This window comes from Wyeomyia smithii, chromosome 3 (genome assembly GCF_029784165.1).
Source record: "Wyeomyia smithii strain HCP4-BCI-WySm-NY-G18 chromosome 3, ASM2978416v1, whole genome shotgun sequence".
NCBI classification, from domain to species: domain Eukaryota; kingdom Metazoa; phylum Arthropoda; class Insecta; order Diptera; family Culicidae; genus Wyeomyia; species Wyeomyia smithii.
Genome location: NC_073696.1, coordinates 178,172,690 through 178,244,778, shown reverse-complemented (window position 1 = coordinate 178,244,778; position 72,089 = coordinate 178,172,690). Strand labels below are relative to the sequence as shown.

The window sequence follows — 72,089 nt, the reverse complement described above, 5'->3', positions numbered from 1 at the left end:
GAAAATTAAACCCTTACGTGTATGATTTGAAAAGCCTATTTCAAAGAATAGAGAGTTTTAAATTTATTATATTACTAAAACGGTTAGATTAATATAATATCTTCAGCAGATTAGGTACAATCTAACAATACGGACCTGAAAAAATGCATATAACATGGTAATATGATGATATTTATTTTGCAAAACAGACGCATCCTCCACAATAATGTTTTATCCAATAAAATCAGTAGAAAGCCCAATATCGCATTAACGCGCTCATTTTTTTTGTTCGGTCCAATCAACTACACACACACAATTTATCTTATCATGCACCGAAGCAGTTCATAATTTTTTTGTACAGTTTTTGTTTTGTTAATTTTCATTTCAAAATCCATATAATACAATATCTCACGCTTAGCCTTGGGGCTAGTAGCGGTCTCGATCAACTAGATTAGTTGAGAGAATTCGTTATCGATATTGTTTTTGGCACATTTTGTATGTGTAGGATAAGTACAACGATACACCGTGCCCCAGTGCTGAGTCGAGAAAATTTCCAGCTCGAAAAGTTCCTCGACTCGATCGGGAATCGAACCCGATATCACAACCATGTGGGAGAGTTAGCCGATCGACATCGCTAACCACTGAGCCACGGGGACCACACATTTTAAAATCCATATAACAATTAACTTTATTGAACTTTCTGCTCAAATATGGACTAATCTAATATTTAAAGCTTCGGAAAATCGAATGGCTTTCGTTTCATTCGATTCCGTACAGGATGTTCAATAAGCTCAAATACACTTTAAAAATGTGTTAAAAACGAAAATACAAGATGTTCTTTCCTGAAGAAATTTTTATTGAACCAGCCACGAATTAGAGATGTCCAGCTTCTTCTGTTCTGGGCAGCCGTTCTCCAGTCTCCTCGTACACCATGCAGATCGTGCATCTTCTTTCACCGCGCACATCCACCTCGTGCGAGGCCTACCACGGAGTCGACGGCCTCTTCCTGGTTCTCTACTGGAGCTAGTTTTGGCGGCTCTCTCGTCAGGCATTCTGGCTACATGTCCAGCCCACTGAAGCCTGCCTCGCTGTATTACCTTCACTATATCAGCATGGTTATATACCTGGTACAATTCGTGATTCATGCGTCTGCACCACACTCCTTCTTCCAATTTACCGCCAAGTATCAAAAAATGACTTTGCCGTGTTCACGATTGCGGTGAAACTACTGAACCGATTTTCGTCACCTTTTTTTAAATGTTCGTTATTGATTTTCCCGGTCGTTGAACGATCGGTTTTTGATACAGGTAGTTTACCTGTGCCAAAAATAAGCAATTTTATTGCAGTTTTCAGCGTACAAAACATGTTTTGTTTCGGGTAAAACGTTCCAGTTTACAATGAAAACAAAATACTTATCAAAACGATCGTCACATGCACTCCTAAACTAATGAAATAATATACTCATATTTTTTGTTTCAGTTGATCTGCTGCGTCGCTTTCGTAAACACCGTAAACCTCTGCAAAAAAAAGAGTTTCGGAGAAACGGCCATTACTCCCCAAATAATTGGTATTTCTTATGAACAAACGTGTTTTGTTGTTGTTAAATAACTGAACTCTCAGAAAATTACTACTTTTATGCAATGGAAAAGATGCTACACGTTTGAAAAATTTCCAAACTTTGCTCTTTTTTCTCAAGCAAAAAGGTATATAACCCCTTAAGTATGAAATGTGTCGTTCTTTGGATGCGAAACAATTGATATGAAATCGGAGAAATATTCTACCACCAATATTTCTACGTCTATTTGTTTGTTCTTTATCTTTAACTGATATGTATTAATCGATTGAAATGGAAAATTTTATTAAGGGATCTTTTGCTCTTATTTTCTCCTCTACATGTCAAACGCTTAAGAGAATTAGACTTTCTCTCACACAGAGTAACTACCCACATTTAGTCGAAGAGTATTTCAGTCGTACAATTCTTTTTTACGCACAATCATCGCGTGCGAGGGGTAAACAATTGTTTTCTCTCTCAGTTTAAGAGGAAACAACTTGTTTTAGCTCCTCAGCTACTAAGTGAGAAGACAATTTTCGTACAATTCTTTTTTACGCACAATCATCGCGTGCGAGGGGTAAACAATTGTTTTCTCTCTCAGTTTAAGAGGAAACAACTTGTTTTAGCTCCTCAGCTACTAAGTGAGAAGACAGCCAAAGAACACATTCTAACAGACTTTCAATTTTTAACTATAGAGAGATTCAGAACTCACTATGGTTGCGTATTCTGCAGAACATTCATTTTAATTTTTTTCGCATCCAAGGGCGCTTAAAACAGTAACGCAATTTTTAGATGTTCACTGAGCAAATTATTTCATTTATTTTGCGTGTGCGAATGAGTTATTCATAAGAGTTTCACTGGGCTAATGTTCTGTCAAATTAAAAGCGTTTATTCGCCAGAGAAACTATTATTATACAGTCTCTCGACAGCTGATAGTATGATGTACATTGTCTGTAACCTTATAATTGTTGAGAAGGGAGAAAATTGTTTTCTCTTAAAGATCAAGATAAAGAAAACGACAGGTTAGAGGTGTTTTTTTTTCGTTTTTTTTTTTCAGATGAAAAAAGCGACACAGAGCAAACATTATTTACCTTTATTCAGAGCTAGGGTTGGATAGGAAAAAATTTAATAAAAACACAATGGCAACTTTTTCTTGCCAAGAGATAGCGCCAGTATTAGTGCTGGTCGCTGTTCAGTAGTAAAACTGGTCGATTTTGACATTTCTGAAACGAGTTGTACCTAGCTGAATCATATGGTAAATAAACCGCTTTGACACGTTAGTGATTTTATTGTAGCCAATCGCCATTACCAGAAGTGTTGCGTTTTTTATTTCATTCAACGGCGGCTGGAGCGCATCGAGTGTTAAAAAAAGTTTATGGAAATGCTGCCCCAGGTGAAACGACGTACCGTCATTGATTCCTTCGCTCCAAAGACGATAATTTCGATATTAACGATTTTCCGCATTAAAAACCTTCGAAAACGCAAGTGACAAGTAACTGCTAAATGAGGACTCATGCTAAATACAGGAATAAATTGCTTTGGAATCAAGTAACTGGGGTTTCCTATGATATAAATCCAAAGGTTGTTGAGCGTCGTTTTTTCGCCGGTGAAAAATTGCTCCAACGGCAAAAAAAGAAGGGTTTCCTTCATCGCATCGTAACGGATGATGAAGAATGAATTCTTTAAAGCAAACCAAAGAAACGGAAGTCATGGGGACTGCCCAATCATGATTCTTTTTTGCATAAATTCTCAGAATTTTTCGCATTGGTGGTAATACTTTATCGAATCAAATAGCCAAAATTCTCCTCAAGCATTACGTATTTTATGGACGTTTTCTTACAACATTTCAGCTCTAGATAAGTCATATTTAAAATAAAGAAAAAAAATTCTGCTATAAATAATCGAACCTAAAATGGTACGTAATCGAGTCCATATATCATCGAGTCTATGTATGATCGAGTTTATATATAATCGATTCTGACCTATAAATAAGTACAGTGACGTTTCGATTATACCAAGATCAATTTCTTTTTTATTACATGTAATTTTTGTGTGTATGTGTTGTAATATAAGTTTATATGTGTGTTAATGTAAAGTTTTGAATGTTCGGTATAGTTGTGCTGTTGGCTACCAAAAATTTGTTACTTAGAGTGAAAAAGAATTTCACCCGAAATTATAGAAATCGTGTAAATCTATTTTAACAAATAATAAATTCGAATGAAAGAAGCTAGGTTTCACCGCTAGGTGGATAGTTTCGGGTTGCATTTGAATAAACGCTAATTATCAATGATTTTTCGGCCTTTCGAATGATTCGGCCTTTTGTGGTTCGGCCGTTTGATAGATTCGGCCGTTTGTTATTTCGGCTGTTTGAAATTCGGCCGTTTGTGATTCGGCCGTTCGTGTTTCGGCCGTTTGTAGGTAAACCCAAAGATTCTACTGTGTATTTTGTGGGATCAGGCCGGTATCATTCATAATGCGCTAAACGAAACCACTGGTTTCACCTCGAAAAACAAAAATTAAGAAAAGGCCCTTATTTTGAAGCCACTTCAGCAGAAGACTCGTTTAACATAGCGAAGTACACAATTATAGGCCATTTTTGGCATTCAAGATGGCGGAAGATCACTTTATTTGTAAAATCGTTAGAAATCGCGTTTAATGTCACTTTATTATTGTAAAAGCATCAAAATCGACTAATCTTACGTTAGTGTCCATGGAGAAATTGATAAAATATGGGATACACATATTATTAAAATCGTCTCATCCATGAAACTTCACAGATCCTTCATTTTCTATTGCGATTTCGGGAACATATTCGTTATTATTATCAGCTGAAAAGTCTTCATCACTTGACTTTTCCGAGAAACGACTAATTTCGTTATTTTTTTTTTTTCAATCGACTAACATTTCAACGAAATAAATTTTTTTCTCCGTTCGGAAGAGTGTTAATAATAATTCTACGAGTGTAAACAACAAAGTTACAATGAACTATGGAATGTCATATCCATGTAAATCGCACTACAATATGACGGGTCGAAAACGACCCAGTCTAACCGCAAGGTCTTAAAATCAAATATCACTACTTTCATCTTGCAGGAAACATCTGAAAAAGGCAACAATGAGATGTAACTTTTATTCTTGGAGAAAACAGTGTCGTACAATTGCCGAACCCGTAGCTCACGGTGGCAACCTGGTTTGAATATTTCTTCGGTTGCTTCTGCATCAATCCTTCCTCTGAACGTTGAATGTTAAACTTAAATGGTTTCAATATTTCAGGTGCAACAAAAACCGATATCACTTTCCGATTCACAAGAACGTTTTCAATTGGACAATTTTGGGTTCGCCAGTCTTGTTGTGCATCCACTTCACAACTTCTTTCCATGCAGCTTTCTCAAACCACGCATCACCTGCATCTTGTAAAATATTAAATCTCATTTATTTTTGACATAAATACCACTAAAAATAATTTTCATTAGTTAAATGCTCACGAATCATATGGCTATAATGTCTAATCATTTGCATCTGATGAATAAAAAGAATAAATTAGTTCAGAGTATGCTTTTTATACTTAAAAATAAATCTACCAAAAAGGTGAGAAATTATTTGACATTTTTGAGAGCAACAAGAGAATGTGATGATATTATTTTAGCAACAATGTTATGTGTGATGCTATTTGAATCACATTCTCATTTGTTGTAATTTAATCGAACAAGTTATTATGATATCAGAATGACAGGTTTTAGTGAAACAATGGAAAAGAAAATGGTATGCGATTATGAAGCAATTTGTTAAACATTAACACCGTTGGAGCAGGATTGCATTTTATTAATTAGGTATCACACTCGTATCACACCCACAATTGATAAATACACAATACGTGTAAAACAACATAATCATTGATTCGCTTCACGAGCCTGGAATGTAATTGTCATTTCAAACGAATAAATTCAAAAATCAATTCTCATGCTGATACGGTGAAAATAAATTTTTCTTTTTTTATCCCTTCTGCTTCACCACTTCCGCTTCGGGTTCAGTCTATGCTTACCGTCCGCAGAGTAGGCACAGCAAATTGAATGGCACCGCATGGATTGTGATGTATGCTTGTAACAACCCAACTAGGAAAGCTATCAGCCAAACCAACAGCCAGCTTCCCTTCTCAGCAGCAGCTCACAGTCACTGATTCTGTTTCTCGATGCTCAAGTTAAATAGATTGTATGCTATTATGGAACCACCCCCCTGGACTGAATGGGATGCGATCGATTCAATTGCTGCCATATATCTTGCCCAACGCATTTGTCCCACCGCACCGTGGCATGCGAACCCGAAGCTGTCACTTTACCACCGGTATTTAGTCACTTAAACTCGCACGTCTCTGAACTATACACTGCTATAGTAGCATACAATGGGAATGAGCTGCAAAAGATTGCTGAAGCTAGATAAAACTCTTTCGCTGTGTTGCTGACTATCCCACCATTTAGGAAAATCGAGCAACGAATCGTTCGCACTCCTGCTGCTTCCGGTGGTCGGCAGGATACCCTAAACAGCGTAAACCTTCAATAAATGATTAGCAAATTAACTGTTCGCCATTAGCTTGGGTCTCTGGGTACATTCAGATTCGAAGTCCCCAACGCATCGCATTGTCAGCTTGGCATGACGTCCTGCTGTAAGGGCGTGATAATGTTCAAAGGGATAGAATTAGGCAAATCATTAGTGTAATCGCGTGCTTCAATCTAGACATGGCATTTATTACAACGGTGAGGTGTGAAGGTACCATCGATTTTCATCTCTGTGAGAAAAACGAAAATCGATTGCGGTTGAACCCCTTTCAACGCGTCTATCCTTTTGCGCAAGGAATGTTACAAAGCGCCATCGTTATCGGTAGTTAGGTTTGAGAATGGTATCCGGACCCTGCTAACACTCATCCTATTAATTATATTTTAATGATCCGAACCTTCCTGGCTGCGGGTAGATAACGATAGTTTCATGTATGTGCTGAATCGACCGAGGAACGAATACCGCCGGAACCGCAACAATGTGGACGATTGCAAATAAAGTAATTAACACTCGCTTACATACTCGCAACCGTTGGTGATTTGCAGTGTTACATAAACGTGGCGGTTGCAGATAATTAATTTAATATTTTACGCGACCAGATTAGTTGATTATAGCAGAACATGAATTTATCGATAAAGATGCATGTTGCACACACGAATAAAAACTGGTGTTTTGAATGAAACGCACCGCAGTTTTTTCCGTGGGTTTTAGTGGTTTTGACAGGTGAAATAATTTCCGAATAATTGCAGATTTAATTAGTCTATTCATAGTCTGTATTAATCTGTTAGATCTTAATTTGTTTTCACAAAAACTACACATTGTCAGCTAAACATTGATGCTTATTCGAACATGTTAAAATCAAAACTAAACAATACAATTTTTTGAAAAAAGAGCTTTACGTCACGAAAAAAGTAAGGTTTTTTACTTCATGGGAACTCCTCACATTTAATCAAAGTAATATTTTGTTTTCTCTTTATACTCAAAAATACCTTTAATTTGATACTAAAAGATCGCAGCTAGGTTGAATACAACTTGAGTTACAACCGGGTTTAGTTTGCGTTGTAACGTCACAAAAAAATTTTTTTCCTTATATAATATTCGACTATGTTTAAAAACATACTTGATGCGTCTAAATTAGTTCACGTTACATCTGTCATATAACAGAGAATAAATTTTGTAAAATGGATTAATGTTTTTAATTTTTAAACTGTGGGTCATCCATGAGTAACGTTACATTCTAAAAAATTCTAATATTATTCTATTATATTATATTTCAATGCATTGCGTAAGGGGGGATGGAAAATTGTCAACTTCCGCGTTACGTAACATGCGAATGATCCCTAAGAGAAAAACTATTGACGCATGGTAACCGTATTAATGAAATGAATACTTTGTCCGCATCGCTCAAGCCAATCTTCCGAATGTTATCGAAACTACGGGACGTGAAATCACCACATTTAACGATGAGAAGAACATTTTTGAACGACCAACACCATATCGTGGAATAAGCCAGCTATTTATTTTTGGGACAAGTCTGGATGAAAAAATCTTCAGCGGCAGAAATGCACTCGAATTTTCTTGAATAAGTAGTGTGAGTTTTAAAAAATCAAGGAAATATTACGGGAGCGAAAAAAGCTAAAAAGCGGCATTTTTGTGTTATTATTATAATTTTTGAAAGGTTTCTTATATTTATTGGAATTAAGGACACATTTGTAAACTTGTTTTTAATATAAATGCTGAATAAACTCCCAGATGGTCTCGAGGTACGATGCTGGCCTAACAAGCCAGTCGTCGTGGGTTGAGTTTCGGTTCGGGAGAGACTGTTAGTGTCAGTAGGATCGTAGCGCTAGCCCTGCAATTGTCCTGTACACTAAACAGTCGGCTGCGAAGTCTGTGTATAAATAAACAGAAGGTCAAGTTCCGAATCGGAATGTAGCACCAAGGCTTTGCTTTTTTTGTTGAATAAACTGCTAACGTACTTAGACATTGTGAAAAAACTACAGTAAAAATAAATTTAATATTTTTACTCATAATGTCATATAAGACACTTTTGAGAATATTTATGATACATATGTCACTTATGAAAAGAATTGATTTGATCATAACTCACATTCCTTCACTAAAATTCTCCAAGTTTAGGTTTGGTTCTGCATTCCCAAACATTAAACGATAAAGTAAATTTGTTACGTAGTTTATGGATAATCCCACAAACCAAGTGCATAAAGTAGAAAAAGAAATATATAAAATCAAATATTGAATTATTTCTTATGAAAATGTCTAAGAAATATGTGATAAATAATGGATATCGACTGATTCATATTTTCGTGACGTTACAACGGAGTGAGAATACCACTTGCTGAAAAATGAGCGTTGTAACGTCACGAAATATAAACGCTACTCAAATATAGATGTTACCAGTTATAGGCACTCTAAAAATGGCAAAATGTTCGATTATTATTTGTTATCAAATCGTGGAGGAAGAAATTGTTATAAAATTCCAAACAGAGCAGAGTTTTTGACTTTTGTAAGAAAAGTCCCGACACCTCAATTTCTCGCGCGTTGTAACGTCACGCTACATTTTCACTCCCGAAAGTAATATAAACAAAGTAAACAAATATCTTATACATCATTCTTATAGGAAATTTTGTCTACTTTCCGAATAATAAATAATGTAATAATATCAATGGGTTTCATGAAAAAAATCTAGTTAGAATTAAAATGATGCCAACAGAATAATCAAAACGTTGTAACGTCACGGTAGAATGTGTCTATTTATTATTTCGTGACAGTTTGACATATATTACCTAGGAAAAAAATTTAGAGTGATTATTTTTTCTGGAACCGCAACTTTGCCGAAGACACCATTCCAATCACACAAGCTGATTTTCTTGTACATAGTGATAGAAAGAGATAACACTTGATCTCGATGTTTGTTGCAATCAGTGCTGATAAAAGTCATTTTCCCCAGCAAAATTCTTCGAAAACTAAAGCCAATCGTTTTCAATTTTCACTTCCAATGATCGCAGCACTCTTTCAGATACACTAGATTTTCGTCATAGTAACGTGCTCTTATACTCAGATGAAATAGATCGCGCGCATCGTTCACGGTTACGGAATAAAATTTGACGACAAATCCAACCAAATGATCTTCACTTCAAAGCGAAAAAGAAAAACAAACAGTCCACTCAATCAAAATAAACCTCACCGAAACACTTTTTCACTGACACTGACCGATGCATTGACAATCTTCGTTAAGTGATAAACTGATTTTGTTGTCTTGCTTTCATCGCATGAAATATAATGAGGTGTTTTGACAGTTCACTTCCATGCAAAAAGCGGGAAAGGAGAACTCTGAAAGGATTGTAAAAAAATAACGTTTATGGATGCTTTTTTTCACTTTCACTCAAGAGTGTCAACAAATATCAACCCTGGTTGCAATTCATTCATGCGTTCATTGTTATTCACTGTTACTCGGTATAGAAATGTCAATGGTTCGACGAACAATCCAAAACCGTTTAATCGATTGTGAATGACATGTTTGTGATGCGAGAAAAACTCCTTTCATAGCGAAAAGAAATCGTGAAAAAACTAGTATTTGCTAGACATCACCTGAATAATTTCAAACAAAATGGAGCCAGATATTTCCATTATATACTATGGAGTGACGAAACAAAAGTAAAATTTTCAGAGCAGATAGCCGACATTTTGTTTGAGGTCAGAAATAACGAGAAATAGTTGGAGATTCTCTAGATGATATTTAGCGAGTACCAGTCTTCCTCTAGTGCGACGGATTTGTGGTTATTCAAAGGTGAACAAACATATATTCATAGAAAATGCATTCAAAAATATCGCTAGCGTTTATGAACAGATAAAGAGTGGATCGATCTTAAATTTCAAACAAATTTTATTCTTCCTCGCGGGAAATAGGTTACGAAAGCGAAACAAAAAATCCTTTCAAAACACAATCGAATTGTACCTCGAAATGCAAGATTAATACTTTGAACATTAAGGCAAAATTTAAAAAAAAAATGCGTGGTAGGATCTATCAATGAATTAGCAAAGGTTCTATCAAGTAAACAAGAGAGGTCAAATTTCACAACGAGATATAGTACATGGGTTTTGCTTTTTACAATTTATATAGAACTTAGAACAAATTTACTCGAATTGAAATCTTAAACATCCATTTAACATTTTACTATATTTGTTACAGCCAGAGCGAACTAGAATACAATAATTTCGATAGTTTCACACCAAGATCCGCTTTCGGAACCAGAAACAAAGCCTTGGTGCTACATTCCGATCCGGAACTTGACCTTCTGTTTGTTATACACAGATTTCGCAGCCAACTGTTTAGTGTACACAACAATTGCGGGGCTAGCGCTACTATCCTACTGACACTAACAGTTATTCCCGAGCCGAGACTCGAACCTACGACGACTGGCTTGTTAGCATCGTACTTCGAGACCATCTGATAGATTCCGGTACCAGAGCAAAATTCATTTTGAAAGTTTTCCCTCTAAAAGATTACATGCATATCAACATGCATCGATTATTTTAGAATTTGTAAATACCTGTGCTTAATATAAAGGAATTTCAAGGAATAAAGGAATGAACAATTGCTCACAATTTCAACATTGACTGACACGAGCATGTTCTATTTGACAATAACTCAATTTCAATACCCTATCCAGCAGAGACTCGCTGTTCCCATCGCATCAGCGATAGTTAACTGGAAATCTGATTTGGTTTCCACCGCCACCGCTGCTAACAATGGAACTCAAATCTTCACACAATTCCGGAAAGAGCACAGCATTGCTGGTAGCAGCGGTGGTAAAGGCAACCGACTAGAGGCCGCAGGCTTTAACAATAATGAAAACGGATACAGTCGACAAAAAAGTCCATAGCTGTCACTCTGGCAGTGCACGGTACTCAACAAAGATATAGTACCAACCACTAAAGGATATAAATACAAAAGGGACTTTTATTGCTTTGTTATTGATTTTCGCAGCGATGATGCTGTTCTTAGAGGCGATTTTCCCGTTATTTTGGAAAATTGTTTATCTCACTGTCTACTTCCGAACGCGTGATAAAGTTGAATCGTTCCCATCGTCATATGCATCCGATAGCTAAAGACATAAAACCTCGCATTTATACATTTGAATAGGCATTACGCGAAATTGATTGCGAGATTTATGCGGATGGTTTCGCTAGTTTGTGCGTGCTACCACTGAAGGTAAATAATTGCATGGCCGTAAATGTTCAAAAATACTACATATAACTTATAAGTATGGTAATAATATGTGATATATTCAATACTAATGTGTAAATTCTTGCATGACAACTTGAAAATATAATAAGTGCTGTCGTAGTGCTGTGGAACAGCTAACGCAGTGAACACGCGTGGGCGTCATTGTAACAGCCTTGCCAAAATATTGAAGATTTTATGTTATATCTATAGAGTAGTGAAGGGCAAAATTACGCACTTTATTGTTTTTGCAACAGAACTATTGCAAAAAACTATCATAAAACTCGGTTTTGTTTCCAAGCGGTACATGACCATTTTGTCTCCAAAACGTATTACAAGAGGTTTTCGAATTTTGTTTGTAGCATGAAAATTTGACTTTATTAAATAAAATACTCAAATTCGAACATTTACTCCGCATGTGGGGCGAAAGTTAGCACTGTATGAACAGTGTACTATTACTATTTTCAATGAAGTTAATCATGTTTGCTAATTTAGCAAATTGTTAGCTGCGTTAGAGTGGTGCGCTTTAGAGAAGGTCAAATGCAACATCAAATTGTGACTTCTATGGTGTTGAGGAAACACTCAAACATAGATTCCCAGATTGCCCTACTATACAGCCCTTGTGGAGCATTAGTGATGGGAAATATCGAGCAAAACCGTTAACGATAACATCGATGGTTTCCAGTCTCTTATCGATATTATCGATAAATTATCGATAATTTTTGCAGGGGGTGTGAGGTCGCAAAAGCATGGATAATGTCTGTTCACTTGTGAATTTTACTAGAGTCTATTCGGCCAGCAGAGAATTGGGAACAATAATTGGCTATTTTGGATAACTACTATATGATATTTTGCTAGTGCAAGGAATAATTCGCATGCTTTGTGCCACCTGAACTGCCGCCTGCTTATCGATAATTATCGTTAGCGCGTGAACATCTAGGGAAATCTCAGCTTTAAATAGGATTCGAACTTTCCCATCTCTCCAATATCCAGAGTTGCAAAGAGCAACAAATCGTACTTTAGTAAAAATAATGAAACTGTACATACGATATATAATGTTAATAAACGATACCCCAATAGAAAATCAAAATGTATCTTTTCTTGGGGGGGAGAGGATGTTTCGTGATGAAATAATTATTTACTAATATTTATTCAGAATTTATATTGTTGGTTCTGCCACAAACGGGACATATTAGCACTATATCTAAATATATCTAATTTAAGATACTATTTGATGATTCACATGAAACAAAATTTCAAATAAAGTAATGAGGTATATAGAAAAAATCCTGGCAATCCGATTTCCGACGATATGTTCCGGAACTGAGAGATTTTATGAATATTTGAACAGAATTCTACAATCATTGGTTCAAAGTTCATTAAATTACCTCCACAGTTTTTCATGGTTTGGGTGTCGGGATGATATGCTAGAGGTCAAAGATACAATGAAATAAAACAAGGTCAAATACCATCCAATATGAGTGTTTTCGAATCCGGGATAGCCCAGTGACTCAAAAACGGCCCTAGACGCCATTTTGGATTCCAAAATGACGAAAAACAACCATAAATGGTATAATACCACTAAATATGGGCATTTTCGGAATCGAATTGATGCTGAGATCAAAAATCAACTTCCGAGGTTATTTTGGAATTCAAAATGGTGACTACCGATTTGCGGAAAACAGTAAAAATTGACCAAATACCACCCCTTTTGAGTACTTTCGGAATCGGGTAGTGTCCAGAAACATTGAAACGATCCCAGATGTTAGTTTGAATTCCAAGATGGTGACTTCCAGTTTCCGGAAAACAACCTAAAATGGCCGAATATCACCCAATGTGGGTATTCATCAACTTCAAACGCGATTTTTAAATTTAAGATAGTTCCCGGTTTCCGGAAAATATCCAAAATTGACCGAATACCACCCCGTATGAGTACTTTTGGAATCAAAATGGTTCTAAAAAACCTGAAAACGACTCCATACAAAACGGAAGTCACCATCTTGAATTTTAGAAAGGCATCTGAAATCGATTTCCGGTCTCACGGCATCATTTTAATCCCAGAAATACACATATTGGGGGGTACTTTTATGATCATTTTAGGTTGTTTACGAGAAACCGGAAGTCGCCATCTTGAAATTCAAAATGGTATCTAGAATCAGTTTATGGTCTCAGAGCAGCATCCCGAATTCGGAAATATCCATATTGCCTGATATTTGGCAACATTTTGTTGTTTGCCAGAAACCTCTAGGTCTCTATGCATCATCCTGGTTGCGGAAATATCTATGCTGGATGGTATTTGACCCTAAACACATTTTTTCGTTATGATTACCGAAACTTAGTATCTCCCAGATGGTCTCCAGGTACGATGCTGGCCTAACAAGCCAGTTGTCGTAGGTTCGAGTCTTGGCTCGGGAAAAACTGTTAGTGTCAGTAGAATCGTAGCGCTAGCCCTGCAATTGTCCTGTACACTTAACAGTCGTCTGCGAAGTCTGTGTTTAAATAATCAAAAGGTCAAATTCCGGATAGGAATAGAGCACCAAGGCTTTGCTTTTTACCGAAACTTAGTGCGTACTTTTGCCCCACAATGAGTTTTTCAACTGGCTTGATTTTTATGACAAACTCTGCTAATCAGAATTATACAAGAGTTTTTTAGGTTCAGTTGTTTTCGAGTTTTTGTAGTTTCCGAATAGGTGAATCGTAGTTCCCAAAACTAAGAAAATTAGATCAAAACAACTCAAAACACATTTTGCCATAACTTTACACCATTTAAACGGAATCTTATATGTTTACATGTTCGATTACCTGACGTTATAATGCTGCTAATTCATGTAATGTTACCCGTTTATATTGCTCGTATGTTCCGAAAAAGCCAACGCGTACTTTTACCCCTCACTACTCTATATTAATGCGAAATTCCGCAACCCAGTTGATTTTATTCATGTTGTTCCTTTCGTTTCTGAGGTTTACCGAGTGTCTTCTAATATGTGTACACTAAGGTCGCTTTTTACGCGGTTTTTTTACTCGGATTCTGGAATTAACGCGGTTTTTTCACGCGGATTCCGGAATTTACGCGGTTTTTTTTACGCGGATTCTGGAATTTACGCGGTATTTTTTTTTTGCCCGGATTTCGGTTTCCCTTCACTCGGAATGCAAAATTAACGATGGTTTTTCTACGCGGATTCCGGAATTTACGGGTTTTTTTTGTTTACGCGGAATCCGGAATTTACGCGGTTTTTTACGCGGATTCCGGAATTTACGCGGTTTTTTTACGCGGATTCCGGAATTTACGCGGTTTTTTTACGCGGATTTTTTCACGCGGCACGTATCCCCCGCGTAAAAGTGACTTTAGTGTATTTTCATTCTGTGCATTCCTTAACCCTTTCCGACCGGGCCCATATAATTAGAATTAGCGTAGGTAGAAGGTGACTCAAACAAAACCTTCTCTCTCGCTCTTTGAAGTCCTATTGATTGAATTGAAATTATTGTATGAATCTTTTTCTAAAAATAATTTCGAAGCCATTACATCGTCTCACTAATAGAAAAATATTCGAAAAAACATATTAACTAGTTTTAGCAAAAAAATCAGGTTAAGGTTATCATTGTTATTTCATTGCGCAGCGGTAAAAATAATAATATCGAATTACAAAATAATCCAACATTTTATCTATCTAACAACATATTGGTTATTGTTATCCACCATGCGGTTATCCTGTTATTATCGTTTGAAATCTGACGGAACATTTGCCAGTTTCATTTTCAATTTTATAGAATCTACCCCAGTACGGAAAACAAAGACGTAGTCCCACGTCAAAAAAAATCGATATCGACAATTTCATGAACTACTTAGGTGAGAACCGTACAAAACGTACAGGTGGTCCCCGTGGCTCTGTGGTTAGCGATGTCAGTCGGCTAGCTCTCCCACACGGTTGTGATATCGGGTTCGATTCCCGATCGAGTCAAGGAACTTTACGAGCTGGAAATTGTCGCGACTCAGCACTGGGGCACGGTGTATCGTTGTACTTATTGTACACATGCAAAATGTTGATCGAGACCGCTATTTTGCATGCAGAGAAAAATCGGAAGCGACGAGTCGCTCGTCTGACAAAGATTTTCCAGCGAATTTCGTAGTATTTTAATATAATGTAGTCTTTGATTCAACATAAAATGTTCCGAAATATGCAACTGTAATATTTTCTAATAGTTTGGATTGTTTTCTAGTCGCAAAACTATGTCAATTTAATCAAAGAACATTAAAACTGCATTGTACTTGCGAGAAATAATCATACAAAATGACATCGCTAGAAATCTTCGCGTCGCTGGACTCACCAGCGAATTGCAGAGTAGTGCTGCAGCGACAATATTAGCTCCAAGGCTAAGCGTGCGATATTTTTTGTTGTACAAAACGTACGAAACTTTTGATGATGAATTTCTTTGTTTTTCTCATATAAACCCTGCTCCCACCCTCTCCTTTCCTCATATCGTCCCCTTAGTGCTAGAACTAGATAACTCGAAAATTGACATTATGAAGAAAACGAGTTTGAAAACTTGACCAAAAGTATTATTTAAAAAATTTCATCAATGCCTTGAGTCATTCTAATTTCTGACCAGACGTTTATTTAACGTCAATGGGTGGTTTACGGAAGTGAGAATTCAAAAAATTGTAAAAAACCTCGAATTATCTAGTTAATGAACATGCAAAACCATATGTTTTTTATAGGAATTTTCATGTTATCTAGTTCTAGCATTAAGGTTATCAGAAAAAAAACTCAAAATTAAAGCATTTTTATTCTTTTTAATAATCTAAACAGTCCCTATTGCTCTTATGTTGGTATAAAATGATTTAAAACAATCTTTGAGAGCTGGAGGTTTTAAATCAAAGAGATACTCGAGGTCATTATATTTTTCTGTTGAGATATGTATTGTACTGGTCTCTGTAATGCTCTTCTGCTTCGCTTGTTGAAATGACCGTAACAAATTTCTTTCTGGTATGAGGTGTTATACGCCAATTTAAATTGCTCACATTTTATGAAACGCATCCATGTTATTTTAACCACATTTCCTCAGGTGTCCATTTTTCGGGTAGTCATATTATGTTTGACAAATCGTCGGTTTCGTACAACTCTGGCTCAATCCTAAATTTCCCATAAAACTCATTTACCATCAAAAACTCAAGTTTTTGATGGTAAATGAGTTTTATCCCACGAAACCCCGTTTTGAAGCTCACAAAAAAATCTGAGTGAGGAATAGGAGAGCCTTCGTAGCTCAAATCGAAACTTCGCAATAAAAGTAGTAAACATGAGATTTTAACTTATACAACGTGCTTATAATATGTGCATAATAAACCCAAACTTGCTCAATGAGAATGGGAAAGCTTCAAAAAATTCAAAGTTTGCTTGGAAATTTGAAAATTTTCGACGCTAATTTTGAAACGGGTTTTTCTCGAGAATAAGCATTTTGAGTTGTACCAGTACCAAACCCGACAAAACGTGTTGAGTCAAGGCATGAACCAAGTCAGGTTTGTCATTTGTTGAAAAATGTCTATTTGTTGAAAAATCCAGTATAGCAACGAAAAAATCAACAAAAAGCCAAGTTATCTAGTTTTAGCACAAAACCCACTTATTCTACGTTGAGATATCTGCAGAAGATTGCTTGACAACTTAGGGTATGTTCCATTGCTTTTGATTTTACTTCTGAGACTTCAAGCGCTTCTCACTTCGCGTGTTGATTTCTGCTAGGAGCAGGCTTCAGCATTGGAGTATATTGGCCTTTGTTGAGGTGCGCTTGGCCACGAGCTTGTTTGGTAGTAATGGCAGTTTTTATCAAAATAAGAATGAAAAATCGAGTGTTTTAAGATACAATCATCCTGCACGTTAAATGTCACTTGAAAATGATTAGAAGCGGATGGGTGAAATAAATTAGGATGGGTGAAATAACACTTTATCCTTCATTATAGTCAATTATTTATATATCTTACGGAAATTAGGGCATTAGATATATAAAATTAATATGATGTTATTCAAAAACAAAAAACTAATCAATATTTGCTCTTTTAGAATAAAAATTGAGAAAACAAAAACAATAGTAATTTAATAATATAACAAGGCACGCCAGAAATTGTCTTACACGTGACAATGTACGAATATTACTGCTAGCAACTACAAATCCAAAAAAATACATTCGAAGCTGCTTTCAGCTAGTGCTGGGACGGCAATATGAAATAGCTATATTGCCGTCCCAGCACTAACTGAAAGCAGCTTCGAATTGGTCACGGGGAATAGATTGCCTCTCAGGCAACGCAAAACCGGCAACGATGACGCAAACCACACCATGGGAAATCAGAAACTACTGAAAACAACTCGGACGACCGACGTCCGACCAAATAGAAATATATGATATATAAACTTTAACCCGTATGATACCAAAAATCATTCTTGCATCCCACATCGTACCCGAATTCCCTGGATCATAAAGTACACGGCACCAACATACGGTACGCAAGGCGACGATGCTAGACACGCACCACCAGGAGGGTTGCCTGTCGAAATCGATGAGCACCTCCACGTTCTGCGCACGATCGGCTTATGCACGTGACCCTTATGTGAACTGCTGTCGTTGCGACTTTACAACTTTTCATTCGGATTGCTACTGAGACCCCCGCTTAAACTGTACTCGCCACTTACGAATGCCTATATGCGTAGGGATGAAACTGTGCGGGTATTTTTTTGTTTTGTCTAACTGCGCTGAGCGGGAAGATGAATGAAATGAGTAATGCCATCATCATACCATCACATTTTCACAGCCTGACATGGGAAAGCATCAAACGAAGCATACACTATACACCACTCATAGCTCCGCCTTTGATGCTGTCTTAACCAGTAGGGGTCTGGAAATGGCTGCACGGATTGGTCGCATGGGAGGAGTCGCTTTATTGATTTTAATTGGGTATAAAAAGCTGATCAAGAGCTATGCTTAATTCATTGATAATTTTGCATTTGTCCTGATATCGCGTTGCGCTCTCGGATTGAGCCATTTTTTCACTGATCGACGGCGGTGTAAATAGTTGATATTTGAACTGCATTCGCTTGCGTCTCCACATCCATGGTTTTCCCACGCGCTTCGAAGCCACTCTCGCGTCCTCGCGCCGTCTATTAAGATAAATCAGTGTGCCTCTATTAATTACAGTGTTATTTATTGACTTGGTGAAAATGCAGCAGTGATTTGCCAAAGTGATACAATTAAAATTAGAGTTAATTGAAATTTAATTAAGGTTGATTGGTTTCAATGAAAAAGTTGGAAAATGGAATCGGCAGCATTTGATGATCAAATATTTAGTGAATTCAACGACACCCTCAGTCCGCTTGGCACGAAAGCTATACATGCTAGTGGACCCAGTGGTCATAACATACAAGTGGTGTTGGGCATTAACCAATCTTCGCCCGATTCGTGCACGCAACGTTTACCAGAAGTGAACAGTATCCTAGCCGCTGGATCACCCAGTTACAAGAATATAGATTACACCAACCTGAATAAAGTGGACTACCACTCAAATGGAAAAATTGATCAGCAGTATTCGCCCAATTCCAACAAGATGGAGTACATCAACTGTAAGCTCGATTATTATTCGCCGCAGCTCAACGTTAATAGTAACCCAAATAAAGTAGAATTTGTTAAAACCCTAGATTACAATGCCAACGGCCGCATCGAATATTCGCCGCCTTCGAAAGCATCGGACTACGGCAGCGGGAAGCTGGAGTACGAAACCACCATGACTATCTTCCAGCAGCCACCGCCCATGAGTTCCTCCTCGCTGAATGGCTTGAACGATCCTGGCAAACGGAAAAACGACGAAGTGCATAGTGCTTCGGGATCGTCAACGCCCACCACGACAACTCCGATTGTCAACGGAAACGGAAGTGACAGTGCCTCTAGTTCGAACAAGAAAAACGACAAGAAGAAGGCCGATCCTAACGGAATTAAAAAGAAAAAGACAAGGTAAAGCAAAAAACTCAAATGCCATTTTAGAACAGTACAGCACAGTGTTTTATTTTGCTGATTTCGTGCGAAAAATTAATAGCGTCTTCAAATTTGATTTTAGGGATATACTTTATTCGGGAAAGTTTTTATGTTTTTTATTGTGCTCCTTTTAAAATGTACGATTTAGTGATTAATTCACCTAGAAGTGATATGGAAAATTTATTTTTTCAGGACAGTAAGATAGACAGCTAATGTCTTCAGAAAAGTTGTGGCAAATGGTTTCACTAGCAACTTTGTCGAAGGTGTCGGATTTCTATCTCTTATGTTAAAAAAGATATAAAAAGTTGTATATGCAATGTTCACCCAAATCATAATTTTAAATATAACTTTTTTCCTGGATTTTCTACATATTTTATACCTTCTGCAAAATTATTAACCAAACAGAAATACACCTTTTTGCTGAACATTTGATCTAGCTATGGTTCAAAATAAAAAAGTTACTCAACCTTCAACGGTTTTTCAGGGTTTAGTTTTTAGTTTCAGGGGTTTAGTTTAACTTCGAATTACTCAGCCGTACGCAAAAATACGCAGATAACTTTATGATTTTCTAAAAGCATGTCTATTCTACTTCCAAAAGAATATAAAATCTTTTGTCTAATAGAGTCTTTTCGATTGTTTCAATGAAAAAAATCTTTTGCATGGAAATTCTGACTTTATCAAATAACTTTTTTATTTTTAAATATAGCGTTTTACAATATTCAGTGAAAATATAAATCCAATAAAATCGCGTAATTTTTTAGAAGGTCATAAAAATATAGAAAATCATGGGAAATACTTATAACAAAAAATATGAAATATTGGTCAAAGTTCAACGCATGACATCATCTAAAGTGAATCAAAAATCGTATTTTTTCAGTTTATTCTTCGTTTTCTTCTCCACTGTCCTGTTCGAATTGAACGAGAAGAGTTTTAGCATCTTCTGACAACTCTTTCGTATTAATTTTTGGCCAACCTCGAGCTTCCGTCACCATTGGATCCGAAGAAACCAGCAACCAGTGCATGAGATCCTCATTCGCATTCTTTCTAGATATTTTTCGGGTGTGGTATTCTCGATATCTGTTGATTAAAAAATAAATCACCGAATGGATTAAGAACTTGAGTGAATGTTTACCTTGGTACTATCTACCGTCGAGCGTGCATAAAGTACTTATGCACGGATCGGCGGTTATCGAACACTTTTTGGTCCCTATTGGACAGCTGTCGAAGGAAGCACAAGAGGCAAAAAATAAAGAGTGGAAACGGTAAACATTCACTCAAGTTCTTAATCCATTCGGTGATTTATTTTTAATTTAACAGATATCGAGAATGCCACACCCGAAAAATATCTAGAAAGAGTGCGAATGAGAATCTCATGCACTGGTTGCTGGTTTCTTCGGATCCAATGGTGACGGAAGCTCGAGGTTGGCCAAAACTTAATACGAAAGAGTTGTCAGAAGATGCTAAAACTCTTCTCGTTCAATTCGAACAGGACAGTGGAGAAGAAAACGAAGAATAAACTGAAAAAATACGATTTTTGATTCACTTTAGATGATGTCATGCGTTGAACTTTGACCAAAAATTCATATTTTTTGTTATAACTATTTCCCATGATTTTCTATATTTTTATGACCTTTTAGAAAAATACGCGATTTTATTGGATTTATATTTTTGCTGAATTACAAAAAACGCTATATTTAAAAATAGAAAAGTTATTTGATAAAGTCAGAATTTTCATGCAAAAGATTTTTTTCATTGATACAATCGAAAAGACTCTATTAGACAAAAGATTTTATATTTTTTTGGAAGTAGAATAGACATGCTTTTAGAAAATCATAAAGTTATCTGCGTATTTTTGCATACGGCTGAGTAATTTGAAGTTAAACTAACCCTTGAAAAACCGTCAAAGGTTGAGTAACTTTTTTATTTTGAACCATAGCTAGATCAAATGTTCAGCAAAAAGGTGTATTTCTGTTTCGTTAATAATTTTGCAGAAGGTATAAAATATGTAGAAAATCCAGGAAAAAAGTTATATTTAAAATTATGATTTGGGTGAACATTGCATATAAAACTTTTTAAACTGAGTTACAAAAGTAATACCAACGCCAATTATGAGAATTCGCGTTTACGTTTTTTGAGGTTGCTGATTCTGATCGGCTTGTGTAAATGCAGTTATCTGTAATATAAGCACTATAACCTGTTTTTCACAATGCTATCCAAGCAAATTTCCACAGCCTAATAACTGCGTTTAATTTCGTTATTGGCAAACATGAAAATAGAACAATCTTTTCTCAAAGATGATCAGTTTCAACTCCCACTGCTACGCAGCAACCATTGCGAGAATCTCTTATTAATCGAATCTACATTTATTTTCCATGAAGGACAACATTTGAGGAGATACAAAACTCATGAACCCAATTTTGTTGCTATAAATTTTTCACAGTGAGCGACTAAACGTTAAAATTTCATGCCATTAAAAACACCGAATTTGGTAAAATTTTACCGGAATCTCAACAGCTTAACGTTTGGTGAAATCTTCGGTGTTTCCGGAAATCTCCGAACAATTTGTGAAACCACCGACCAATGAATCAGTAATTTTCATAGCTTTTTGGGAACGTTTCAAACTGAACAGCAAGTCAAGTTTACCGAAAAAAAACTGTAAAAATTTACAAGATGAGAGAAAAAATACCGAACGCACCTGTGAAAAATACCGGTGGCAGAAATCACCGGTAAACTCGCCTTCAATCTGTTTCGCAATTTTCAGAGCTTATAGCCCCGGTCCAGCTCCGCCTTCTTCCCAATAGCTCTGTCAATTTGGCAAGTTGTGTTTGAAGGATGTCCGGATCGTTTAGCTGGTGAGATAGAACCACGCTTGTCGTACAGTCCCCCCCACGATTATGGATCGCTTGAGAAGATGTATGAATTCAAAAAATCATTTCTGACCAATTTTATTGTTTATAAGTAATCTATAAATGTTTTTAGTCACAGAAATATGTAATCTTTCACTTCATGTCTTGTGAATATTTCTCAGAAAGTATGTTCATTTCATAACTAACCAAATACACAATTATGGATCACTTTTGAGTGCGGTTCTAATTATGAGACTTTTCGCATCATATTATTCAGCATAATAAAAACAGCTTTTGGCAACGAATTCATTCAATAAACCTTATTCAAATTATGTAATTTGAAGAAATAACAATATTCAAATCGTATTAAAGATCCCGCATGGCCTGGCCACATTTTATGTGGCTTTTGAGGTTGCAGTTAGACCGAGAGTCCACGTCTGTCGCTCCCGAAGGTAGCAATGAACCATTGTATACGGAACATCATAACAGTTTCCCGCTTTACATAGTTTTCCTGTCCCTCGTGCCTTGGAAATAATATTTTTCAAAGGCTCAGCATTGTTTAGCTTCCGTTTAGAGAAGTTGAGAGGGTGTTTTAATTGGTGAAAATCACATTTGAATCGGAGTGATCCATATTTGTAGAGAACTATTTTGTCTCGGTCCCTATTATGGAACACTTGGAAAATAACTAGTTTTCACAGAAAAATCGTTCTCAACCATCAACATTTTGATGAATCGTGAAGAACTTACCTTGATCTTTGTGTATCTTTGAGTTATTTTTTGCACGAGTATTAGCGATTATATGACATATGAACCATATGAATGATGAGCATGCTACTTACGCTGATTGAGGAAAACGACAAATATTTTGATAGATTCTGGAAGACAATATTTCACGCCTATAAAAAACACATCAATCTAAAAATAAGAACGATGCTTTCTGTGTTTAAAGCTAGCAAATATGGCATATTTTACTGCAAAACTGTTACATGCCTTTGAACCGCTAGTTTAACTGAATTAAATAACATGAGACACAAAAGTGATACGTAATTGTGGGAGATCCATAATTGTGGGGGGAGTGTATATCTGCACAATTTTAGCAAACGTATCTTTGTGAAGCTGTAATACGGAAGCTTTGTGAAATTCCATAAATAGATATGGGTACTGATCGAAATTTGTGTTTTTTGGACATTTTACCACAAATAACTTCCGATTTCACCGTATGTGTAAAAAACTTCCAATTTTGAACACGAACCTGAAATTTTGAGCACGAAAACTTCAAAAGCACTAAATAACAGCTAGACACAATGTTTACTACATTCGAGAAAGTTATAAAATACACACTAAAACTCTGTAAATCCCATTTAAACCGTAGTATCCGTTTGGGGATGGATACACTTTTTTTGCGTAATTTTCCATCCTTTTACATGATTCACCACATAAAGTCTGAAGAAAAGATATAAACGCCGTAGGTATTTCAAATGGCAATCTGAAAAGTAAACATAAATAATCATTGATAAATCATGGAGGAACATTAATGAGTCTAGTAATCAACTTTTCACCAGGAAAACAAAAAAATGTAAATTGGTAGGGGGTAGATAAACATGTTGGAACACCGACTCTCGTCTGATTATCGAAGTTAAACAACATCAGGCGCGATTAGTACTTAGTTTCAGGTGACCGCTTGATAACGTCGCTTGTCGGCGCCTTCGGTGCCGTCGGTCTAGCCTTAGTTGATAGTTTGTCCGTCAACCATACTGGAGGCCTGGGCTTTTTTTTTAAGGGGGGGGATTTGTTAATGGCTTAAGTATTTATGATAAATATTAGTAAATAATGAGTATGTGTGTCCAATCACAAATGGTGACTTCTCAACACTGTTAGAAATTTGTAATTTTAATTGTTAGGATTTGTTTGCTTTCGCAATTAGGACTCATCATTCGTAGGGATTTAAACCTACTTGTCATAAAAGGGGAAGTAAACTTACAACTAACTTAATTGCTAACTAATTGGCTATAAAGAGAGCTTATCGTAGCAATTGAGGATTGCAACGATTTTTGTCGAAAATTGTTAATAATTTAATTTGACATAGCTTCTAATGGTTCAACACCAGTAAGTCTATGTAATTCGAGTGTACCAAACCAAGGAGGACGCTTCAAAATCATTTTCAGAATTTTATTTTGAATCCTTTGGAGCGTTTTCTTCCTTGTTAAACAGCAACTTGACCAGATCGGTACAGCATAAAGCATTGCTGATCTAAAAATTTGTTTGTAAATCAAAAGTTTGTTCTTTAAACAAAGTTTAGAATTCCTGTTAATGAGAGGATATAAACATCTCGTATATTTGATGCACTTGGCTTGTATACTCTCAATGTGCTCTTTGAAAATAAGTTTTTTGGAGGCCTGGGCTTATTCGAATTTCAGCTTCGCCATACCTGTCAGTGATTGTAGCTTGGCATGATCCTCTTACAACCAACTTGTAGTAGGTTCAATTCTACACACTAAAATTTCTTTTCATGGTTCACCAAAGAACAAACAGATTCACAGCATTTTTTTCTAAATGTTACTGTCATTCGGTTCTAAAATTTACAGCAAAATGTTACTGTTTTCCAGCAATACAAATTTGGTGTGTAGTCTACACCAGCAGGTTTTCTGGATCAAATATGGTCAAATATTCCGTTTCGAATGCTTTAACCGGCATGAAACCTTCCTGCTCGTTTAATAACCTGACCTGTAGCAGCTAAGCCCTTGAAAATATTCCGATGGCTATTCTTATACACTTTCAAGATGGCGGCGTTTAGTTCATCAATGTTGTTATATAGCTTCTCATCAGCATAGTCCACTTTACAAGGATTCCCTAAATAGAATCATAAAAAATTAAGTAAAATATTCAAAGATTGTTGTTTTCTTAAACCTAGTCGAAATAAGTTTCGGTACCTTATTCAATTTAGTTCGAATAAATTATCATCAACTTATAGTATGCAGAACCTTGCGAATTGATAGTTTTACAACTCTCCGCTTGTCCCTCACCGACAGCTACGGTATCTTCGGCCTTCACTGTACAGTTGCATATTTTTGTGAGTCTTCCATGTAAACAATTCCTTATCACTCTATCCGATCTTGGAATAGGAACACCTTGCTGTTTATATGTTCTGATTCACTTTATCACCTCATTTCTGTGTTGCCAGTGATGAGTGAAATTTCAAAATAGATTATGGCTTCTGGAATGTCAATGTTCTTGTTCTCGAGTAATCTAATTTATGAACGACAATATGAATTTACGGTTGGGTTCCGCACGCTCACATGTGAGCTAATGGATGAAATATTAGAAACGATTGATAACCGAAAATACGCGGGAGCGTTATTTCTTAACCCTAAAAAGGCATTTGGTATTATAATTCATAAGCTTCTGCTCCTAAAACTTGAAAGCTATAGTTTGGTTACTCTTGAAAAATTACCTAACTCATCGACAGCAATTTGTAACTATCAATGACCGAAAAAGTGATCTCACAGTGGTCCTAGATTGCCTCAGCGTTCCACGAGGAGGCAATCTAGGACCACTGTTGTTCCTGGTGTTCATAAGCGATTTATCGCACTTGAAATTACACGGACGGAACTGAATTCTTTGCGGATGAGTTTTATACAATTCTGTCCATCCGATCGCCCAATGCATTTAGCAAGACCTAAACCATACAGCATAATCACGGAACTTCCCAACCTTTTTGACTCCGTGGTCCCTTTTGCTTTACACTAAGAGCTCCGCCGCATAGGTCAAAAATAGAATTTTTTTTTTTTGTTTTCTGCTTATTATCGATTTAATGGATCGGTTATGAACCTGAGAATGCAGAAAACCTATTTTGTTGGCCTATTTCATGAACAGTTAACTTTGGAGCACGAGATAAGTGAAGGTGTTTGACACTTGAAAAATCAGCTTAAGCAGTACGTGTTTTTTACATTGTGCATATATCCGCCTTGGAATGAATTCAGTCGCTTCATCTGTCATCTTCATTATGAACCTTCAGAAAACAGGTATTTTTTGCTATTGCGGTGTTGTTTGGATAGGTATGTGCTAAACTGTTATCAAAATTAGTCGTAAAAGGGAATTCTACGTTCCCTTTTACGTTCCCTTTTAAAGTCAGAGAGAACCACTCATACTGAAATTCATGTAAACTATTAAATGTGTTCCGCGCGAGATACTATCACCAAATTACCACCAAACGATGAACTCAGGACTCAGAAAAGATTTGCTGAAGGTACCATTTGCATATATTTGCATCCAAGTCGATGACAAGCGGCTAAAGATGGTTACTTTTTCGCTTGAATTTAATGTTTTCTGCATAGTTTCTTAGAAGGGTTGTGGTACATTCAGCTCAAATTTACAAATTTGTTCTTATACATTTGTCTATATTTGAATTTTGATATTTGGTGTTGAAATACGGGAGGTTTCTGAGACAATATCAAATTTGTTCTAGGTTTTTCCAATGGTATAAAAGTCAAACTTTGATCGCTTTGAGGGTTCACTTAACAAAACCCGATTGAGCTTGAATTTTGAATAGGGACTTTTTTCGAGAAGGCAAAACTTTTGAAAACTGTCGCATTTTAAAATTCAATGGTCAAACTTTTCCCTATATTCTATTGGCACCCTATTATGTATGCATGATAATGGGAATACCAGAAAATTGAAACAAGTTGGATGATGACAGTCCCAAAAATGGTTGTTATAATCAAAACACACCTGATTCTGTCGAATTTATAAGTTTCCAAGAACAATATTGTACAAAAATGATTTATGACCGCCCTTGCCATACAATTCGAACCACTGTGCGCCGCCCCCTTTCTGATACAAGTTTTGCAATTCGAGGCTGCGTTTTTGCGTCTCATATCATCCTGCAAGTCTAATTTGTTTCACGTCTTAGTCCCAATAAGCAGATGCGTTGAAAATCCGCTGTCACGGAGATACCTAGAAAGAAATTTTAATTGACCATCAAATTAATTAAGAGCATCGCGGCCCCCCAAAATGTGCTTCGCGGCCCCCTTGCCGACCGCAGACCACGGTTGAATACTACTGTTCTAGTCGTTAAGGACGATCTGTTCTGGAGCTACCGGTTATTTAAATTCATACTTTTAAAATTCATAGAATAGACCACTTCAAATATCTCAATTTGGACAGTGTCTTGAACTGGGGGCATCCAAATCTGCACCTCAAAGCGAAACTACTTGTTAGTCAACGGGTAGTTAGGGTCACCTTCCCGAGTGTCAGTAATATAGGCACAACAGCAGCGGAACTAGACCGACGGCAAAAATTGAAAAAAAAACCCTTTCCCAAATTTTCATAAAGATTTGAGTATTAAGGAAAAAGTTAAGGCGACTCGTCACGACCCTGGAAGCTAAAGTTCAAATTTTATACGCGAGTATCTCGGTATGGTGTTTTTTTTAATGACTGCCTTGTTTACCTTGATACCTTGATTGCCTATTTACAACTACTTAACCGATTTTCTTTATTCTTTTCTCTGAATGTTCATCATATTTGTATTTTATTTATTTATTTCGTCGAGCAGATGTAGACTACATACAATATTTCATTACAGTTGTTACTTATAATGTTTTACAATGTTCTTCTTACGTGCCAAGCATTATTTCTAGTGTATTTCAGACATCTTTAATTTGTTCTTTTGACATTGTTATGTCAATGGTTTCACAATGTAGATTATACTGACGCATCATTCGATTTATGGGACCATTTTTTGCATAATTAGTTCTGCACTGTTTTCCTGAAAAAAAATTTCTTGTTCTAAGATGCCGTGAAGGTGTATAAAAGCTGAGTTGTGATAGTAATGCAGATGAGTCTATACGATAAGAAGTAATGTCATTGATGAAGAATAGCATTGCAAATTCACGGCATTGTTTAAGTGTTTGTAGATTAATGAGCATGCTGTTTGCTGAGAGGAAATGCAGTTCAATTCAAGTTGCGAAGCGCGTATAGAAGGAATTGTTTTTGGATTCTACACGTTCTTCGTGTGTGGCAGCATAAGGATTCCATATGAGATTACAATATTCTACAATAGGTATAACATATGTAATATACAATAGTTTGATAGTGTACGGGTCTTGAAAATTGTCTGGCTGAACCGCTTAATGAAGCCCAGCATACTATTTACTTTACTTATGATAGAGTTATAGTGTTCTGTAAAGGTTAGCTTGGTGTCCAGGATTACTCCTAAGTCCCTAACAATCTTGCATTTTTGTACAGTTTGATTTCCTACAGATGTAACAATAAGTGGTATTTCACGTTTTCGACTAAATGTTATTGCGTTACATTTCTTGACATTGAGTTGGAGTAGGCTTTTATAGCACCAAGTGTAGAATAAGTTGAATTCTTTCTGGAATTCTCCTGCGTCGCTTGAGTTGCTGATTTACATGAAGAGTTTCATGTCGTCTGCGTAGAATAATATGTTTACTTTTTTGAGTATGAGGGAAATGTCATTTACATACAATATGAAAAGGAGTGGACCCAAATGCGAACCTTGGGGCTCCGCAGAGGTGACTGAAATGGGGTTTGAAAGTTTGTTTTGGAATCGCACTATTTGTTTGGGATATGTTAGATATGAACTCAAAAGTTGAGGTGCCAATCCATTTCTTTGCAGTTTGAAGAGTAATAATGGTATGTCGATTAGGTCAAAGTCAGGGCTTTTACGTGCCTACCATTATCCATTGCGTTGAGAATAAAAGTTATAAATTCCAAAAGATTCGAGGTCGTCTAACGACCTTTAAAGAAGCCATGCTGTTTACTAGTGATATGGTTTTTATTTGCCATTTACAAGTGATTCAAAAAGTTTTGGAATGCAAGAGATAATGGCAATTCCACGGTAGTTACGAACGTCAGATTTCGCGCCTGGTTTAAAAATAGACACTTAATACGAACACTTCCAGGTTTCGGGGAATTTCCCACTTTTCAGAAATATATTGAAAAGACGTTCTTCTGAAAGATTCTTCAAGAACGTGGGAGCAATTCTGTCAGGTCCAGGCCTTTTTGAAGCGTCTAAGCTTTTAAGTGCTTTTAAGACTTCTTCGGAGAATGTAGTGTAAACTTCCTGAAAGAAATTTGCAAAAGATAACAAATTTCGGATGAGTTATCGCCTACATTTCCATCAAAATGCATCAGTGACGGGAAATTACTACTTTTCAGTTTCGTGGTTACATAGCTGAAAAATTTTTTTGGGCATGATTGACTTCATTTTCGATTTTACGATTATATTCTTTCTGTGCTGCATTAATGGCAAGGTTAAGTTGGCAACATATGTCTAGGTAGTTTTGCATGTTGGTACTAGTTTTTTCTTTTTTGTACAGTTTATGTGCTTTTTGCTTTCGATATTTCAATTTTGTTAAATGTGAATTAAACCATAATAGCAGTTTACTATACTATGTTCTTCTTCTTCTTCTCATTGGTACAGTTTCTAATATTTTATTCTGCATAATTGTGTGAAATTTAGCTGCCTCATTGTCGACATTTTAAGACTTCTTCGGAGAATGTAGTGTAAACTTCCTGAAAGAAATTTGCAAAAGATAACAAATTTCGGATGAGTTATCGCCTACATTTCCATCAAAATGCATCAGTGACGGGAAATTACTACTTTTCAGTTTCGTGGTTACATAGCTGAAAAATTTTTTTGGGCATGATTTGACTTCATTTTCGATTTTACGATTATATTCTTCCTGTGCTGCATTAATGGCAAGGTTAAGTTGGCAACATATGTCTAGGTAGTTTTGCATGTTGGTACTAGTTTTTTCTTTTTTGTACAGTTTATGTGCTTTTTGCTTTCGATATTTCAATTTTGTTAAATGTGAATTAAACCATAATAGCAGTTTACTATACTATGTTCTTCTTCTTCTTCTCATTGGTACAGTTTCTAATATTTTATTCTGCATAATTGTGTGAAATTTAGCTGCCTCATTGTCGACATTTTAAGACTTCTTCGGAGAATGTAGTGTAAACTTCCTGAAAGAAATTTGCAAAAGATAACAAATTTCGGATGAGTTATCGCCTACATTTCCATCAAAATGCATCAGTGACGGGAAATTACTACTTTTCAGTTTCGTGGTTACATAGCTGAAAAATTTTTTTGGGCATGATTTGACTTCATTTTCGATTTAACGATTATATTCTTCCTGTGCTGCATTAATGGCAAGGTTAAGTTGGCAACATATGTCTAGGTAGTTTTGCATGTTGGTACTAGTTTTTTCTTTTTTGTACAGTTTATGTGCTTTTTGCTTTCGATATTTCAATTTTTTTAAATGTGAATTAAACCATAATAGCAGTTTACTATACTATGTTCTTCTTCTTCTTCTCATTGGTACAGTTTCTAATATTTTATTCTGCATAATTGTGTGAAATTTAGCTGCCTCATTGTCGACATTTTAAGACTTCTTCGGAGAATGTAGTGTAAACTTCCTGAGAGAAATTTGCAAAAGATAACAAATTTCGGATGAGTTATCGCCTACATTTCCATCAAAATGCATCAGTGACGGGAAATTACTACTTTTCAGTTTCGTGGTTACATAGCTGAAAAATTTTTTTGGGCATGATTTGACTTCATTTTCGATTTAACGATTATATTCTTCCTGTGCTGCAATAATGGCAAGGTTAAGTTGGCAACATATGTCTAGGTAGTTTTGCATGTTGGTACTAGTTTTTTCTTTTTTGTACAGTTTATGTGCTTTTTGCTTTCGATATTTCAATTTTTTTAAATGTGAATTAAACCATAATAGCAGTTTACTATACTATGTTCTTCTTCTTCTTCTCATTGGCACAGTTTCTAATATTTTATTCTGCATAATTGTGTGAAATTTAGCTGCATCATTGTCGACATTTCCTTCAGTATTAATAAGTTCTGCAAATTCATTATAAGAAGTCTACTTTTTGCTTGCTCATAGTCGGCTTTATTGAATTACGGCACTTCTTCACACTCCCAGTCGCACGGAAGACCAATTTTATGGATGAAAATTGAATATTCTTTTGCTGTGTGAAAAACTTCTTTTTTCCATAAAGGTGATAATGATGTGTACAGACAGAACCCTTCCGTACAGTTGTAAATAAGAGGTCCAGAAATGAATTTTGTTGATTTTTTACATGGTTTATTTGGTATAGACCAAATAGTGAAATTTTGTCGAAGAGATCATAGTACCTAATGTTTCGTCTTCTCCTACGACTGGGAGTAATAATGATTCGTTCTCAATGTCTGGGATGAAGTCAGCATTTCTTGAATTAAAGTCGCCATATACGTGTAGCTTTACTTCTGGTTTCATACTTGATGTAATAGTTTCGACGATTCGAAAAAATGATTCAAAAGATTGTTTGTGAGCATATTCCGGTGGGAAGTACACAGAAGAAAATATATGTGTTTCTCTCGCAATAAGTGCTTTAGCGCACACATGCTCGAATTCTTTGTGCTTGGTTGTTTTAATTTCTTCCGAAGTAACTTCTGCATTAATGGCTATGAGGACTCCACCTCCAGACTTTTTATGAGATGCATCTAAGTTAAGGTCGTGCCGAAGTACATTGAAATTATTTCCAAAAACTTCTTCGCTTCTGACGCTTTCTTCCCAGCTAGTTTCAGTTCCTAGAATTACTTTGAAGGTGGATGATAATAGATTTTGATGAATTTCCTTCATTTTGGCTGGACTTTTCATGCGTATACCAGTATTTCAGTCACATTTTGTTGCCCGTTCGAAGAAGCTTATGGAAAAATATTTTGATTTGAAAGAGTATTTTCTTCCTCGAGAGAGGGTGTCGTTATTTCATTCTGTGTGGAATGTGAAATTGTGTCCTTGAACGATTACTTTTTGACGCACAAAGGTTTACTTTGCCGAGATCAATTGTTTTTCAACAATTTTCAACACTCAATTCTTCTAAAACAAACGTTACCTTTTGCAATAAAAACGAAATACCTAAAAAAATTATCGTTTTCAAACCCGATACAACTTTGAATCAATAAAATTTTATGGTTTTGATGATTTCAGTAGCTGAACCTCTATCGCATCGTAAGCTTCACTCCACCGATAACTGAAATTTTTTGTAAACAAATGCTTTGTACACATGCTTACAGTACTACTAGAAAATTATAACTTGTTATTACGTTCAAGTTTGATACACACCTTTGAAAATGCTAACTTTTCTCATTTCCTCTTGAGCGAAAAAGGCGTTGTTGCGAATCTTCCCACTAGAAGGATTCCAGAAGGAACCCTCAGTTCAGATTATTCCAATAAGATTAACCCTATCCCCGCATAGAGAAATTAATTTTTACATCGAAAAATGACATTCAAAATCTTATTACTCAGCAACCGCATGCATAATTGACACAAACTGTATTGCATATTGAATATCAATCTGTTCTCTAACTGCTTAAAATATTTCCATCGTTGGAAATTTCAAGTATAGTTGTTAAACTGTTATCAAAGTTTATATGTCAGATGATATGGCATGCATGGAGAATGCAAAATTTTTGCAGGGAATTCGAAAATAATTTCTCTAAGCACTGAAGTATTGGTATTTTGGCTAGGATTAGGTTAGGATTGATAGGAATTAATATTCAGTTTTGTGCGCACCATAATATTGGAACAGATGCAAACACAAGATACAAATTCTCATGCGCGCCATCGATGCAGAGGTGGAATCTGACTACGGTAAATTTGGTAGGTCACATAAATTATCCAAACTGACGATCGGCGATTATGATGATAGCCTAATCTCTCACAATTCAAACTAATCTCAGTTCAATCCCAATCGAATCCGGCGAACTTTTCTGAGATAAAATATCTTTCGACTTGTCCTTATATGAACGTAATCCTTATGGCGCCGGTGCGTTGATTAACGGATCGCAAGTTATTACGGTTTTCATTGGATTCGTCTCTCCGCGTATACATGGTCAGTGCAATAGTGGTCAAAACAAACAGGAACGAATAAGTTGATATCGACGCGCAAAAAAATATCCTCCGTAGCAGCAAAGTATGAAAAAGTGTCTACGGCCGCGATACACAGATCTTAAACAGAATTTATACCCATTTAAGTTTGCAAATAATAACTATTACAAGATAGTCACAAGATTTTATTTTCATTTTTATTTCGAAGACTATTCGCAACAATTTACTCTTATTACGTATAACTACTGGTACTGAACTGGCATTCAGAATGGTTTAAACTCTTTTGTAAGTCTTAAAAATATTCTAAACTGTTTTGGAGATCAAATTAAGACCTCAGAAGGGAGTGATTAACAATACCATCAGCCAGGTTGAGATTGTGCCAGTAGGGGTGATATTAAACCATCCAACCCTTGACTCGTCAGCCTTTCCTCCTGGGTCAGAAGACTAGTTTTTCTTGGCTAAGTATCCGAGGAAACTTATTCAAGAAAAATTGGTCTTGTGATCACCATGGGATGGCCTACAAACAATGGGTTTGTATGGCACAATCTCACCCCCACTGCACAGTGGTTCAATAAAGCAAAAAGTGGAACTTAATTGCATAGCGCCTTTCCATTTGTCCATTTGTCCCAATCCACCCATATTAAAGTAGGGCGAGCATATGTTACAGTAGGTTTTCATATATTGAAAATACTAACTATTTTGTATTAAGAGATAGAGGTTTATCGGGCAAAGTTTTAGAACGTGCAAAAATATGAAACTTTGCTGAACAAACATAATTCCTATCTTCATTGGGTACAGAGCTACAGAGTATTTTATATAAAAGTTACTTAAAAGTTAGTTTTTTGTACTCAACATTTGTTAGTTACGTTTTACAAAAAAACGTTGTTCCAAGGAAGCATTTGGGCATATAAAACACACCTTTTTGTTAAAGACCACATATCGTTAGGATTTTTCCTTACTAAGTAATAGGGACAATCTCACTCCGGCTTACTGTACTCACATGAACTATGACAATGAAGCCTAATTGCAATACTACAAAAAGGATGATTTCAAAATACAGCGTAATAAAACGTCACAAAAGCAGCAGCAGATGGTGCTAGTGTTACTTACGTAAAATACTGTTATCATTCGAATAATGCTTTTATTGCCAATTCGCTCAAAATGTTATGTCTGCTATGATAGTTTTCTACTATGGTTATAACATTGTACTACAAAATGGATGGCAGTTTTGAGACGAAGATTTATGCGATAGTTATTGCTTAGAAAATGTCTGTTTTGTGTGCTACATTCAACAATTCGGTAACTATCTCTCCTACACGTGCTATGACAAGAAACTGCTAATATCACGGCATTGATATTTGTTTATTTTTATGTATTTCAAATATGTTTAGTTTCAAAAACCAGGTAAACTTTATGGCATAAGCACACAATAACAATAGAATTTAATTTGTGGTATACAATACTAAATAATCAATGCTTGGAACCGACTATATCGTCACTATGTTCACTCTACAGATAAACTGAATAAACATATCAGTCGCTGTTGTTGTAACTCAGGAACATAAACGACAGACAAAATCAATTTCAACATTCCTACTTTGTTTCCGAACTATGACAACTCAGAATTTTATCTTTACCTTCCATAGTCTGTTCTCATGATAACGTGAAGCACAATGTCGAGCTAGAGAATCCAGAGAAGATATTTGTCTCATTCCAGTACAATGAGGTTGGACGAGGTCTGAAAATCTCTTCGGAAAACATTAGACCAGAGGGGATAAAATTGTCCTCTGAAACAACGGTAGTTTGAAGACCATTCGGAATATAGAACACAAAGTCAGCATTGTTCGCATCTTCGATTTGAGAAAGTACTTTGTCATGAAACGTAGGGGTAGATGAATGTTTGCCATTGTTTCAGCCGTCCAAAATAACATCCAGTTTTTTCTTTTGTAAACTGAATACTGCCATGCTTTGTCATAAGTCAATACGAGTCTCGAACATGCACGAACAACACAATCATTAGTTCGAAAGCAAAGTTCGAAATCTTTCAATTGGATACCTTATATTTTCAGGACAACCTTCACCGCATACCAACTAGAAGAGCTAGAAAGAGCTTTTGAACGAGCACCCTATCCTGATGTCTTTGCACGCGAGGAACTTGCACTCAAGCTCAACTTAAGCGAATCTCGTGTTCAAGTTTGGTTCCAGGTAAGTGTTTACGAAGGTGGACTGCAAACAATTCAATTAACCTTTGAGTCTTTCGTCGTGTAGAATCGGCGCGCCAAATGGAGAAAACGCGAACCACCTCGAAAATCCGCCTATATGGGCAATAACAGTCCATCGACGCCAATGAATGGGCCGATTGGTACCACGTTCACACAGTACCCGCAGACAACGACAGTGACTCCACCAGGCAGCGTGGAAAGTTGGCCCACCTACCAAACCCCGTACGAGCTAAGCCCTCATTTCAATCTTCTATCTCCTGCTGCTAGTCCTTATGGTTCCTTTACCACCCAGTATGGTACTTATGTGCATGAAAGTCAATTATTTCCCGTACGGCAACATTTCGATTACGGTAGTCCATCCCGGCCAGGAGCTGAGCCCGAGGAGCCACATCACAAAACAGAACATTATGCGTCACTGGACGATAAATTCGATACGCACTGTTCTGTCTCCGATGGGTAAGTTTCCCCTTCCGATTAATTTGTTCACAAAGTCCTATTTGTACACTTGTTGTTGCATTCAAACCCGGAAATGAAACAATATCAACGATTATTCACGGGGAATTAGAGCCAATACTCTCTGCTTGAAGATTTAAAATGCATATGGCAAAATGCTTCTGTCAACCTATAGCTCTTCTGATTCGAAAGACCCTCTTGACCATTTGCCATAAGAGACAGTCCGACGGTCCCTACGAGTGTTCCACATGGTCATCATGGTTTCTGATTTCCTTCTCCGTTTGCCTCGCCGGATACCGATACTTGCTTGGAGCACAATGAAAACCGGACGGTTATATTGAAACGAATCGCATTAAATCTGCATCTGTCTCGAAAGTGTTCGGAGATAATAAATTTGAAACAATTGAAGCTTTTTCATTTTCACTTGCAAAACGTACGGAGCGGAATAGTGCATCTAACTCAAACATGCCACAACCAATTGTGATCCTGTTTTCGCTCTCACAAACTCGTTTCTGTACGTGGCCTGTACCATAGGCTCAAGTGGCTCTCGGTAGCTGCGTTACAGTGGTGCTTCACATTGTACCGAATATATGGCACAGAATTGAACCGATTGGCACTTTCTCTTTTTGGGGTTTTTACGTGACGCTTCCAAATCAAGAATTCTCTGCTATACACAAATGTCTGACTCATGTATGATTTCTATTGTTTTTGCATTCAATACGTTTCACCCAAAGTCATACGATTTTTCTAAATGCAGTAAATGAAGTCAATTATATACAAAATAGTGCTATCAGCAACGAACTGAATACATAAGAAATTCCTTTTTTCGGTGCCATGCAACAGAATACTGCATGCAGCACATATTTGAAACTATATCCGCTGCTGAGAGGAAACGGGAAATGAGGAAAAGAGTGACCCACTGTAAAGCACATCGGTTTTCCGTTTGTGTGTGCCGTTTCTCTGTGCGAATATTTCACTTTTTGTTCCTATCACGCTTTGACCAACCAACGTTGAAATTAAAAACACGTATGTACCTATCTGTTGGATAAACATTGTTAGGGCTCAATTCACAGAATGGGCCGCATTTTCTCCCAAAGAATGGCATTTTGATACAATCAACAGCAAGCAAGTCCAATCGTACGCAATTTGTCATATTTCGAACCCCGGGAAAAAGGTCTGCATTTGTCTGGATACACGTGATAAATCAATCATCCCCAAAAGGATCCCACACGCACACATAAACAGACCTTTTCTGGTGGTTACAATAAACCAATAATGATTAATCACTGCTTGATAAGGGTGCCAAGGCGAAAGGCCCAACGTTATGTTTCCCATTAGTGGAAGGCTTCACCCGCCACCGCCCATGCGATGCTATAAACTTGATTTTTTGCGAGCCTTGTATCTGAATTACACACTCTGTGATTAATTGCTGAATTCACTTAACTGCTCGTCTTGGTCAAATGTCGTGTCAAGCTGTTATCAAATTCGACAAAAATTAAATTTATAAATCGATAGTATAGCATCATCTATCAAACAAGAACTCCTCTCATGAAGCTTTTATTCCACGTGATTGGTAGTATCACATCTAATTATTTGAATTCATGACAACATAATTAATTCATTTGAAAGGAATTGAACCATTCGTAACTGACGATCTGGCATACCACATGTACAAATTTGTTTTCTAACTTAAAACTTTCCGAGTTCGTGTTTAAATTAGAAACTAGAACAAAATCAAAAGCACTTGAAAGAACAGTGGATTCGCAGTATTTTTTGAACCACAGTTGTGCGCAGCAAGTTTGATGAAGAGTGTCAGAGAATGACTAATGGGAAAAACCGCGCTGGAACTCACATACCTACTAACAACAGTTGCGCCATAACGAATACTAGCACTACCAATGTGTTCTTGTGGGAGGCTTACTTTTCCATTCACGATTTTGGAGAGGTACTATAAAATGATCAAAAGAATCGGCAATCAGAGTAGCGTTCTAAAAAAAAAAAATCTAAAAAAATCTGCTAGCTGGATTTTAGAAGCTCATCAACTCTAGCTAGAAGGAAACACCTCGATTTATTTTTGGAGATAGGTTTCAAAATCGGGAGTCGCTCGAAAGCATAAATCACAAGCTGTAATAATGGTTTTGGATGTTTTGAAGGCCAGGTGCCTAGGGGCTTAACTAAAGTTATAAATCGCATATAAATCGCAGTATATACTCTTTTCTTATTAGTTTTAATTAATTCTTTTGTGTTGCTGATCACCAATAGATCATTGCACAAGAAAAATAACCTCACTTTTCTGACACATCCCACGGGTTTGTTTACAATGCGTTCCATTCACTTTTTATGCGATAGGAGTGAAAATGAATGATACGAGTACGAAAGAGATGGGAAAACTCTCCGCCTATGCGAATTTGTTACTGTGATCTTTTGGTTTATTCTTGGAAACGCAATTTTTAACAAGACAGTTCCGCATTTTTATTCGAGCCGAAAATTTTACTATGTACACAAATCCGCGACAACTGTCAAATCCCTTTCTTCTTCTTGTTTTGTGACGTCATCGTGCAATCGTGGCTTTTCAACACCAACAAACGGCAGTGAAGCCAAAAATGGCCGATTCCGAGCCACCACTTCAAATTTTCAAAACCACAAGACTTAGTAACAACTAATGCGTCACCTGTGAAAGCGCTATTATTATTATATATAAAATTCGATTATATCTAGTGAAAAAAAAATCGGAGACTATATATAATCGAGTCCGACCTGTAATACTAAAACTAACATTAAATCTATACAAAAAGTTCTTAATAAATTTAATAATTTTGCTTCACCAATCCATTTGTGACGGTTCACTTCACGCAGTTGCTGCAATGAAGTACGATTAAGAATATAACCGCTGAATGGCAGCTTTAAATTCTCTAACAAACATAATCATTCATTTATTACGTAACGTACTTAGAAGAAGGGGATATTCAACAAAGAGTTCCATTGCGCGAGGCCCCCATGCAAAATTGCGTTATTTAGGGGTGCGAGGTATTCAAAATTGCTAAAATTTAGCGTTACGCAATATGTGAATGACCTTAATAATACGGTTCTACCATTAAAGAATATTTCGACGCAAAATATACAACTGTTTTAAGAAACAAAGGCAAAAAACTTCAAAAAGGATAAAAAAACAGCCGTTCCTAAAAGAATCTAAATTTTTAAATATAAGCGTTTTGTGGGTCCAATAAATGAACTTGAATCAACTTCAAATTTTCATGGCTTATTATTGGAGTAAAAAGGAAACTTTTTCCGCCCGGCGCTCATCGAAATCGCATGATGTTACAAAAATGGCCACTCTAATACGTATCCCTATGAGACAACTCATGAAACATCAGTATAGTAGCTGATGTTTCAATTCGCCAAAGTCAAGTATCCATTAGTAAGTTTCAGCAAAACCTAGCAAAAAACAACACCATAACAACGATAATATTATAAAAGTATAACCAAATGGCATCCTTCCACTATGGTGTTCAAGCAGTGAAAAATTCGTCACGTTATTTCACATTCCCCTTCACTTCTTCGGTTGAGTAAGCACACAAAGTTTTCATTCAAGAGAAAAGTTGCTCGTTTGCTGGTTGCTTCCCTAACTGTTGTTGTCAACGTTCATCCCAATGTAGAGATAATCAATACAGCCACTTTATCATTTGCCACTCAGCTGATGCCATAGTGCACTGATGCTGAAACTTTATCACACCTTTCCTAACATCTCAACTACTCGGGACGTAGTTCATGGTGTTGTTGGAATCAATGCGGTTTTTTTTTTCATTTCCAGAGAAATTTTGCGACAATTATTGCATTATTAGTTCAAATGAAAAGATTGATAAAAATGGAAAGAAAAATAGTGGTTTGGCGTGCTCACTTTTAATACAGATTGCGTTTTAGTAGAGGTGTTAATGCGAATATTAAATATGAAACAACAACATAAAAGATAAGTGTTTTCCTACTATCATTAGCGATACCGCTTACCGTGCAACGCACTTGCTATTTGCAAATACCGTTGCGTAGTTCAGTCAATAGTCAATTCGAGCAAAACATTCGAATTGATAAACAGTACTACAAAGCGCTTATACAGAAAAAAATAAAGATCAAAGGCTCTGGAGGGCGTTGGACCCCCCCACCCCTCTCGCCTACTTCGTTTACTCAAATACTAACATCCTATGTACCAAAAGTTATTAACGTTTAGCCCTTTCATTCATTTTTAGAGTCACCAATGGGAAATACGTTGACGACACCAAGTACATCCATGCTGTCAACATCATCGATGATCCTAAATACACCAGCAATTGCCACATGGAAGACCCAACTTTGAAACAATCCCATTACGGTGCACCAAGCTCGTGTCAGCCGGGAGACGAGGCCGACTCCCTTGGAATCGTAAAATCTGAGGATGGCGTTAATCATAGTTACGTTTTGCCACCTTTTTTGCGCTGAGGCATAACCAGATAGCATCGTTTGTTAGTATTAAAGCTATTTAACGGTATAAGGGCTAACACGAGAACAAAGTAATCATTTTCTATAACATGTAGATAAAAAAATCAAAAACTCTCCGATAAAAGTATACAACAGATGCCTTATACAAAAACAAACAGAAATCTTCTTTTCATGTCACGCAAAGCGTGTCTCTATTTAAAAGTCGAAACGAGGCGTTGATTTACACACTCGAGCAAAATCCCCAAAAAATTGGCCTCACGCTTTCGACAACAGTTGCGGTTCGCCCGCAAAGGTTCCTTTTTTGAGGGCCAACATAAATTATAAGGGACGAAGAAAAGGTAAACGCCAGTGCCTGGGGATATTTATTCGATCGCTGAAAAAGTTTCCACACCAGTGAAGCTTTTAACCTAACACTATATGCTTGAACATGTAACTGTTGAATGTAGCACAATTCTGTGCCTCCAAATCAATCAAGCAAATGTTAGCAGGCGGACCGTAAGTAATTCAATATTCAAACAAATCCATTCATCATAAACTCATTTTGGAATCCAACTGCCAGAAGCAACTGTATGTCACAAAGCCTTTTTTCAGTAATACTGAAGAAACAAATAAATATTCGTCTGACCGTTTGAACAAGCGGTATAGCAGGCAGTTTGGTTGGAATAATGCTAAATAAAAATCTGTGACCGCAGTTTTTTTCAAGACAATCATCAACATGGATACCCTTAACTAATGAAATGCGGTTCTATAACAAACACAAAGATTATTTTATGACGGATTAAGTCATTTGTCCATAAGAAAATAAGCAAACGACAGGGGAAAATAATAAAAGGCTTTTTATAAAAACTAATGAGAAGAAGAATTTCTTACATGAACATAAATTACACAACAAAATCCATACGTCTATCCAGAAAATGTTCCGATTCCGTTAGCGTAGTACACAGTTGCCGAAATCCCGGTGAATTACGAAATCACTTGAAAACTGTTAGTGTTTATCGAGTTTATTTAATGTTGTTAGAAACGTTGATTCTGATGCGTCAGGCATGATTCAATTTAGTTCAATGTAAATACTAATAGTACGTTGATGACGTGCAAAGCAGCCGTAACAAACAGATGCACAGAAGTGCATTTATATTCTCGCTGAGGCACAAAAAATCTCTAGCGACATGTACCGGTTAAAATTTTATGCTGTGCGAAGATTTCCCTCTCTTCGGCGAGGCATTGCAGAGATCACTTGGAATGTGTCTGCAATTTGTACGGAAGGATATACACATTCTACTTGCCTACGCAGGGTGCGAACTGCGTCAGGAAATCTTCCTAGATGTGCCTGTATACATTAGCACATAGTATCTATACGAATGTTTCTAGGAATAAGAGATGTAATGTAAACGAAATTTTAGCTTCAGTAATAGTCATTTTTCAACAAGTATCATTTCGCGAGCAGAATATCAAACGCTATAGCATGTAAGAATCTGCATTTGCTCCACGCGTAGCATACGTTATGCTGAACATTTCGGTGTACTGAACTGATTTTGTTATGCACAAACTGCATATAAAACAACAGATTAGGAGACAGATTTCAGTGCGAATAGTAAACATTAACAGTAGGAATACTCCAAGCTAAGCCTCGTGTACAAAATTGAAAGCTTCCTGTGCCAAAATCAATATGAAACTAAGCGACCAGGCGTGTAAAAATGTGTATACATAAAGTTAGGTAGACTGACATTAATATGCATAATAACAATTTTGTGTCACAATTATCATCCTTCATTCTGATACAGAAACTATTGCTCACAAACATTCGCCGCGATAGTTTTTTTAAGCATTAATTAGCCGTAGTGAAACTTTAGACTATGTAAATGTAAATTTTACCAAATATGATAATTGTCTCTCAGTACATAAAAATACTTATCGTAAATATATTATTGATTTTGATTTCATTTCTGATTATTATATCAAAAGAAAAGGCCAGTTCAGGTGCCAAAACCTTAAAATTGTGTTTCACAAAGTTCTCCCAGGATATTCCTAACAAACATTGGTTTTCTAAGACGCATTACAAATTACAACTACCTCATAATTTTTGGGTAAAATGTCATTAGATTGAATTTTCGAGTGCAGCGATATTCATTGCAATCAATTAATTCAACACTAAACGTACTTTAGTTTTTTTACCACTGAAGATCTTATCAATGAACACAATAGTTTGATTCTGTAAAAAATACATCAGAAGCGTTTAATTTTAAGAATCTAAATTATTTGTAATAAATGTTTTTTATATTTTTGCCTTACTCCTAAAAAGGTATAGCAATCACTGGCAAAAGCGAAGGTATCAAAGTGCTCCAAAGGGCCAAATGGCATATATCAGTCGACTCAGTTCGACGAGCTGAGCATTTTCTGTATGTGTGTGTGTATGTGCAACTTTTAAATCTCACTCGATTTTCTCAGAGATGGCTGGACCGATTTTCATAAAATTATTCTTAATTGAAAGGTCTAGTTGCCCCATAAAATCCTATTAAATTTAGTTGTAATCGGATTTTTAGATTGTATGTTATTTAACAAAATGTAAAAATCACGAAGGTTCATTATCTCAGAAACTATACAACCGATTTTAACAAAATTAGTTTTAAATGAACGGGCTATTTTTAGGCCCTTAATTTTCGAATTTTATAAAGATTGGACATGTGATTCAAAAGTTATGGAAAGAAACGTGTTCTGGAGACTGTTTAACCCTCTAGTGCCCAAGCGCGCCATTTGGCGGGCTCCAGTCAAACCTCTGAAAAGCTTCAATAGATTTTTTGTTTCCTGTTGGGTACATTTTCCACTGCGACCACTATTTGATTGAGTGGTTTCCACTTGCTGATTATAGGCATCGTCCCAATAAGGTATTATTGAACGAATAAAGTTCACTGCCTTATTTGGAGAAGTCATCCAAACATCTAATAGTTGTAATATGTTTTTATCAAAAAATTGCTTCCTCTTTTGTAAGAGTGCTTCGCAGTCACATAGTAAATGTTCTGAGGTTTCTCTATCTAGGTTACAGAAGCGACAGGCATCATCTTGCAACTTACCTATCTGCTTTGAGTAATATTTGCTTGAGCAGTGACCCGTCACAAGGCCACTGAAGGTACAAAGATCTTTTTTGGAGATATTGAGTAGTTTTTGAGTTACTGTTTTGTTAGGTGATATAAATCTCTTCGATTGTCGAGCTGTTTCATTGTTTTTCCAGATGTTATCTATTGTTGATTTTTCCCACTTCTTGAGTTCCATTTTAAGGGCACATTCTGAAATCCCACAAAATGGTTCTGGTCCTATGAATGGTTGCGTTGATCCATTTCTCGCCAACAGATCAGCTCTTTCATTCCCTTCAATACCACAATGTCCAGGTACCCACAATAGGTTCACTTTACTATTTCTAGCTGCCTGTTGTAGTATTCGAATACAATTCCAAACCAATTTTGACGTACAGGAAGCGGATTTCAGTGCCTTCAGAGCAGCTTGACTATCCGAAAAAATACATATATTTGCATGTCTATAGTTGCGTCGTAAACACACTATAGCGCATTCAGTTATTGCTTGTATTTCTGCTTGAAACACAGTTGGCCATTCACCCATCGGAATAGATATGTTGACTCCGGGACCTGTTATCCCAGCCCCAACTCTATTGTTCAGCCTGGAACCATCTGCGTAGAAAACCATTGAGCCTGGTTGAATACTAGGCCCTCCTGATTCCCATTCAGTACGACTTGGCTCAGTCACTTGGAATAGTCGTTCAAAGTTGTACTGTCTATCCATCCAGTCTTCCTGAGTTAACAGCGCATTGATCTTGAAGTTTTTAAGAATACTAAGGTGTCCGCTAAGGTCTCCTTCAAAGAACTTTTCTGTCCTTTGTAGCCTTAGTGCGTTTTTCGCTTCCAATTGTACAAATAAATGCAATGGAAGTATACTTAACATAGCATCTAATGCTTTCAAAGGCGTATTTCGAGTTGCTCCCGTGATGGAAATCGTAGCAAGTCTTTGCAACTTTTCCAACTTTTTCTGAGCATATTTAACATTTGTCTTAGGCCACCATACTAGGGAGGCATATGTTATTCTGGGTCTGACGATAGCCGTATAGATCCTTTTTTTTTTTGTTATTTTAATGATTTATTTATGTACTAATATCTATTCAGAATTAGTATTGTGTGTTCTGCCACAAATGGTGACATTTCAACACTATTATATATATTGGTTTAAATTAGTTTATTTGACACGGCACGATACATTTTCTGTTTTACTGAGCCAAGTACAATTCGTATTAATTCTACGTTAGCAGGGAAAAGAGGGAGGCCTTTTTTTTATTCTCGCGGCCGACTACGAGCTAGGGGGGATTTAAGGTGAGAGGAGGGGAGATACAATTTTGACTTAAAACTATTTTGGAACTTTGTTTTCCAACTGGTAGAGCAATTGTATTCTTGTTTGTTGTGGGTTCAAAATATTTGTGTAAGCATAGATGCGGGCTCTTCGTTTCCGTGTCTTCAGCATAGCATATTTGTATCCTTAATCTGACAAATAGACAAAGAAAATTTTAAATTTTAATGTCAGCGTTTTTCAGAAAGCAGTATAGCTGTGTCATGTACTGGAGATCACCGCTTCCCAGAATGTCTCTAACGGGTACGTTCGGTTGTTTTCCTCGGGCCCGAAGGGAATCTATAAGCTCGGACCTAACACCACAGTATTCGGTACACGACCAAACAACATCCTCGATGTCATGGTAGCCATCGCCACAAACGCAGTGATTACTGTCTACAAGCCCTATACGAAAGAGATGCGTGTTTAACGTGTAGTGATTGGACATAAGTCTGGACATCACGCGAATGAAGTCCCGACTGACATCCAACCCCTTGAACCATGCTTTCGTCGATACCTTAGGAAAAATGAAATGTAGCCACCGTCCCAGTTCATCTGAGTTCCATGATGATTGCCAACTGTTGAGTGTTCTCTGACACAAAATGCTATAAAATTCATCATAAGCAATTGGTCTTTCATAAATATCGCCATCAATAGCACCCACCTTAGCTAAAGAGTCAGCCTTTTCATTACCCGGAATCGAGCAATGAGAAGGGACCCACGCTAAGGTAACCCGGTAATTTTTATCTGTTGAAGCACTTGACTTTTCCCCAGGAAATACGGGGTGTGCTTCACAGGCTTCATCGATCGCAGAGCCTCAATGGCACTGAGACTATCTGTGAAGATGAAGTAGTGGTCTATGGGTAGGGTTTCGATGATTCCAAGAGAGTACTGAATAGCAGCAAGTTCTGCGACGTACACGGAAGCAGGAGCATCGAGTTTGTAGGAGGCGGTAAAATTTTCGTGGAAAACACCGAAGCCAGTGGACTCATCTAGATTAGATCCGTCAGTGTAAAACCTTTCATCATAACTAACATGTTTGAACTTATTGGAAAAAATCTTAGGGATCTCTTGGGGTCGCGATTGATCCGGGATACCAGATATGTCTTGTTTCATGGTAGTGTCGAAGAATATAGCATTATTAGAAGTATCTAAAAGTGCGACATTGGAGGAATCGTATGAAGAAGGATTAATATCTTGAGCCATATAGTCAAAATATAAAGTCATAAATCTGGATTGAGATTGAAGGTCGACCAACCTCTCGAAATTTTCAAAAACTAATGGGTTCATAACTGTGCATCGAATTAGCAACCGGTAAGAGAGATTCCAAAAACGATGTTTCAACGGAAGAATACCCGCTAACACTTCAAGACTCATCGTATGGGTCGACTGCATGCAACCCAAGGCAATACGCAAACAACGATATTGTATTCTCTCTAATTTTATAATGTGCGTGTTCGCGGCGGAGCGAAAGCAGAAACAGCCGTACTCAAGAACTGACAATATCGTTGTTTGGTAAAGCCTTAGAAAGTCTACTTTACGAACTAATTTCATTTTTGTCATATGACTTACATTTTAAGATTTAGTAAAGCGGGCAATGTATGCAGTTTGCGAGGATGCGAAAATGAACGGGAATAGAAGGTGTGACTTTTAGGCTTAGAAAAAATTTTCCCTCGTCCAGACGGGACTCGAACCCGCAATCTCCGTTGTCTCCGGCAAGGTGTTTTGGCCAATTAAACTACTGGGAAAGGTATAAATAGTTCTAAACCAAAGTCGAATCACCCTTTACTATTGTGTTCCCGTATCCCAGCACGCCAACGATGAACTGCACACACTGCCCGGTGGGAGTTTATTTTTTATAACTGAGAGAGTGATCTCTTCACGCACACAGTGTATAATGACTTATTATATCTACAGCGGCGCAAGCGATGAGACACCTCAGTCGGTGGCTAGACTCCGAACGCGTATCACGGAAGAGCTCCGTTGGCTAGATTTACTTTACGAACTAATTTCATTTTTGTCATATGACTTACATTTTAAGTTTTAGTAAAGCGGGCAATGTATGCAGTTTGCGAGGATGCGAAAATGAACGGGAATAGAAGGTGTGACTTTTAGGCTTAGAAAAAATTTTCCCTCGTCCAGACGGGACTCGAACCCACCGGGCAGTGTGTGCAGTTCATCGTTGGCGTGCTGAGATACGGGAACACAATAGTAGAGGGTGATTCGACTTTGGTTTAGAACTATTTATACCTTTCCCAGTAGTTTAATTGGCCAAAACACCTTGCCGGAGACAACGAAGATTGCGGGTTCGAGTCCCGTCTGGACGAGGGAAAAATTTTTCTAAGCCTAAAAGTCACACCTTCTATTCCCGTTCATTTTCGCATCCTCGCAAACTGCATACATTGCCCGCTTTACTAAAACTTAAAATGTAAGTCATATGACAAAAATGAAATTAGTTCGTAAAGTAAATCTAGCCAACGGAGCTCTTCCGTGATACGCGTTCGGAGTCTAGCCACCGACTGAGGTGTCTCATCGCTTGCGCCGCTGTAGATATAATAAGTCATTATACACTGTGTGCGTGAAGAGATCACTCTCTCAGTTATAAAAAATAAACTCCCACCGGGCAGTGTGTGCAGTTCATCGATGGCGTGCTGGGATACGGGAACACAATAGTAGAGGGTGATTCGACTTTGGTTTAGAACTATTTATACCTTTCCCAGTAGTTTAATTGGCCAAAACACCTTGCCGGAGACAACGGAGATTGCGGGTTCCAGTCCCGTCTGGACGAGGGAAAATTTTTTCTAAGCCTAAAAGTCACACCTTCTATTCCCGTTCATTTTCGCATCCTCGCAAACTGCATACATTGCCCGCTTTACTAAAACTTAAAATGTAAGTCATATGACAAAAATGAAATTAGTTCGTAAAGTAAATCTAGCCAACGGAGCTCTTCCGTGATAAGCGTTCGGAGTCTAGCCACCGACTGAGGTGTCTCATCGCTTGCGCCGCTGTAGATATAATAAGTCATTATACACTGTGTGCGTGAAGAGATCACTCTCTCAGTTATAAAAAATAAACTCCCACGGGCAGTGTGTGCAGTTCATCGTCGGCGTGCTGAGATACGGGAACACAATAGTAGAGGGTGATTCGACTTTGGTTTAGAACTATTTATACCTTTCCCAGTAGTTTAATTGGCCAAAACACCTTGCCGGAGACAACGGAGGTTGCGGGTTCGAGTTCCGTCTGGACGAGGGAAAATTTTTTCTAAGCCTAAAAGTCACACCTTCTACTCCCGTTCATTTTCGCATCCTCGCAAACTGCATACATTGCCCGCTTTACTAAACCTTAGAAGGTCTCCTGGGTGGGCTCCCCACCAGGATCCGGTAATCGTACGAAGAAAATTAATCCTCTGTTGGCATTTTCGTGTCAGATACCTAATATGACAAGCCCAGGTGCATTTAGAGTCGAACCAAACCCCGAGATATTTAGCGACTAAAACCTGAGAGATCGTTTTACCCGTTAGTAGGAGCTGCAGCTGAGCTGGGTTATGCTTCCTAGAAAAAACGACCAACTCTGTTTTCTCCGGAGAGAATTCGATACCCAGCTTAAGAGCCCATTCAGACAAATTGTCTAAGGTATCTTGCAATAGTCCTTGCAGATCGCTAGCCTCGCTACCAGTAATGGATACAACGCTATCGTCTGCAAGTTGCCTTAGCGTGCATGAATTTGCAAGACATTCATCGATGTCATTGACGTAAAAATGATATAAGAGAGGACTTAAACATGAGCCCTGGGGAAGGCCCATGTAACTAATTCGGGAAGTTGTCGAATCGCCATGTGAGAAATACATATGCTTTTCTGACAACAAATTGAGCAAAAAGTTATTCAAATTTGGTGAAAGTCCCTGCGAATGAAGTTTCGCCCTTAAAACTTCTACAGAGACAGAGTCAAAAGCCCCCTTAATATCCAAGAACGCAGAAGCCATTTGCTCTTTTCGAGCAAATGCGAGTTGAATTTCAGTAGAAAGCAACGCTAGGCAATCGTTCGTCCCTTTGCCCCGGCGAAAGCCGAATTGAGTACCTGAAAGTAAACCGTTTGTTTCGACCCATTTGTCTAACCGTAAGAGGATAATTTTCTCCATTAATTTCCGGAGGCAAGAGAGCATCGCAATCGGCCTATATGAATTGTGATCAGAGGCAGGTTTCCCGGGTTTCCGAATAGCAATGACTTTTACCTCCCTCCAGTCATGCGGAACAATATCTAGCTCAAGAAACTTGTTGAACAAATTCAACAAGCGTCTTTTTGCAGAGTCGGGTAGATTCTTCAACAGGTTGAATTTTATTCTATCTAACCCTGGAGCCTTATTGGTGCACGACAGGAGAGCCATTGAAAATTTTAACATCGAAAATGGAGGCTCTTTCGTAGTTACTAAAAACGCGTCGCGAAAGGTTTTCTGTTCCGGTACAGAGTCCGGACAGACCTTTTTGGCAAAATCGAGTATCCAGCGATCTGAATACTCCTCACTCTCATTCGAAACGTCACGGTTCCGCATGCGCCTGGCGGTATCCCAAAGAGTGCTCATCGCTGTTTCCCTCGACAACGCGTTTACGAACCGCCGCCAGTACCCGCGTTTTTTCGCCTTTACTAAGCTCTTCATCTGCCTGCCCAGTGCCTCGTACTTTCGAAGCAGGTTGACAGTGCCGTGCTCCCGGTAGTCCTTATTCGCCGCGGACCTTCGCGCGTACAGCTCAGAGCACTCTTTGTCCCACCATTTGTTGGGAGGGCGCTGTCTAATCGTTACCCCGGGTATCGGTTTCGTCTGAGCTTGAGTCGCGGCGTCGATTATCAAGCCAGCTAAGAACGCGTATTCTTCCCCCGGAGGAAGTTCCTCGTGAGTCTCGATAGATTCCGCGTTACTGGCAACCTTGCCCGTTTGTTATTGTGCTTATTTATTTTGACCGTGGTTTGTTTTGTTATTTCGATTGTTTTAAAGTTTTGATACTTGTACTAATCAGTCCGTGGTTTGTTGCGATATCGCTTTCTGGGAAGATAGTGGAGTTTAGTGCATTACCAGTATTCTGAGTGAACTTGATCGAAGTGAAAAGTGCTTTTGATCTAATACTAAGCTCAACAGATCCTCTGTATACATTCATTGCAAGCTACGTAACCCGCTAATAATTCGCCATCACTTATGCAATCTGCCGTACAAAAAGCTACTTCTGAGATGGAAAAAAGTTGCTACAAATGCTGTGAACCAATAAAGAATCTAAATACGATCAAGTGCTATTTGTGTGACTGTATTGCACACACAAAATGTATTGGTTGGATTCGAGCGAATCTGGATTTCGTCAATGGACAAACGAATTTGCTTTGGCTATGTAATGACTGTATGCATTCTGTAGAGAATTTGAAGGCTAATAATTCTTCTGACGCTGCCGTTGCTTCTATAACATCCGTTGCTGAGTCGATCACTTGTTGTATGAATGATGTTAAAAACGAACTTGGTCAAATTAACACATTCATCGGGTCGATTTCGGATAAACTGTTGGCGAATGTAGCACCGGCGATTCCGCTTTCCGTTCGCAGTAATAAACGCCCAAGGGTTGTCTCACCGAATGAAACTCCTAGAAGACCGAAAGTTTTATCAGATTTGATGGGTGGAACAAAATCGGTAGAAAATTGTTCCAACCTGGTGGCTACTGTTCCGCAACCAACAGAAAAATGTTGGATTTATCTCTCGCGCATTGCCCCTCATGTCACTGAGGATGAAATAACGGCGCTTATTAAAGAATGTGTGCCAGAGGCTCAGCCAGTAGTACGCAAGCTCGTGAAAAAAGATGCTGATATTAGGTCATTTGCGTTCATCTCATTTAAAGTAGGCATTGAAATTGGGCTTAAAGACGTTGCGTTGGACGCAAAGAATTGGAATATATTTCCGCCTGTTTGAGGAACGTAACAGTTCGAAGGATTTTTGGGGACCAAATGCACCGAAATTTCCTCGCACGGTACATGGAATGCAACCGCCTGCTTCGCACAGTGCACACGCTACACCTCTGGACTAATTGTGAGATCATCGTTGCATGCTTGTGCCCAGACAACGGTTATTCCAGCTAAATCATCGCTTGAAGACGTTTCCACTACAATCGACTTGACGGATTATACTGACGACCAATCTGTACTTTCTGGATCCTGCCCGGGACGCACCGAATTATGCAACTTGGAAGCCCCCGATCCGCTCAACACAGTCGCGCCACTGCAGCCTGCGCTCATCAGTCGTCCCGGTCCTGTGTTTGAGTATGGAGAAGGGGTCTTCCAGCTTGCTAGTGTTGGCAAGTATTCTACTGTATATAACAATTCAACACCTGATATCCCCGCACCTTCTAGACATTCACCGACAAATCATTCCGACATCGTGACTAATCCTGGCCTACGAATATTCTACCAGAACGTTCGCGGTCTCCGGACAAAAATAGATGACTTTTTTGTGGCCGTTACCGATTGTGAGTACGACATAGTTGTATTGACTGAAACGTGGCTAGACGATCAGATTCATTCAGTACAGCTTTTTGGCAGCGCTTTCACCGTGTATCGATGCGATCGCAATCAGAGCAATAGTTCTAAGACGCGTGGTGGAGGAGTTTTGATTGCTGTGTCTAACCGTTTTAGTAGCTATTCTGACCCCGCTCCCGTTTGTAATACTCTCGAAAAGTTGTGGGTATTAGTTACAATGCCGCTTTACAAAATCAGTGTCGGCGTTATCTATTTGCCTCCTGATCGCAGAGCCGATGTCACTGCTATTGAAAATCATGTCCAATCCATCGGATATGTTTTGTCTCGTTTGAACCGGGACGATCCCGCATTGCTATTTGGTGACTACAACCAGTCTGGTTTGATTTGGAGTTGTAGAAATGATAATATGCCAGTTATCGACTATATCCAGTCGCAGATCTCTGCTGGGAGCTCAGCCTTGTTAGATGGTTTCAGCCTAAACCATCTGTCTCAAATAAACTACGTGACTAATAGTAATGACCGTCTCCTTGATTTGGCCCTGACTAATAATGAAACATTGTGTGCACTTTCTGAGGCAGATGAGCCGCTAGTACCTCTAGACTTCAACCACCCTGCGCTGGCAATCACGGTCCAGCAATTAGTGCCCGTTGAATTTGAGAATTGTCCAACCGAACAAAATTTAGATTTTCGCAGAACTGACTTCGACCATTTGAGCTATTTAATTTCTCAAATCGACTGGCAATTTTTGGAAAGTGGAACCTCCCTCGATGATGCAATTGGGTATTTTAATGACACCATCAAGACTACACTTGTTCAGTGTGTTCCTGTTCGCCGGCCAGCACCTAAGCCTCCATGGTCTAACACTCGCTTGCGTCAACTGAAACGACAGCGGTCTTTGGCGCTACGCAAATATTGCAGAACACGTAACCCGTTAACGAAACAAACATTCAATCATGCTAGTAACTCCTATCGGATTTATAATCGCTACCTGTACAAACGGTATGCTCTTCGGATGCAGAGTTATATCAGACGAAACCCCCGACGTTTTTGGTTGTTTGTTAACAGCAAAAGGAAAGAAGAAGGTCTACCGAAGAACATGTTTTTGAACAATCGTCAAGGAAACACGACATTCGAAAAGTGTGCTTTATTTGCTCAACATTTTCAGCAGATCTTCCGCTGCTCTACTGCTACAACTACAGAAATAGATTCAGCTTTAGATGGTATCCCCAGAGACGTCATTGACTTCAGCTCATTCACGGTTACCGACCGCCAAGTGGAAGCTGCAATCGACAAAATGAATTCCTCTTTCGCTCCTGGGCCTGATGGCATTCCATCTTGCGTCCTGAAAAAATGGAAAGCTGTTTTCGTACGCCCACTATGCTTGCTATTTAACTTGTCGCTTCGACGATGTGTTTTTCCAACCAGTTGGAAAATATCGACCATGTTTCCGGTGTACAAAAAAGGTGACAAACGCAACGTGCAGAATTACAGAGGCATAACCTCTCTTTGCGCTTGTTCAAAAGTATTTGAAATCGTTTTTTATGATGCACTTTTCGCTAGTTGTAAACACTATATCTCGATCGATCAGCATGGTTTTTATCCAAAACGCTCTACCGCTACTAACCTCGTTCAATTCACTGCAACGTGCCTGCAGAATATGACCGAAGGAGCCCAAATTGATGCGGTTTATACTGATTTGAGAGCTGCATTTGACTGCGTCGACCATGGTATCCTGCTCGCTAAGATGGAGAAACTTGGAATGGCCCCCGCTCTGGTACAATGGCTGAGGTCCTATTTGGTAAATCGTACACTCTACGTGAAGATTGGATCGCAACATTCTGCCCATTTTTCAAATGAATCAGGCGTTCCGCAGGGCAGTAATTTAGGACCACTGCTCTTTGCCTTGTACATAAATGATGTATCGTTAGTGTTGCCTGAAAATTGCCGAATGTTTTTTGCAGACGATGTAAAGTTGTTCAAAACAATAAGAAATACTTCAGACTGTCTCGAACTTCAGCGACTAGTCGACGTTTTTTTAAAGTGGTGCTCCATTAACCTGTTGACAGTTAGTATCCTGAAATGCTGTGTGATTTCGTTCCATAGGAAAAATGTTCCAGAAATGTTCAGCTATACTATGCTTGGTCAAACTCTGACAAGGGTTAACCAGGTCCGAGATTTGGGTGTTACGTTGGATTCAGCCCTATCCTTCAGGCCACACTATAATGAGATCATAGCAAAGGCGAACCGACAACTCGGTTTTATTTTCAAGGTAGCCTCGGATTTTCATGATCCACTGTGCCTCCGATCATTATTCTACTCTCTGGTGCGATCTGTCCTTGAAACAAACTCCGTAGTGTGGTGTCCATTCAACGCAAACTGGATTGCAAGAATTGAATCCGTGCAAAGGAATTTTGTACGGTACGCTTTACGTTTTCTTCCGTGGCGAGACCCGCAGCAGCTACCGGCGTACTCGGATCGCTGCCAGCTTTTGGGCATGGAAACACTGCAGCAAAGACGTTTCGATACACAGGCTGTGTTTGTCTTCAAAATTTTAACCGTTGAAATCGACGCTCCGAAAATTCTGCAGCAGTTAAATTTGTATGCTCCGGAAAGCTCTTTAAGGCGGACAAACTTTCTACCGCTACCGCATCGCACTGCATCATATGGGCAACACGACCCCGTTCGTTTAATGCCAGCTAGCTTCAACGTCGTAGCAGATTCATTCGATTTTAAAATCTCAGTAACAACATTCAAACAAATTCTTCGTAGACGACAGGTTTAATTGTTTTTGAAGCGTGTTTCAATTGTTTTTAAAGTGTTTCTTATCGTTTGTAAATATTAATTAGCATTTAGTTAGTAATATATATTATCATTAAGACCACCAATGTGTCAGATGATTTACCAATAATTAATAATAAATAAACAATAAATAATAGACTCATAACGCTTCCAATCAATATTACGTGTAAGGTCGTAGAAAATATTGATTGGGTTCGGGGGAGTTGAACCATTAGCAATTGATATAACGATTGGAAGATGATCACTACCGTGGGGATCGTTGATTACTTTCCACTGGCAATCTAACGCTAGTGATGTCGAGCAGAGGGATAGGTCAAGCACGCTTTCACGTGCTGGAGGATTAGGTACACGTGTCGCTTCCCCAGTATTCAAAAGTGTCATATTGAAGTCGTCGATCAAGTTACAAATTAAAGAAGATCGGTTGTCGTCGTACAGCGACCCCCATAGCGAACAGTGAGAGTTAAAATCTCCCAAAATCAAAAAAGGTGCGGGAAGCAATTCTGCTATATCAAGGAGTTGCTTCTGTTCAATCCGCGCGGATGGGGGAATATATAACGAAACAAGGCAAAGGTCTTTTCCATTCATATTCGTTTGAATGGCAACAACTTCAATATTCGAGATCGAGGGGAGGTCGATTCTGAAAAAAGAATAGCACTTTTTGATTCCTTAAAGTACCCCTCCACCGTGTGAGTCTCGATCTCGACGAATGATGTTAAAATCGTGGAAATTAAGTTGGACATTTGAACTGAGAAAAGTTTCACAGAGCGCGAACGCATCACAATTGTATGTGTTTATCAAAAGTGAAAATAAATCAAATTTGGGGATGATACTTCTGCAGTTCTACTGTAACACAGTGTCAAAATTCCTAGCCTCTTTCGACGTATTAGTCATCGAAAGATACGATAGCTGAAATGAGGGGCCAAGTTGCTGTGAGTTGCTTCAAAAAGGTTTTCACTGTGGGGAGAAGGGCAAGAAGAATGTTTTGAAGGGGATCTGGTATGTTGAATGTTTTAAATATCCAGTCCACAATATCAGAGAATTTTATGAACCCTGTTTCTTTTATGTCTTCTGATCAAGAAATGGGTGCACGAGGGGTTTTTGGTGCCCCAGGAAGCGGTGGGTACTCCTGGTTTGATTTGAAATTAAAACCGGGGGGTACTTGCTTCAGTTTTTCTTCACCGCTTCCTTTTTGTGTTGTCTTATTGGTCATTCCGCTAGGGGTTATCTTACGACCTTTGCGAGAAAGATTAGGAGAGTTGAGCATTCTCCTCTTCCTAGATCCCTCTGGCAAGGCATAGGAACACCCTTCGACGGGATCGTCAGATGTACCCTCATCAGTTGGCAAGAAGGAAAACATGTTTCCTGTCGAGGGTGGCTCAGCCCTCTTAAGCATTTCTGCAAAAGAGCGCTTTGATCGTTCCTTAAGGGAACGCTTAATTTTTTCCTCGCGCTGTTTGTACGCGGGACATGCCGGAAGGTCATGCCGAGTTCCCTCGGCACTTTTCAGTATCCCCACTGCAAGCGGCCTCAGCATGATTGCCTCCGCACTTGCTACAGCGTGCCTTGTTGCAGCAGTAGGTGGCTGTGTGACCTAGCTGCTTACAGTTTTGGCAATGCATGACCCGCGGTACGAGACGTAGTTCGGCAGCGCGGATCCGGCGAATGTTACTCGGAAGGAATCCGAAGGGAGGAATTTCTTCTTCCCTTCTTCGATGGATACTGAATGCAATTGCTTGCAATCCAGTATCTTTACACTTCGCATCAAGGGGTTTTTAAAACAGCCAACTCCATGACGCAAAATGTCATCGACAGTGAGATTCCCCTCGGTAACCACACCGTCGATTTCTACATCCTTGGCAGGGATGTACACGCGATACTCTCTCGTGAAGGGCTCGTAGCCAGCAATTTCGTTTGCTTGCTTCAAGCTACTCACGACAACTCGCAGTTTGTTCGGCCTCACCTTCGTAATCTCGGTTACGGCCGAAAAATGTTTTGCCAGGTCTTTGCCAATTTGAATAATATTCAATGGCTTCTTTATGGGCCGAAAAAAAAACAACGTAGGGACCGCCAGCGGCATCCGGGTAAGCTTTTACCCGTACTTCCGGTACTCTTGGTACAGGACTTGGCAAAGGGGAGGGCACAGGGGAAGGTAGGGGTGAGTTGATGGGAGAAATTTCAATTTCTTCCCCGTTTGTTTCCACATCCAGGAAAAGTTGCACCTGCATGTCGTCCATTTTGCGGGAGCGTTACGCTCTACCGCACACAAACGATAAATATTCGAATATGGGGGGGATCAAGTAGTTGATATTAAATTTTAATAACTAATAACAATAGTAATAATAATAATAATAACAATTATGGTAATAATAATAATAATAACAATAATAATAATATCAATAATAATATTAATAATAATATTATAACATAGTAATAATATTGATAATAATAGTAAAAATTCTAAAGGTAATACTTCACCGAACGTCTAAGTCACGACCTCACGGCTGCTAGTAGGATCAATCTGGAAGAGTGTCTCCGCAGAACAAACAATGACGATCCAGCTTCGTGTTGTGACACAGTGGCCGTATCTTACACGCGACCTTGTAGATGCCACTTGTAGTTGACTTCCACTCGCTCGATCGTATGGTGGTCCGTGCTGCTAGCGGGGTAACAGCGGTGCGGGAGAATTATTCTTGCTGATATATCAGCTGCGTATCGAATCACTGGAGGAGTAGCCTGCCCCTACCAGTGTGCAGATGTTTCTGCCGATATACAACAGGCTATTGTTATCGCGCAGCACAAGAACTATCGACAAAAAAAACACCCGTACGTTAACTCGTGGATTGTGTATTGCGTCTAATCGAGACGAAAGCAAAACAACGAATGTCGACACTATTATATATATATATATATATATATATATATATATATATATATATATATATATATATATATATATATATATATATATATATATATATATATATATATATATATATATATATATATATATATATATATATATATATATATATATATATATATATATATATATATATATATATATATGTATTTGTACGCTTTTTTTATATTATTGAATGTTATTAGCTTTGGCAGTTAAATTAATGTAATTGTAGGAAAAATATTAAACATACTTGTCAAGGGAAAAAAGGAATAAAACAAAACTTAAAATAAACTTAAAACTATCTTACTGACTATAAAGTTAGCTGAGGATTGCAACGATTTTTGTCGGAATTTGTTGATAATTTGGCTTGACATATTTTCTAATGTTTCTACATTAGTGAGCCTATGTAGCTCGTTCGTGCTAAACCAGGGAGGACGCTTCAAAATCATTTTCAAAAGTTTATTCTGAATCCTTTGAAGTGTCTTCTTCCTGGTTGTACAACAACTTGTCCAGATGGGAACTGCATATAACATTGCTGGCCTAAACATTTGTTTGTTAATTAACAGTTTATTCTTGAGACAAAGTCTAGAATTCCTGTTGATAAGAGGATATAAACATTTGATATACTTATTGCACTTTGACTGGATATTTTCAATGTGCTCCTTGAAAGTAAGATTCTTATCATAAATTAGCCCTAAGTATTTAACTTGGTCAGACCAATTTAAGACCACACCGTTCATCTTAATAACGTGGTTATGGGTGGGTTTGAAATATGAAACTCTTGGCTTATGAGGAAAAATAATTAACTGTGTTTTAGAAGCATTAGGGGAAATCTTCCATTTCTGCAAGTATGAAGAAAATATATCTAAACTTTTTTGTAGCCATAACACGAAGGCTTTTTCCTTTTGCGGAAATGCTTGTATCGTCACAAAACAGAGATTTCTCACAACCTGGTGGTAAATCAGGAAGATCAGAAGTAAAAATGTAATATAAGATTGGGCCCAAGATACTCCCCTGAGGCACACCAGCTCTAACAGGCAATCTATCAGATTTACCATTTAGATAGTTAACCTGAAGAGTGCGGTCAGTTAAATAACTTTGTATCATTTTTGTAAGGTAAAGCGGAAAACTGCCTTTTCTATATTTAGTAGAGCTGCTCCAGTCGAATAGCCTTCAGATTCATTAGTTCGAATCATATTTGTTACTCTAAGTAACTGATGAGTAGTGGAATGCCCATGGCGAAAACCAAACTGCTCATTTGCAAAAATTGAGTTCTCATTAATATGTGTTATCATTCTATTGAGAATTATTCTTTCAAAAAGTTTGCTAATAGAGGAAAGTAAACTAATTGGTCGATAACTTGATGCCTCAGCTGGATTCTTCTCGGGTTTTAAAATTGGAGTGACTTTGGCATTTTTCCATTTCGTAGGAAAATGTGCTAGTGCAAAGCATCTGTTAAAAATTTTTACCAAGAAATTTAAAGAGTTTTCGGGAAGTCTTTTGATAAGGATATAGAAAATCCCATCATCTCCTGGTGCTTTCATGTTTTTGAATTTTTTGAGAATAGTTCGCACCTCATTCAAGTGTGTTTCCAATACCTCTTCAGAAAGGAATTCTTGGGTGATCTGATCATACTTTTGGTTCACTTCATTTTCAATAGGACTTACTACGTTCAAATTGGAGTTATGAACGCTCTCAAACTGCTAAGCAAGTTTTTGAGATTTTTTTTTCATTCGTTAGAAAAATGCAATCACCATCTTTAAGGACTGGAATGGGCTTCGAAGGTTTCTTAAGAACCTTCGAAAGCTTCCAGAAAGGTAATGAATAAGGTTTTAGTTGTTCAACTTCTCTCATGAAATTTTCATTTCGCAAGAGAGTGAATCTATGTTTAATTTCCTTTTGCAATTCTTGAAAAATAATTTTCAAAGCAGGATCACGAGATCTTTGGTATTGACGTCTCCGTATGTTCTTCAAACGTATAAGAAGTTGAAGTTCACTGTCAATAATTGGAGCATTAAATTTCACTCGAGCCTTAGGAACTGATAAATTCCGGGCATTGAGTATTAAGCTGCTAAAATTATCTAATGCTCTGTCAATGTCAGCACTATTTTGTAAAATAATATAATCATTCAAATTTTCTTCGATCGTAGAACGATATCTATCCCAATTAGTCTTGTGATAATTTAACACAGATCTAGTGGGATTTAAAATAGTTTCATGGGAAATAGAAAATGTTATGGGAAGATGATCAGAATCGAAGTCAGCATGAGTTAATGAATCACTGCATGAATGACTTTGATTTGTTAGTACCAAATCAATTGTAGATGGATTCCTAATGGAAGGATAACATGTAGGACCATTTGGAAATAAAACTGAATAAAATCCAGCCGAACAACCATTAAACAATATTTTTCCATTGGAATTGCTCTGAGCATTATTCCAAGATCGATGTTTTGCATTAAAATCACCGATGATTAAAAATTTAGATTTATTTCTTGTGAGTTTTTGCAAATCTCCCTTGAAATAATTTTTTCGTTCACCAGTGCATTGAAAAGGCAAATACACTGCGGCTATAAATAAAATGCCAATACTTGTTTCAATTTCAATTCCCAAACTCCTTATAAGTTTGGTTTCAAGATGGGGTAAGACACAATGTTTTATTCGACGGTGGATAACTATTGCAACTCCACCACCGGCAACATCAATTCTATCAAACCTATGAACTATATAATTTGGGTTCTTTTTCAGTTTAATATTTGGCTTTAAAAGCGTTTCAGTCACAACTGCGATATGCACATCGTGGACTGTTAAAAAATTGAAAAATTCATCTTCTTTCGCTTTTAAAGAGCGAGCATTCCAATTTAGAAAATTTACAGCATTATTTAAAATCATTGCTGAATTTCAATTTCATAACAATATTAGTTGTAAATTTTATATCTTCTTGAACAGCCTCGTACATCGAGTTACAGTTCAACAAAACGGACATTAGCTGCAGCATGGATTGTTGTAGGTATTCAATCTTTTCTGGAGTTGGACTACCTAAATCAATACCGGCTGACTTTTCAGCACGTGTTTTGTGCTGGTTTGTTTGGTGATGGTTTGTTACTGTTTGAATTTGAAATATTACCTGTAAGGACACTGGCATATGAACAGCCTGGTGTTGCCTGAACAGGATTTTTTGTTTGAAATTTGTTATCTGAATTAAAATTATTATCTACAGACACACCTGCTAATGAAAGTGCTGGTGATACCTGAACAGTATTGAAAGTCTTTTGTATACCCACATTGACAACAGGTTGCTTAGAATTCCTACGTTGTCTGGAAGCAATAATTTTTGACCTTACAGGACAATTAAAGAAATTAGATTTGTGATTTCCCCCACAATTTACACATTTGAAACTATTAGTGGTCTCTTTCACGGGGCAGATATCTTTCGTGTGACTAGAGTCACCACAAATCATACATTTTGCAGCCATATGGCAGTTTCGAGTTCCATGACCATAGGCTTGACAATTCCGACATTGAGTAAGATTATGAATTTCTCCATGTCTCTTGAAAGTTCCCCACTTTATTCGCACGTTAAATAAAACACGTGCTTTTTCCTAATATTTCAAATTATTTACTTTGGTACGATCAAAATGTACCAAGTAATTTTCCTGGTGTATTCCAGTTTGATTAATTTTGGCATTTGCCTTTTGTTTCATCAAAATTACTTGGTTGGGAGCAAAACCAAGTGATTCTGACAAACATTCTTTAATTTTCTCAATAGTTTGGTCATTTGAAAGACCTTTCAAAACAGCCTTAAACGGTCTCTCGTTTTTGGCATCAAAAGAATAAAATTTATACATCTTTTCAGTCAAATACTGTAAAAGATGTTTATGGCCATCAAGAGATTCGGTGTAGCTCATCGTTCATGCGCTGTAGCTATTATCCGCCGTCCTTGTGCTCCACCGTAGATAGTCACCTTCTGTTCGCCGATAGGCACCTTCTGTTCGGAAATATCAAAAGGACTTCCGTAGAGGACTATCGGTTATCAGGGTTTTGTAGTTTTTTTTATCGAAGTGGTCTTGTCCGATCATCACCGTGATTGGTGCGTACGTTTGTAATGTCTGAGAAGAACGGGCCGTCGTTGAGAACGTGGTCAATTTGTTTCGCTGTACGTTGGTCGAGGAAAGAAGGGACTTTGGACTGCTAATCCGCGGGGAGCTGCGAAGTTGGTGCATAGCAGGCTGTGCGGGCCGATAACCGGTTTATGTAAGTCTATACTTCCGTTCATGTCCCCAACGACGATCTTGATATCTCTACGCGAGCAGCTATCGTACAGTTTCTCCAGCTGTGCGTAGAACGCTTTTTTCCCTGCATCAGGTCTTCCTTCGTGAGGGCAGTGCACATTGGGAATAGTGTAGTTGTGGAACCGGCCTTCAATTCTCAACAAACACAACCTGTCGCTGATTGCCTGCCGCTTTGGTGGTACAGTGCCTTGCGGCCACAAATCCACCGTACCTTCTCTCCTTTCAGGCAAAGCTCCTGGAGCGCAACGATGTCGAAGTGGCGGGGTTCTAGCTAATCCAGCAGAATCCGGTCGACAACCGGGTCGTTAAGCGATCTACTGTTACATGTATTGAGCTTCTAATCGTCGTCCTTATTTCGTCGGCTGGGTCATTGCCGATTGTTTTGGTTCGTTTTGAATTCTTGATTCTCCGTAGTATGTTTATTTTAGTATGCTGCCTTACTAGGGCTGCGATGCCTAGTCTCGCGACGGAGCTGCCGCCATGGATGTAGCTGGCGAGACACCGCATTTAATAGTTCAACCGTCCGGTCCGGATCAGTCGCTGTTTGAGCCGCCCCTAGCCTGTGGGGTAGACGCGCAGACAAGCTGCTCTCTAAGGAGAACAACTACCCCACCGGTTCACTGGTTTTTCCTTGGTTGCTCGTATCCCAGTCGGTACCACGTGGAGGTAGGAATAGGGCATTAAGGCTTGAACCACACTGGGGTCTATTTTATTCTAACTAGTACGGGTGAACTGTTAAAAAGCACTGCCCAACCGTTTACCAAATCTAGCTCTCCTAAATATCGAATCATTGTTGCTGAAAGAGCTTGGCGTTGACGATGTGTTCAAGATATTCAGTACATCATCGGAGATTCTATCCCGAAGTGATTTTTTCTGCTTCTACGATACTATTTTAAGCGTTATTAAATAAGCATATTCAAACTCTTTTTTCTCTTTTTTAAAATGGCATACATGAAAACTAGCCCCCCCTAGAAATTTTCCTAAGTTGCGCCCATGGGTGAATGACCACAATGGGGTCTCAAGTTACACGAGTCCAACCATTTTCCAACCTTTCGATTATACCACGATCAAAAAAAAAATTCGCGTCATTTATTTGAAGAACAATTATTTCATGTTATTTGCATGTATTAATGTATGTTCATATGTGTTTGAAATTTATGTTTCAAATGTTCGGTATAGTTTAGGTGCTGTCTACCAAAAATTTGTTATTTAGAGTGATAAATAAATCCAGCAAATAATATCAAGGTGTATTATTTCTGAAAATTGAAGTGTTCGTGTAACTCTATTTAAACAAAATAAACATATTTATTATTCGCAGCTAAGGCGTCGTACACAAATTACGTAACGCTAAAAATCTTGATTTCAGACCCCCTCCCCCCTATGTAACGATAGGTAACATTCGACATGACTCCCCCCCTAAAATTACGTAACGCTGATCAGCCTGACCCCCTCCGAAATTTTCAATTTCGAGTAAACATCACAGTTACGTAACTGTCTTTACTACCCCCCCCCCTCCCACTTACGTAACAATAAGTAACGCTGGCTCAACCCCCTCCCCCCATTCATGCGTTACGTCATTTGTGTACGCGCCTTGTTAGATTTCTTTCTTGTCTGCTTTTTGACGCTTGGTTTTTCAAACAAACATTACGTGTTTTATCTCACCAACCACAATATAATTGAAAAAATCAAAGACCTATATAAAAACATAATTTACGCTTTAATAAATCATTAGGATATTATGATAAATTATATAAATTAAAAAACAAATGATATAATCAATAAAGTTTAATTGATTAGCTTTCTAAACTATAGCGAAGCTTGAAAAAGTGAAAAATTTGGACAAATAAAAATTATTTTCTAGCACGCTGTACTCCGATTGGTTACACTTTTATTTTGGTTAGCTACAAACCACCCTAATCAAAAACAAGTTTGAGATACCTAATGAACATAAAAATAATTTACATCTGGTTTGGAACGAGTTTTGCAAATGACCAGAAGCCAGTTTTAGAATATTCCATATTAGGCCCTCGGTTGCCCCAAAAACGGCTAAGTCCCAGAAGCTCGATTTTTGACCAAGAATGTTTTAACGAGATAACACTAGATCTCGACGTTTTAAGTATTTTTAAAACATTTGGCATCGAAAAAAAAGTTTCGATTTTCCCAATTTCATGTACTCCTCCTTGGTAGATTTTCTAACAAATGAACAATCACAACTTTGAGCGCTTTGGGGCACTCCTAAATCATGCCCGATTGAGCTGAAATTTTGCATAGATGGTTTTTGGGCCAATGAACAAAATATATATATACGGTTTTTGAAATTCGATGATGAAATTTTTTCCATACAGTCTTTGCCACATATAACATATATCTAGAGAAACATTTCAAAAGGTCCTATCCGCTTTGATCGATTTTTTGATCGATCACTTTCATTCAATCACCACAACTTATCAAACACCTTTTATGACACGTTATTTGCACAAGTTGATAGCGGAGGGATCACTCTAGCCTTCTGAACGAAAACTACGCTTGGGAGAGCTACTAAAGTTGAACCATTACCAAAATAAAAAGACGCTTCGGAAAAACTATGGAAGCAGATAGGACCTTTTGAAATGTTTATCTAGATATAACTATTTGCTTTAAATATGTTACTTGGATTCAAATTACGCACATTCATAGAAATGCAAAAGAACAAACCTGTAAGGCGCATTCATAAATTACGTAACGCAAAAAAAAAAAACAATTTTCCGACCATGATCTTCCCCTCAATAAAAATTACGTAACGCTGGAGAAAAATTTGCTTTAAAAAAATGCTCATTTTTGGAGAGTTTCTCCAGAGATTTTTTGTTACCTAACACTGATTTTACCTCCCCCCTCCCCTATATAACAAATCGCAACGCTCAAGGATACTGATCTAACCGTCAAAAAAGACGATTTTAAATACTGGTCGTAGAGCGTCTCGGGTTTTTCCTAAAACCTTTCTTGGGGGTTCACTTTACGCGGTTTTTTAATCACGCGGGTTTTTAACGCGGGTTTTTGAATTACCGCGTTTTTTTTATACGTTTTTTTACGAAGTACGTATTCCCCGCGGAAAAAAAACCCTGACTGTAAACGAAATGGGGGGGGCGCCTGCAGCTCAAATCAGTCTTCGTCCGCCCCTGAGTTTAGTAAAGCCTACACACCCACAACATTTCTATAAATTTTGAGAGAAAGCTGCTAACAGCTTGTCCAGCTGGCGCGAAATTGCACACATTAGACATGTTTCGTGTAGTATTAAAATGAGCTGTATAAATATATAATTGAGCTTTCATTCAACTAGGTACTAAACAATACTGAATACTGCAGTCCTGCCGCAGACACCAAATTATGAAGAAACCGAAACAATTTTATAGTTCGATTCATGTTGCCGGCGTGGCAAAATTACGTTTTTCATTGACGCTAATAAATATACAAAGAAGAAATAATTGAAAGCAGACAACAGTTTCACAAACCGCATGATTTACCAAGCTACCCAATATTCATTGCGAAGGCACAGCACTGTTTGGAAAGCCGTATTTATTTTTCAATTTACCGAACGGATAGTTCGGTTATCGTACACTAACGAAATTGTGCGTTATTTTTAATCGACGGTGTAGCTTTTAGAATACCTACCTGAATTGAAAATTTTCTAAACAAATTTGCGAAACAAGTGACCGTTAAATTAAAATTATCAATTTTGCCAAAATTACATTATCGATTAGAATATAATTGGGTCTTCCACTCAATTAGCTGCGGTAGCATCAACACGAAAAGTGGTTAGAAGCAGATAGCATATTGCTTATGGCGAAAAAAAAATATACTGCGGTTGACAAGTGTTCATTTTTGTTATAATACAATGATGCTTCTTATTTGCAAGTTGATTCTCTCCTCAATTCAAATATATGAACAAAATATACTACAATCGCAAATCTGAAATTTTAATCTGAACACCAAACAAGCTTTTGCGACATATTTTGTATGTTGCAAGTTAATCAAATCCGAAGTTATCCGCTGAACTACCAGATGAATCAAAACCGTAAAGGACAGCTAATCATTTGACACCAATTCCACATGGACCACATACTAATAAACAGTCGAATAATGAAACTCAGTCTCTAAATACCAGCGAGTTCTGGTGGTTTTCTACCATATTTATACACAGTCTGAAGAGTGTTCGGTATTTTTATGTTGGTGACTGCACCAGCATCGCTATGCTGATTCTCTTCCGGCCAAACTCCATCGCCAGTAAAATGAAAATCAACTTCAATTAAATACAAACATAATGCTAAAATTTGGCTAGGTGTTGCCGATGCCAATTCTAGTCCCATTTCATCGTGTTGCACTTTACGTTTTTTACACTCCAGTAGCGTTTGTAATTTACTTTCGATGCGGAACCTACAAACGAAAGCAGTTAAAAATATAGGGACCATTTCTAATATGTTATATCGTACCTGGGGTACAAAAGAATTTGAACATTTTCGAAAATACTATCTAACACAAATCCTTTTTCAGTTAGGTATTCATAAGTATTGGATAGCTGCACAACCGGTACGTGATACCAATTTGGATGCAGTTTTATTTGGCTAAGCGCTTTTTTTCCTTCCTGTTTGAAGATCCTGTTGAGATAATGCCAAGTATCTTGACCCATCGTTCGATCATAACCATCACGAACGTACCTGCAAACAAAAAAATGCGCTTATTTTGTAAGTTTTTTTTTCTACTTGTACTTGTTGCTAAAGTATTTTGAAATATTACCTTTCAAAATTCTTGGAGTGTCCAGAGAGTACGTTCAATGACGCACATCGAACTTTCAACTGTCGGAGAAAATCCAAACGAATTGAAGCTTTTGTTTGATACGCAATCAGTTTTATGATTCGCGGGTGATTGAAAAATACTTCGAACTCTTTGTGTTTCTGCAACTCTTTTAACCTAGCTCTAATCGTATCTGGAGACAGTGTAAGAATAATAGGATCGATCAGTATCCCTTTCTCGCTAATCTTTTGCTTGCGTAACTCATTCAATAAATCATGCACTTTTTCACACTGAACCATCGCTATTTTAGGCTGCTTCGATATAACATCCTTTATGCTAGTTTCGGCAATTGCCGGAACCACTTCCGGAAAACGTGCTAAATTTTCCGGATCTGCACAAAGCAAATAAAAATTTCCAATTATTTTGTCTCGACTGAAGTTGTAATCGTTCTGCAAAATATCTAAAACCCGTTGAGTGTGACCAAAACTGCGATGTTTCATCCTCCAATACGTTGTAAACAATCTATTCGTCTCGTCGTCAGAGAGATCCAAACGAAGTTTCAAAAACTCAGTCAAAAACGCTTTTCTCAATTCTTGTAACTTCACTTGGTCATCGTTTTCGACAAGATTTGGACAAACCGATATATCGAATTGCTTTTTTAATTGCTCAATCATGTCTAGGTCTTTCGGAATGAGCCGATTCAATTTTAGTGATTTCACACTTTGTCGAACGATTGTTAAATATTTTGCTAATGCCGAAACAGTTAGTGTTTCCACAAATCCAGACTCTCGTAAAATTGTAGCTCTATTTTCTAGCGTAATCAAGTGTAGCATCATTATATGTGCATGCCGCAATATTTCTGGCCCAGTGGCATTTAAATATTTCAGATACTTAATCTTTTTTTTGACATCATCCTTGTCTAACTCCACTAGAAATTCATTTTTGACAAGATGCCGCATGGTGGCAGGTTCCTTGAGATCTGTAATAAATAATATGATCAATTATTTGAATCTAGAGACTATAGTATTCAACACAGTGAAAAGATTAGGGGTTAACAGAGAGCATATACAGTCGGCCCTACCTAAAAGCGGAGCATAAAATTTTGCTGCTTGATTTGCATTAGCGAAACCAATGTTGGTACATAAAAAACGCCTTATTACAGCGTTTTTATACCACCATAAATGAGTACGGAACATATTCGTCACAATTATTTACATTAAAGCTGTTCTGTTTATAAAGTGTATGCTAATAGGCCAAATTCGAGCTGAATTATTACTTTCTAGCCTTTCAAGTAAACAGAGATTGACAGAAATAATCAAACAACAAATCACAGGCGTGATTTCATCGATTTCACCGACAGTTTCTTGTATCGACATTTTTTTACTTCAGCGCCACTTGATCTAGCGACGGGTATTGTATTGTCGCTCGCTGCAGCACTATACTCTGCAATTCGCTGAAGAGTCCAGCGGCGCGAAGATTTCTAGCGATGTCATTTTGTATGATCATTTCTCGCACAGTACAATGCGGTTTAATGTTCTTTGAATAAATTGACATAGTTTTGCGACTAGAAAACAATGAAAACTATTAGAAAATATTACAGTCGCATATTTCGGGACATTTTATGTTGAATCAAAGACCATAGGATACATTATATTAAAATACTTCGAAATTCGCTGGAAAATTCTTGTCAGACGAGCGACTCGTCACTTTCGATTTTTCTCTGCATGCACAATTATAATTAATAGCGAATTTCTTTATTCCACCAGCTCACCTCGTTTTGACCTAGAAGCGCACTAACTGCTGTCGAAACCCTTCTTTATTCGCTCGATTTTGACCTAGTTTTGACCTGCCGTGCTGCCCAAAGCGCACTGTAAAATTTGTCAGCTTCAACCCACCACCGCACGTGCTAAGTTCGTAAACAATTATCTGGCATCTATTTCTTACTTGCGTTTTAAATGGCGATGACGTTTTATTATTCCTCGGCAGTTTTGCCCGCACACAGTGGAATAAAGAAATTCGCTATAACTTTGTTCATAATTTTGTTTAGGGAACATACGTATATTACGTAACAGGGAATTCAGCCCCAACCCCTAACTAACGCAACTTTGCATTGAAGCCTCACGCAGTGTAACACTTCGCTTAATACCCACCCTCCCCTAAGTGCGTTATGTAATATACCAATGTACTCTAATATTATAGCAAATTTCTTTATTCCACTACGTCAGGGCAAATCTACCGAGGAATGAAGAAACGACATCGCGATTTACAACACAAGTGAAAAAAGAGATGCCAGATAATTGTTCACGAACTCACCCACCACCCCACGGGTTGAAACTGACAAACTTTACGGTGCAATTCGGACAGGACACCAGGTCAATAATGGGTCAAAATCGAGCAAATAAACCAGGGTGTGTGAATGACAAGGTATTCTGGACTGATCAGTGCATCAGTAGCAGGGATACCAGATGTGCAGATTTGTCTGTAAAACGCAGATTTTTAGACTCCGTGTGCAGATTTTTATTGATTTACAGATATTTGCAGATTTTCCATAGTTTCTGCAGATTTTTGTCAAAGTCTCTATATATTTGCGCATGTTCTGAATATGTGTGCAGATTTTTGCAAACTTTTGTCTGCGTGAGCGAAATTTTTTCGAATCGCGAATAGATTTTTTCCAGATTTCAAGTAGATATTTTCGGTTTTTTGAGCAGTTGCAGACATTTTTCAAAAACATCTGGCATCTCTGATCAGTAGCAGCGCGGCTGTGACGTGTTACCTTTGCAAGTTCCTTGGAGTTGTATAGAAAATTTGACTATATTGGTTTATTTCTATTCTATTTCAGTTTTATGTACGTATTTTTCATTGCAGCGTAAAGAAATTTTATCTCGGACTTCTTTCACATTAAAACCATGAGTTAGTTATGTCGTTTTCGTTTTCGTGGTGTAGCTACACTCAAACGACACTTTTAACACCGAAAATGTTTTATTTGACTTTTCGGACTACCCTTTTTCTGTCTCTCCCTACACTTTTTCTATCCCTGACGACACCCGAAAAAAGCAGAGTGTACTGAAGGAAGTTACCAACACATTCACACGTATCTGTCAAAACTGGTTTGTTTTGGCTTTCGTTCCACGTGGTAAAGTGTCAGGTAATTTTTTTCTCAGCACATTTGCGAGATGGACATATGAAATGGAAACGAGACAAAATGACGAATGCGATAATGACCAAAACAAAACGAATTGACAGCTATCCCATTATTACGCATCCAAATGCGACACTGAAAATGTTTTATTTGAAGCTGCAAAGTATAGCACGGAAAAAGTGTAGCTGCACCGCGAAAACGACATTAGAAACCGTTACTTATTCTGGTAAATTTTACTCAATTCCCGTTTACACTGTTTATTTAAAGAATTCGATATTGTTTGGTTAGTTATAAGCTGTGCTGGTATGTATGTGTACATAAACAGACTTGACCTGCCTTATCTTCATGGACCCGACTTTGCCCATACACATTTTTGAAAATTTAATTACAGCGTAGATTCTGGAGGCTTATACCTCTCCAACTTCCCATATGTCAACGTTCACGGAAACATTATCTCATAAATCTACCTACTGGACAATAACAAAAATCTATGGCCCTTCTTGTCATCTAAAATGTTGGAATCATACTTTAGTCTATGGATATTTCGTCGCAATCGCAGGATTAGTTCAGATGTTTGTTTCAGCTTTAAAGGTATACTAGACACAATATACAAAGTTTTACTGAAGTACTATCGAAGATAAAGTAGCAAAGCAAGCAGCATTTGCAGCAAAAAATTCTTTCGTTATGAAACGCTATGAGGTTGTACACTTTGCCACAATCCATCAAAGCTAACACGTCATAGTTGAGAGTGTATGAGTTAAGCGAGTGTATATCGACACACTTCGAGCCCACACGGTAAGAGTCAAAAACCCAATAATGGATAATTTTGTACCCATTTTTTACTGTTATATGCGGCTGTCAAAAAATGGATAAATTTGAAAATGTGAAATGGGTAAAATTGTACGCATTAGGAAGACATATTCTTAGGAAATCATTTTTTTACCCATTAATGGGTGAAAAAATAGTTCAAGTGTCTTTTCAGTTTGCTCTGTCGATTTGTTCGCACGTGTTACTTCTACGGTCTGTTTTGTTCACTATTTGTCAATAATTGCCAAAGAAGAACTTAAAAAGAGACTCGATGCTGCGTCGTTTGAGAAAATGCAAGGTAAACAGTATGTAATATCAAGTATTAAATTTTACAATGTGAGAGTTTCTTATATTAGGTTTAGAATGTCCACAATCTGGCTGCAATACCTTTGTCACAGGTTTTTTACAAATGAAACATCACGTGAGAAATCATCACCAAATGAAAAGAGATCGAAAAAATCAACATAACTAGACATAAATAGACTAGTGGTTATGTTTAATGAATCAATTGTTGCAGAGAATTGCGATTCTGACAAATGATGATTGCAGATAAAATACTCTCGTATTCGTAAACAAGAGTCATTTTTATACATTTGCAAATAATTAAAAATAATTGACAAAATTTCCGTGTTTGCATGGATACAGTTTTTTTTTTTTGATAATGGGTAAAATTTCACTCATTTTCTTGAGAAAATCATTTCTCAAAATGAGCGAAATTGTACCCAGTTTTTGCCGTTTGATCGGTATACCCGTTTATGGGTAAATCGAATTTACCCATTAAATGGGTTGGCTCACTTTTTGGCGAAATGGTTGGAAAAGTGTCCATTAATCGGGTTTCCTTTCTCACCCTGCAGAATACCTGTCCATTAGCCTCGCGAATAAAGAAGGGTTTTGACAGCAGTTGGGTTAGATCCACATTAAAACGAGGTGAGCTGGTGGAATAAAAAAATTGCTCTGATGTTCCATATGGCTCAACGATAACTCACACAGTCGGGACTTTACTATAAATTGTTCGACACGTTTTATGGTTTTCGATTATGCGGGAAATTGCTTGTATCTTTCCGTTACTAATAAGAGAATGTTCCCTTATAACGTATATTTCCTTATAAAGCATAAGGCGTAACTTGGCAATTTTTAATACCCCACCAAGCCCCAACGTAACGCAATTTTGCATGGTGGCCTCAAGCAGTGAAACACATCACTCATCAGCGCCACCACCGCTGCGGTGGAAATATTCCGCAAAACTGAATCTCATTTAAATTGACCGTTATTTTGATCCATTAAAATAAATTTCGTGGTACGTCTGTTAGTCTGTGATAACACTGCCTATCCACTGAGCATGGTTTTCTGAACTATCTTCTTTTTTAAAATATTGTTTAAAATTTGGCGAGTTTAAATGATAAAGATCATTTTAAGACACTCTATAACAGGCTCGTGAATAATTACGAAGTAAAACCATACGAAATTAGGAGCCGTTCCTTCGATGTTAACGACTTTAACCACGTGGTCTTTTCATTCGTGAAATGCCAAAAATGCACTTTAAATTTTACATTTTTATCCTTAAACATTCAGTACATTCTATATTTCGGAGAAAAAACGCAAAAGCTTCATTCTTGACTTGGTGGCAACAATAAATTTTAAGTCAAGTGAAAAAGCGTAAATTTTCGCTTGCGAAATCTGTCGTGAAAACCCGTTTGTGGAACACGCAGGTATTTCACCAACATGCAGTTTACAGTTCAAGTGAAGCGAAATTCATGAGTTTACACTCCGAGCGAAGTGAAAATTGGCTCCAACTGACAAAATAGAAACGCACGAAAAATTTCGCTTGTTACTGCTTTTTTCACTAGCGTTTGCATGCGTGAAAAAAATAAACCCAAGTGAAAAAGATGAGATCCACAACCTTCGATTTCGCTGGATCGAATTTGTTTACAGTTCCAAGCGAAGTGAAATTTTTTAAGGTTGCATTTTTCACGAGCGTGAAAAAATGAACATTTTGTATGAGATTTTCACTTCGCTTGGGACTCTAAATAAGGCTTTAGGTAAAAAATTAAACGTTCTGTGCTGGAGATGCGGTAATAATTAGAAAGATGAACTAACGCGAAATCTCCTATATTATTCACAGTATACAAATTTTGTACTTTTGATTGTTATACGACATTGATGATTTGGTTTACGACACTGAATATTTGATATGATAAATGAATTAGAACATATGAGATGCGACATTATACTTTGGAAGTAAGCTGTGC

General features: G+C 37.7%; 2 protein-coding genes across 4 annotated transcripts; one reads left to right on the top strand and one right to left on the bottom strand.

Moving 5' to 3' along the window:
- Positions 1–18,316: 18,316 nt before the first annotated feature.
- On the top strand, positions 18,317–42,181 carry LOC129726666 (homeobox protein Hox-D3). 3 transcript variants are annotated; one of them, XM_055683626.1, is made up of 5 exons: positions 18,317–18,931; positions 19,007–19,319; positions 35,166–35,301; positions 35,365–35,774; positions 40,013–42,181. In XM_055683626.1, the coding sequence occupies exons 1-5, from the start codon at positions 18,625–18,627 to the stop codon at positions 40,239–40,241; spliced, it is 1,395 nt and encodes a 464-aa protein (XP_055539601.1). In that variant the 5' UTR covers positions 18,317–18,624; the 3' UTR covers positions 40,242–42,181. The 3 variants fall into 3 exon arrangements, with proteins under 3 accessions (XP_055539601.1, XP_055539599.1, XP_055539598.1); XM_055683624.1 differs by having other exon boundaries at positions 18,986–19,319; XM_055683623.1 differs by having other exon boundaries at positions 18,317–19,319.
- A 22,550-nt stretch (positions 42,182–64,731) lies between these two features.
- On the bottom strand, positions 64,732–67,216 carry LOC129726664 (transcription termination factor 5, mitochondrial). Its single transcript, XM_055683618.1, has 4 exons — positions 66,976–67,216; positions 65,898–66,873; positions 65,594–65,818; positions 64,732–65,537 (listed from the first exon to the last, which is right to left on the bottom strand). The coding sequence occupies exons 1-4, from the start codon at positions 67,088–67,090 to the stop codon at positions 65,258–65,260; spliced, it is 1,596 nt and encodes a 531-aa protein (XP_055539593.1). The 5' UTR covers positions 67,091–67,216; the 3' UTR covers positions 64,732–65,257.
- Positions 67,217–72,089: the final 4,873 nt, after the last annotated feature.

Excerpts from the sequence above, each read along its gene's own strand:
- LOC129726666 (XM_055683623.1), top strand. The coding sequence starts at position 18,625 with ATGGAATCGGCAGCATTTGATGATCAAATATTTAGTGAATTCAACGAC. Across the intron at positions 19,320-35,165 it reads ATTAAAAAGAAAAAGACAAG|GACAACCTTCACCGCATACC; the intron begins GTAAAGCAAAAA and ends TTATATTTTCAG. Across the intron at positions 35,775-40,012 it reads CACTGTTCTGTCTCCGATGG|AGTCACCAATGGGAAATACG; the intron begins GTAAGTTTCCCC and ends ATTCATTTTTAG.
- LOC129726664 (XM_055683618.1), bottom strand. The coding sequence starts at position 67,090 with ATGTTCCGTACTCATTTATGGTGGTATAAAAACGCTGTAATAAGGCGT. Across the intron at positions 66,874-66,975 it reads ATTTTATGCTCCGCTTTTAG|ATCTCAAGGAACCTGCCACC; the intron begins GTAGGGCCGACT and ends TATTTATTACAG. Across the intron at positions 65,538-65,593 it reads CAAATTCTTTTGTACCCCAG|GTTCCGCATCGAAAGTAAAT; the intron begins GTACGATATAAC and ends TTTCGTTTGTAG.